This window comes from Lycium ferocissimum, chromosome 1 (assembly GCF_029784015.1).
Source record: "Lycium ferocissimum isolate CSIRO_LF1 chromosome 1, AGI_CSIRO_Lferr_CH_V1, whole genome shotgun sequence".
Lineage (NCBI taxonomy): Eukaryota > Viridiplantae > Streptophyta > Magnoliopsida > Solanales > Solanaceae > Lycium > Lycium ferocissimum.
Window position 1 is genome coordinate 34,979,204 of NC_081342.1, and position 72,089 is coordinate 35,051,292.

The 72,089-nt window shown below is 39.3% G+C and overlaps 1 protein-coding gene across 1 annotated transcript; it reads left to right on the plus strand.

The window, feature by feature from the left end:
* Positions 1-2,531: 2,531 nt before the first annotated feature.
* Positions 2,532-12,499, plus strand: LOC132054200 (3beta,22alpha-dihydroxysteroid 3-dehydrogenase). Its single transcript, XM_059446249.1, has 8 exons — positions 2,532-3,279; positions 4,087-4,236; positions 4,330-4,587; positions 11,139-11,225; positions 11,318-11,396; positions 11,666-11,772; positions 11,868-11,998; positions 12,085-12,499. The coding sequence occupies exons 1-8, from the start codon at positions 2,749-2,751 to the stop codon at positions 12,194-12,196; spliced, it is 1,455 nt and encodes a 484-aa protein (XP_059302232.1). The 5' UTR covers positions 2,532-2,748; the 3' UTR covers positions 12,197-12,499.
* Positions 12,500-72,089: the final 59,590 nt, after the last annotated feature.

Below are 72,089 nucleotides of genomic sequence, written 5' to 3' on the forward strand. Positions count from 1 at the left end.
ATGGACACCGCGACATCCACGCATGTGCCGACCAGCCACACAAAACGCCCGGCCTCATCCAAAATATGATCATACGACGTCCATATAAAAGCCTCGTAAAAGAATTGAACTAGTTAACAATAAAAGACTAAAATAGTAGCTATGTGGTCTAGCATGTGGATCCAAACTATGAACATATCGTCTGCGTCGTCATGCGGTCTAGCTAATCCCTAAACGGGAGAAGGCTGTGGTGCGTCTCCGCACGTCGGCGTACGCCTCGCGACCATCTCTGCGCGTATGGTATCGGCACAGTAAGATAGTCAGCGGGAGGGTGAGCTGGTATGGGCTGAAAAGGTCTCAACCTAGTCCACACCCATATCTGATATAGTCATTTAAAAACTATTTTATCAGTCGTCGTTTTAAAAAAAATATATTTTGTGTTTAATTACACACAATTAAATATATTACCTGAAGGAGCGAGCAAAATCCAGGGACCTCTACCCTCGAGCCCATAGAACATCGGCAGAATCCTCGATACATGTAGCCCAACACAGTAGCGCCCCAACTATAACATCCTATCTCGGCCGAGATTGTCGATATACCGAAGATACCTCGAAGCTCGCACGCGAACCCGAAGTGTTCGGAATAGGATGGCCCCGAATATGATAAGAGAGGTATAGACGCGCGTCGGTCAACATCGGCTCGAGGCATGTCCCTCCCAATCGAATGCCGCATGTCCGCGAGGCGCAAGGAGTAAAGGGTCGACAACAAAAAGCCGACTATGGCGAAAATACGACCATCCGTAGCCGCGAAACCGGCGAGCCTGGTCAACTCATCCCGTGAAGGCGGCGCACGCAGTCTCCTCAATATACAATGGGCGTCCACCAACCCGCGCCGCCCAACGACCCCCTCCACATTCGGGGGTAACGGTAGCCTCACCGGTGCGGAGATGAAATGTGTGCGTCTCCGGGCCGCCACCTCTCAATCAATGTCGTCACTAGTGACCTATCGTGCCGTACCCGATCAACTTCGACGCACCGAGATACCGTCCCGACGTAGTATATCCGAGACACGAGGATGTGGGGGAGGCCTAAGATCTCCTACATCCGAGTCCCCACCGGCACGGACTCGAGCCTTGGTACCGGCGTGTCGGATGTCCATATATGTTGCGACCTATGCTCGAGCTGAAGATACAGTAACTCTCGGTCGAAGGGCTCCGAATCAAGAGGGTGGTGATCCATCTGTTTTATGCATTTTAAATCAATCATTAACAAGTAGTATTAGTTATGTAATCTTTTATCGAAAATTCTATTAAGGATTGTGGTGACCCATCTGTTTTATGTATTTTAAATCAATCATTAACAAGTAATATTAGTTATGTAATCTTTTATCAAAAATTTTATTAAGGATTGTGGTGACCCATCTGTTTTACGTAGTTTAAATCAATCATTAACAAGTAATATTAGTTATGTAATCTTTTATCGAAAATTATATTAAGGGTTTTCAATTCTAAGCTACGGTTTATGAATCCTAAACTAAGGGTTTTCAATTCTAAAATATAAAGATTAAAAATTAATAAGTCAAATAATTAACAATTAGTTAGCAAACAATTAGTATAAATAATTAATAAATAAACAATTAACTAACTAATCAAATAATTAACAAGTTATTATCATATATTTAATAAATAAACAATTAAGTAACTAATCAAAAAATTAATAAATTATTATCGTATATTTAACAAATAAATAATTAATTAACTAATGAAACAATTAAGAAATTATTAACAAATAAACAATTGGCTTAACAAAAACTAAATAAATAATTAGCTAGTCTAACAATTGAAATAGCTAGTCTAACAATTAATAAATACTTAAGTCACTAATCAAACAATTAACAAATACTAAATAAATAATTAATAAATAATTAACTAATTAACAATAGATAAACAAATTTTTAAAAAAAGGGGCAGTCGCAGTGGTTGGTGCGGATTGCCCAAAAATCGCACAAAAAAAAAATGCGCAATCCACCACAGATCACTCCCACCATACCTAAGGTAAAAATATATTTAGCAATGTAAAAAAAAATGTGTAGTAAAATACCTAGAATGAAGGTATTTTTGAGTTTTCAAAAATAATTTCCACAACCAATTCCAAAATCTAATCTTGAAACTCCTTCCTACACTTCAATATATCAAAATATTCACTTTTGTATTAAAAACAACACAAAAAAGACGCGGGGTTGGGACCACCGAAATGGGGCGTTAATGGCGGGGCGTTTGTGGAAGTTGAAAGGTTCGGGTCTCTCCGGGGAAGGAGGGGGCGACTTTTTGTTACCTCCTTCACGCACGAATTTTGTGCGTGAAAGCGCCAAACTCGTATTTATAGCTTTGCCCTTTCACGCACTAAATTCGTACGTAAAACCTATATATATATATATATATATATATATATATATATATATATATTTTTTTTTTTTTTGCGTTAATTTGGGCCAACTTTTTTTTTTTTTTCGCGCTTACAAAACAAGCCTCGCTATAATAAATTTGTTGCCATCCCCAACTTTGCTCCCCCCTGCACCTTCTCTTTCTTCCCCTAGATTTCATGGTAGATTCTCTCTCTCATCTTCCCCATTAATAGATTTACCATTTCTTGTTCTATTTACTAATTTTCCATCTTTTCACCCTTGTCACTAGTACTACATAAGAAGGCACCCACAAACCGTTTTCTATACTACTACACCTCTATGTGAAAGACAATTAACATAAATATGGACACCATCAATAATCTCTTTATCTGTCTTTTCCTCTCTGTTTTCACCTTTCTTCTCCTCCGTGCCGTAGCGGCGGCTCATCTTCGCCGCCGTAAAACCCGACTCCCACCGGGTACCCTTGGCCTTCCCTTTATAGGAGAGACCCTTCAGTTAATCTCTGCGTACAAGACTGAAAACCCTGAACCCTTCATTGATGACCGTGTTTCTAAATATGGAAACATTTTCACAACCCATGTTTTCGGTGAACCGACGGTCTTCTCTGCTGACCCGGAGACGAACCGGTTTATTTTGCAGAATGAAGGCCGGCTTTTTGAATCAAGTTACCCTGGTTCGATACAGAATTTGCTAGGGAGGTATTCTCTGTTGCTCATGAGAGGAACACTTCATAAGAGAATGCATTCTTTAACTATGAGTTTTGCTAATTCTTCCATCCTTAAAGACCATCTGTTGGCCGACATAGATAGGTTGGTTAGGCTTAATTTGGATTCCTGGACCGGTCGTGTCTTCCTCATGGAGGAGGCCAAGAAGGTAATAATCTCTTTCCTCGTCCTATAAAACATTTGTACAATCAAAAAACACATTAATTTTTTTTCAATTCAGAACACATTAATTTTTTTAAATTCTACCTTTAATTACTCAATAAATAAAAAATGCCCAATTCAAGGAAAAAAAAAGGAGTACTTCAGGGAAATACGCTTTTTGATTAAGCTGTTAATTACTCTCGTGTTTTGTGTTACTTTTATTTTAAAAAATAGAATTTTTTTTTCCCTACGAATTCTAGCTTTTTATGTGACATGTTTAAGACAATAAGGTAAAAGGCATTTGAGTACATTCTAAGTATCTTAAATTTAAGATCACAAAATTCAAAAATCTTCTTTTGATTTCTTAATTTATGCCGAGTCAAAATCAAACAAACACATTAAAACGGAGGTAGTAATTTTTAATGAGTTTGCAGCGATCAAGGGAGTAAGCGGCGCATGCTAGCAAAAGGGGCTTTTGAGTTTTGATGGATCAGAGAATAAAAAAGGATAGATGAGTCAGATTTCCAAGGTTGGTGGTGGGGTATCACAGCTTTAGTGTATATCAATGGAGCAAGAGGGGAGTGTGTAGAGACATATAGGAATGTAATAAGTAAAGATGGCCGTATGTGGTTGTAATTATCATGAACCACATGTGCATGTCCATTGAAAGAATGTGATGTTATCATTCTCCTTACTTTATGTGTCTTTGATACCTTTTGTTTTCTTGCAAAGTTAGAAGGTTCCATAAGTCTCTTTTTTGATGATATGTATACAATAGTATTCTCTTTAATTAAATTAATTTTATGATGTGCAGATAACGTTTAATCTAACAGTGAAGCAGCTGATGAGTTTTGATCCATGCGAGTGGACAGAAAAGCTCATGAAAGAGTACATGCTTGTCATTGAAGGATTCTTCAGTATTCCTTTGCCTATTTTTTCTTCCACCTACCGCAAGGCAATTCAAGTATGTAACAATGTATTGGAGAATTAATAAATTAATCACTACCTAGCTCGTTATTAATGGTTTGTTCACGTAAAAACGTATATATTATTTCAGGCTCGAAGGAAGGTGGCTGAGGCGTTGGGATTAGTGGTAAGAGAGAGGAGGAAAGAGAGAGAAGGAGGAGAGAGAAAGAATGATATGTTGGAAGCGTTGTTTGAAGGAGATGGGGTTGAAGGAGGAGGATTTTCAGATGAGGAAATAGTGGATTTTATGCTGGCATTGCTAGTGGCTGGCTATGATACAACCTCTACCATCATGACCCTTGCTGTCAAGTTCCTCACTGAGACACCCCATGCTCTCTCCCACCTCAAGGTTAGTAACTTTTTCTCTTTTTCATTTTATTTTACTAATGTTTCCAATTTATCTAAACACATTTCTCATTTTAGTTTTAGTTCAATCACTTTTTTATACTCTCTCCGTTTCAATTTATGTGAACCCATTGATGAGTCAAGCGAATTTAAAAGAGTGTTGACTTTTGAAAGAGTGTTGAGCTAAAGCTGCGATTCAAAATAAGTCTTCGAATATTTGTGTGACAAAGAATCATCATTCATAAAGTGAATTTGTTTCCAAATTAAGAAAGAGGTCATTCATTTTAGCACGGACTAAAAAGGAAATTGGTTCACATAAATTGAAACAAAGGGAATATTACTTTTTGTGATGCATTTGTTTTGTGTCTTGCAATTTGTTATCCCTTTTATTATCATTCATACTTTTATGTTGAGTCGAGGATCTATTCAAAACAACCTTTCTACCCCCCACAAAGCAGTCACTCTACCCCCACAAATATAGGAATAAGGTTTGTGTACTTCTTACTCTCTCAGGACCTCACTTGTAAGACTATACACTGCTAGAAACAAAGATTTTATCCACCGACATTCAATGGGAAATTGATGCTATAAAATATGATTTTTTCACTCTATTCTCACCGAACCAGCTCACTAGGAAAACGCATGGTGGGAAATATGTTCCATTGAAACCCGGGAAATCTTTCTACTTTTTCCGCTTAAAATTCAGTGGAAAATAGCAACTGAACATTTTTCAGTGGAAAATCCGTGAAAAATCGAGATTTTTTCAGCAGCGACACTTTGTTGTTTTTGTTGAAACAATTAATTTTGAAATTTTATTTTATTTTAATGAGATAATAATTTTTAGGCAGAATGTTGAAGATTTATTTTCGATCATAAGTTTCAAACTTAAAAAAAATTGTGCTTGCCACAGAACTTGAAACCGAGAGTATATTACTCAATTCGTTCTATTTTTATATGATGTATTTAATTGAATATTTAATTAAGAGAATGAAAAGACTATATTGCGACTCATAAGTGGAAAAACAAATAAAATATGTCAAAATTATGTTTATTAGAATTTTATGATTTTAAATATATGATTGTGATTTTTTCAGTATATAAGAGAATGTTATTACGAGCAGAATGTAGAGAGTATTATTAGTTAAATCAATGATAGAATTTTAGTGGACCCTAAAGTTGCTACCCACATGTTTGTCCTGTTTTTCTTCTTCAATAGATGAATTATCTGCTCATCTAAATTCTCATCCAAGCAAATAATGGAGGATCTCCACTCATTTTGCCCCATCCGCCGCCTAAAACTAAAAAATTAGCATCAATTTCCACAGTACAACTACAAATCAAGGAATATTTTGTGCCCGAAATTTTAAGTCCGCATATTCTTTTCGAAAATGGTAACCACCCTTAGAACCAAAACCTTTGATTTACGTACTATAATACTTTATTTTGCCACACTTCAGTACTCGAGAAACAAAAATATGCCACTTTTTGTAACTTTCTGTTACTCCTATGTAAACTACTTTTGAATTCTAAAGCATATCTCCATTCTAAAGTTCTTCCAATTTCCTAGTCGTTTCATTCAATATATTCACTTACTTTCAGTATTGGCTCCAAAAAAAAAAAAAAGGGCTTCTGTCGTACGCGATGTTCCTTGATACACACACATTTAAGATGTTTCAGTTGGAACTATTCCCTATTCGTTTTAGTTAAATTCAAAAAGATATGCACAAATCTTGTATCTTATTTTTATAAGAACAAAAGGCTTAGTATCTAATTTGGAATAACTAAACCTAAAAAATGCATATCATTCATAAAATGGTCTTTGTGGCCGACAAAGTAGAGAAATTGGCAATTGGTACTCGAGAAAACGATTGTTCGGTAGCCCCATGTGTCTCTAGACTCTCTGTGGTATCAACATCACACGTGCATCCAAGTTCGTACCACATACCACATTGAATCCAATACCCATTCTAGGATTATCAAATGGCCATTACTTTATTTAACTTTGTGAGTATATTTTATTTGGTAATTGTTGGTATTATTTGGCACAAAAAAGATAACATGGATATTAAATATGGGCAAAAGGGTGTATCAAACACGGACCCTTGCAAGCTTATAAGTAGCCCTAATCCCTTTCCTCGAAATCTTTATTCATTTAGTTTTCATTTTTATTCATGTTTATTTATGTTTCTATGGACCCATGTTTCTTCTTACCTTTATTCAATTTGACTTGGTCAATGGAGCATAACATTAAAGTCAAGGTTTGTGCCTTTAATTATTGGTGCAGAAGCAAGGCGCTCTTGTAAATTAAGATACTTCTTCTATCCCGGTTAGGTGTACTCACGTCAACATGCTCAACTATTAAAAAGGGCAAAGGGCAAATATACCCCTCAATTTTGCGATTTAGAGCAGATATATCCTTCATTAAAAAAGTGGTGTATATATATCCTTACCGTTACAAAATGGTGCAAATATACACGTGCCCTTAAACAATAGTGCAAATATACTCGTTTCGCTAACTGGAATTGTTTTTAACATCATTTAAGCTTATTTTTTAATTAAAAAAATGTCATGTGGCTTTAAAAAAAAAAGTCTACTCATTTTTTTTAGTAGATATATTTTTCTAACGACACATGGTAATTTTTTTTCTGTTGGGTTTGATTCGTTTTAAAAAAATATCTCTGTGGCTTAAAAAAAAAAAAAAAGTTTACCCATTTTCTATACGAAAAAGACCCGACCCACCAGGAAAAAGTTATCATGTAGCTTAAGAAAAATATGTCTACCAAAAAAAAAAAAAAAGGATAGACATTTTTTTAAAGCCACGTGATATTTTTTTAATTAAAAAATAAATTAAATGATTTAAAAAGAAATCCGTTAGCAAAAAGGGTATATTTGCATCATTTTATAACAGTGGGGGTATATTTACACCACTTTTATAATTGGGATATATCTGCTCTAAATCGCAAAGTTGAGAGGTATATTTGCACCTTTTCCCTATTAAAAATAAATTTTCAGTAGATTATTTAATCAAGCTTGACAAGAAGTGTCTTTGGAATAATAGTCACGAATATAAAAGTAGAACTAATTTGTTAATAAAATATTAAAATTTTGAAGTAATAAAAGCAGTATTCATTTGTATTTGAATTTTTAAATGGGAATGAAGTCAAGTTATTCGGAATGGACTAAACCTGGAAAAATACTCACAGAATGAAAGATTTCATAACATGTGGGTAAAACTTTTTAATTTGTTTAATTCAGACATCGATTCTTTAATCTTCTTAAAATAATACTTGCATGATTAAAACTATATAAAAAGCACTGTACATTAATTACAACTTTTTAAAATTAAAATATTTAATATATATATATATATATATATATAAAGAAGTTATAGTAGAAAAAATGTATGAATGTTGATGTTAATTTTTCTTTGGAGGCTATAGTTAGACATGTGACATATAGTCAAAAGTTAGGCGGTAAAAGTAAAGGGGAGAATACAGTCAAAGAAGAGCAGACTATGGTCTGTCGAATAAAGGGAAAAAACGGATATAACTGGGGGTACAACCGCTGGACAAAATGAGCAAAACTTTCTGCACGCCTATACTTGTCTTTTTATTTTCTGTTTAATATTTGAGCTAATGGAAAAATTGTTGAGAAAAGGTCATAAATAAATGATCTATCTGGGGAGTGAGGTCAAAATGGTCCCTTATCCATACACTTACCGGTTTTAAATCCTTTAACTATCCAAAAACTTATCAAATTTGGTCTCCGTCTATTTTTTTATACAAACAGCATACAAACTCATAAACCTTCGTGAGATTAATCGTTAAACCATTCCTTAGACCTATATTTCTTTCTCCCTGCTTCTTTTTCCTTAAGTTCATTCTTTAACTTCAACTTTTTTCCTCAAGTTCTCTCTTGCTTTTCGTAACCGACGGACTGCGTCGGTTAAAATCGACCCAGTCCGTCGGTTTTGTTAAAAAAAAAAAAAGAATTAAAAAAAACCGACGGTCTCACATCGGTTTTTTTTTTTTGAAAATTAAAGAATGAAATGTAGGAACTTGGAATCGAACCCGGGTATGTTCCTTGGCATTAAAGGGCTTTACCACTAGACCACTGATATTTTTTGGTCATATACTTACATTGATTTAATTTATACTGTTTTTTCGCTCTAAAAATCGATGAAGTCCGTCTCTGTCGGTTTTTTTATAAAAAAAAATAAAAAATAAAAATAAAAAACCGATGGACTCCATCGGTTTATTTTAGAAAATAATATAAAAAATAATTATATTTTTTCGCGCATTTTTGTGCAAAAAATAACCAACGCAGTCCGTCGGTTTTCTTAAAAAAAAAAAAAGATTTGAAAAAATCATTGAAAAAACCGACGGAACCATCGGTTTTTACCAGTTTTTTAGTAGTGTTTGAGAAGAGTGGTTACAGAAATTTTGTGCCTGAGTTTGTCTTTTCGAATTTTAGAGACTCGAGAGCGACACCAATGCCAGAATGCTCTTTTTTTTTTCTTTTTTTTTAACAAGAGGAACTTGAGGAAAAAGAAGCAGGGAGAGAGAAATATAGGTCTGAGGAATGATTTAACGATTAATATCACGAAGATTTATGAGTTTGTACGCTGTTTGTATAAAAAAATAGACGGAGACCAAATTTGATAAGTTTTTGGATAGTTAAAGGACTAAAACTGGTAAGTGTATAGTTAAGGGACCATTTTAGACCTACTCCCATTAATAAGGGACTATTTATGGCCTTTTCTCAAAAATTGTTACCCATGTCTTTTTTAGTTTCAGTAGTATTCTTTTTATAAACTTTTCTTTTCTTAGTTAATTTAGACATAGTTACCAAAAAAAATACTCCGGTTGTTTTAATTTATGTAAATCAATGATTTCTTTCTAAATTTGAAAGTATTAATTTAATCTTCTCATTCTACCTCCACAAAGGTAGGGGTATGGTGTGCATACATCCTATCCTCTCCAATCCCAACTTGTGGGTATGTTGTTGTATTTTACCTCCATTGAGAATTTTTTTTATAGCCACACAAATATTATGACATGTTTAAGATTACAAGCTTACATGACTATACAAATGTTATATGACATGTTCGGGAGTTATCTCTTTTTCTTTTTAAATTTTGTATCTAGTCAAATAGGTACTGAATCTGAACTAGGTAATAGTAATAAATAAATAGTTGAAATAAGGAAAGACTTCACAAAAAGGTGTATGTTGATCTCGAGGGGTTGTAAATTAGAAGTCAGAGAAAAGTAGACAGCATGTTGGTAAATTCTGGGTTGGGATCCCCTCTAGTACTCGTCTGTCCGGTATTGCTCAATGGAATGGTCAGATGTTGCCATGTGTCAAAAATACTTAAAAGGGCTAAGATTTGCTTGACATTTCATCACCCATTTGTGTTAGTATTTTCAAGCAAGCAATCCCTTTCTGAAGCTTACACGGTCTGAAACTTTAGACGCAGGTGACATCAACCCATAAGCCTTTCCCAAAAGAGCAACATTACCTGTTTCCTTCTATTTCTATTTGCTTCTATCCCCTCCACCCACCCCCTTTTTATCTATTTATGGAAATTTTGTCTTCTATCTTGTGCTTGCACTTTTGTTTCCTGCAAACTTCCCAAAATTGTTAAATAAGATTTAAAAAGTAAGATTTGCTGCTATAACATTATTATTTTGCAATGCATATGTGGTATATACTTTCATGCTTAGTGGGTTTCACATGATTAGAATGTAGACCTAATTTCTACAAACACGAAATTAAATATTATTGTAAAGTTTGAGGAAGAAATCCAAATTCAACTCAGATGTTTCAAAATGGAATCTTGAAATAAGTTAGACTAATGGTTTGGAATAAGTTAGATTCATGTTTAGATTAATAGGAATAAGTATTTGTGCTTCCGGCATCGAAGTTCACGGCAATGGAAGTCCAGAAAGGAAAATCCGTTTTGAGTTTAAAGTAACACAAATAGGTGTTGAAATGTCAAGCAAATCTTAGCCCTTAAAAGTATTTTGTACACGTGGCAACATCTGACCATTCCATTGAGCAATACTGGATAGAAGAGTACTGGAGGGGATCCCAACCCGTAATTCTTACGTAGCAGAGTTTTCAATCTGATTCCTAATTTCTTAGGAGGGTTGAGTCTATTGCCTGCTCATGCTCATTGCTACTCTGATTTAATGACAGCCACATATCCAACCTCATCCCAGTAACTCTCATCTTTCTTCGTTGCTTTCTGTAATTCTAATTTGGTTGGATACTTCAGTGTTCATTAATTTACATTTTTGCATTATTTAAGGCACTTACCTATCAACTAAACTTCAATATAATTTATTCAAACATTTTACTCCAAGTGAATTTTATTGAATTAGGTTTACAAGGGAAAAGAAGACAATTATTGATCATGAGGCTAGATCATATTTTGTCTATAGAGAAAAAAATCTTTTTAACACGATCATTAGTCAAGAACTATACTTTTTACAATCATTAGCCAGGAATTAAGCAAAGATGAATTATTGATTATAATTGAACTTGTTTCGGCAGGAAGAGCACGAGGAGATCAGGTTAAGAAAAGGTGAAGTTGAGTCCTTACAGTGGGAAGACTACAAGTCAATGCCCTTCACTCAATGTGTAAGTGCATTGCCTCAATAGACATATTATTAACTCAAGTTTTATAATCTATTATGCTCTCATGACATATGTGTCTATGCTTCCATGTTCAGGTTGTTAATGAAACTCTGCGAATTGCTAACATAATTAGCGGAGTTTTCAGGAGAGCCATGACTGACATAAATATCAAAGGTAAGATGCCCATCACCTTGTTCGTGATTTAAGGGGAGATTTCCCTCTCCATATGTGTGTAACATGTCTGACTGCAACACTTTGTAAGCTTACATGTGAAAAGTAAAACCCCTATCAATCAATAGCATGTTCTCATTTAATGTCATTAATTTGGGGGTCATCCAGGCATATGATTAGTTTGATTACTATGTCTACTTACTTAATGCACGACAAGATATGACCGATATTTGGTGCTAAATGGTTGGAGTTAATTTATGACATTCTTTCAGGTTATACCATTCCAAAAGGTTGGAAGGTTTTTGCTTCTTTCCGAGCTGTTCATCTAGACCATGAACATTTCAAAGATGCGCGTTCTTTTGATCCATGGAGGTGGCAGGTGCTTTACTAAATCCATCTCATTCTATTACAACTCTATCCACCTCACCTCCCCCCTTCCTAATGACTCACGTGAATCAGAATTTGTGTAAACAGAGTAATGCTGGATCAACAAGCTCACCTAACGTATTCACACCGTTTGGCGGAGGACCACGGCGCTGTCCTGGTTATGAGCTTGCTAGAGTGGAGCTATCTGTTTTCCTTCACCACTTAATAACTCGTTTTAGGTACGTTTGACTCACTATGTAGATTTCATTTTCCAAATACGCAAAATTACGATTAGTATTGAAGTGCTAAAATATTTGATTTGCAGTTGGGTTCCCGCTGAACCAGATAAATTAATTTTCTTCCCGACAACAAGGATGCAGAAGCGATATCCAATTATTGTCCAACGTCGGAGCTTGTTTGACCCGTGTAAAGAATGAGGCAGACAGGAGAAGAGAAGAGTAGAATGGTTTCTGAGATTGTAGGAAGCAAAGTGGTAGTGAGTGAAACTGTATGAAAGTTTAATAAGACAATGGTATATAGGTTGAGCAATATACATAGGAAATTAAATTATTTTGTAGTGGAACTGACCAGAGGTCGCATCCTTTTCTATGAATGAAAGGGGAATCAGCAAGATTTTATTTATTGGTTTATTTTTTTTTCTGCGCAAGAACTATAATGTAAAGGGAAGAAAATTCTCAGTAGAGACCAGTATATTGACTCTTTCTCCCTTCCTCATCAAACCTTACTAAGAGAAGTTTATGGCTGCCAAATCTAATGAACAAAGGTCCTTTTTGACGGCATAAGGAAGTTTACATTAAGTAGAGGAGCATCTAGGAAGAGAGCACTGTCCGAAATTAGGAGATTGAGATGTATTGCATGTTTAAAGAGAGCAAAAGAAGCTTGCGTGAAGATGGGAGATTCCGACAAAGTTACCAAGCAAGTCATAACATTCAAGCTTGAATACCGTATGTAGTGTAGTTTGGACTGAAAATCTTGGGAAGGAGTGTGATCATGCTCTTTTTCCTCTATTTAATGTAACGGTAGTTTTTTGGGAGTGAAATAACTTCTCTGGTAATTACCTCCCTCATTTTTATCTTCAATAAAATGGAAGGATTTGTCCACATAGGTGACCCACGACTCAATATTCAACATCTCCCACTCCGTACAAGGTGGAGTAGATTCAAACAAGTATAACACACGTAATTCACACAAACAAGTAGTTTGTGCGACCTACGAGCATCAAGATTTTTACCTATTAAGGTTGTCCATTTGGAGTCGAGAAAAAATCGGCTTGAATGGTACGATTGCTCTGTCACTCTAGAATGAAAGCGGTGAACTCGTAGTTCTTGTTCTATGAAGATGCATTGTTAGGTGGTCCATTTTATTTTCTCATTGAGGCTGAACCTAAGCATGTGCTCGAGAGATAGCTATTCAAGGTTGGCACTGAATCGAAAGTTGGATCTACGTACATGACTTCCACGTAGGAATCGAATCCCATGTGGAAAGAATTCACTAACAAACTTGAGATTTATTGCTCACAATAGCTCATACATCATTCGCTACTGCAGTAGTTTGTTATATGATCCCTCATCCTAGGAAGAGGTCAACTTGAATTCATGTATAACGTTGTACCCACGATTATACTTAACACCCTGGTCGACCCGCGAATACAAGTTAAATTACTAATTTTAGTTTTCCCTCTTTTACTCGAATCTATCCATTCTAAATCAATTGCTTTCCTAAGCATGTACTGCATTGCCGAATCACTCATGGATATTATGACATCCTAAAGTAGCAACACCGTTTAACACCTCAAGAGACAATAAAAGGTCAAAGGTTATTTCAATAAAAACTTAACATAACTTTCTCGGGATCTCATGCAATGAAGAAGTGGGGATTTTAGTCATTATCCCATTGGTTGCTGGCACAAGTATTACGGTGTTCTTACTTTATATTGGTGCATATCTCACTCTTTTACTCATTTAATACCATAAAATGTGTTCAAGACACCTCAAGATGTCTAACACGAGTTTTTCCATTCAAACCATCCTCAAATTCAACCTTTTGAAAAAAATTCACATTTGGCTTATAACCATCTCATTGTTATGACCCAAATCTCATTTGTGCCACGAGAGCAACTAACCCAACCCTTAGGCGAACTCCAAATCAATACAAGTCCAAAAGAAGTAAAGTAAATGCAGAAAGTAAGGAAGTACAACCCAAGGTACTTAATAGTATCAATAACTCAAATATAAATATGCCTAAGTAAAAAACACTCTCCAAAAGTTGGAAGTCATAAGTACAAGAGCTACTAATCTGAATACAAGTTTGAATAACACATAAATAGTGTCTGAAATATTGAAAGACATGAAGTAAGGATAAGAAGTATTCTGGCACCGTGGAACCATCATCAGCTCACCCTAAACTCTAAGAGAACGCTCCAAAGGATCTACCAGCCTCGATCTCTACTCGTGCCCAGATCCGAACCTGCACATAAAAGGTACAACAAGTGTAAAGTGTGTATGAGAAGCACGTGTACCCAACAACATCGTTGAACGATCCTAAACTATAGTGATGACGAGGGTTGGTACTCCCGATACTCCTCTTCTTGCTTAGTTAGTTCAAAGTCCACATTTTATAAGCATTCAATAGTCAAAGAAAGTATTCACTACTCAATCTGTTCATAAGTTCATCCATTTTTAAGTATAATCGTAAAGATTCACCCTTTTCATTTGTTAAGACAAGTATAGTCATAAAGATCCCATCTTTCCATCAATTCAGACACACAGGGTATGAAATCAAGTCATACAAACATAGATGCCATGAATGCAAAGACATGTATGCAATGCAAGTGTGTAATATGCAATGCGCAGTGCCCATATGTACTGGTATACACACGCTCATGTAGTAGGCTTCACGTGATCCATGAGGGACTCATGAGGTCCATATACCCACCCGGAATACCAAATCTCCCAGATCACATCGGGTACCAGCCGATAGGCTATAATATCATCATCACTCCGTCCATGTACCATATCCAATATCCCGGCCTCTAAGGCCCTTGCTCGTATTTCATAAATCACACGTCAATAATATCATGAAAGTATAAAATGGATGTGCGTATACTATGCAAATGCATAACATCAATAGTGTACGTGTCATTTCATAATTTAGACGAGATGTGGAGTGATGAATGCAAATCAAGTCAATATTCACAAGTATTCAATCAACTATGGCCTCATAGCCCAAATAAGAACAACCATACAAAGCTAATGGATTTATCCACTATCTTCATGGCCTGAAGGCTAAACACATAATCTCCGTCACTTCGCATAATTCTTTCATATTTTCGTTACCCATGCAAGTACACTGGTACTTCTACAAGTGCTCGTCACCTCACAAGTACGGGACCCACAATTTCCATTACTCGCCTTAATTACACTAACCAACACATAACACTACATAAAAGGGTCCAATAAGTCTCAACTTACCTGAATCCGAAGTCGAAGAGTCACTCCACGTATTTGTACTTCCTTTAAGCGTCTAAACGAGTCCAATATGTTCAAATACGGTATCTACATAAGAATACAAGTATATCGATACCTATATTTCCATATAAAGGATTCCAGTCCAAAAAATCAACCCAAAATCCCTTCCCAAACCTTGAAGGTCAAAACTGTAATTTCATTGTAAAATCAGGTTCAACATTGTCAAATTAGCACTCTACAGGGTTGAACAAATTCGACGATACTAATATTGCTATACTTGAGTCCGGAGCCCAAAAAATGAACCCAAAAAAGGAACCCCGAGCCCTTAAGAGAAAAATTGGAATTTCGACTAAAATTCATCTTACTTATAGTCTAATTAGTCAATATCCTAAAAATCATGAAGTTCTAACCACAAATGAATCCTCAATTTCAAATGTCTTAATAAAACACATATTCATGGAAACACTTAATTTACTACTTAGCAATCATGGAAAGAATCACAAATTAATGGGAGGAATCGTTAATAATCGCTTAGATTAAGGTTAGTGATGCAGGCTGTGCGCCACCAAATAATGTATGAGGGACCTGGTTGAGTAACAGTTTTCTTATGCAATGCAGTAAGTACAGAGGCACTGTTTTTACTGTAGAAAACTCCTTGCTCAAGGGATTAAAAATCACGACCTACCCTAATAGGATTTCAACTCCACTACACAAGCAACTTTAGATTACAACCTATTGTAAGCTAGGAACTAACTCCCATAATTGTTATATCCCGTATTTTGGACAACGGGACAATCCGAGTTAACTACAATAAGTTAGGGACAAGACTATTCCGGGGTACGAAGTAGAGACTTTTGTTTGTTTTAAAAGTATAAGTGTGTATGACTTTATTGGCATGAAAATATTAAGGAAACATTTGGGGTCAAATTCCATTTTTGGAAAGTAATTAGTGGATGAAAAAAAAATAATAAAAATAAGGGGCCATGTGGCCGGCCACCTTGGTGTGGGCCAAGGGCCACATGGATGGTTATAATATGTGATAAAAGATGACTAATAAGTCATCTTCCTCACTTAAACACTTAGTAGAAAAATCAAGAAACTTGGAGAAGAGAAGAGGGGTATTCGGCCATAGCTTCCAATTTCAAGACCAAGATTTAGCCATCAAAAAAATTGTTTCTTGTAGCAAAACCACTAATTGAAAGGTCCTCGTTAACGTGGAGTTGTTGTTTGAGGCAATAGACTACTCGTTTTCATTATTCACCACCTTAGGCAAGTTGTGAAGTTGTGAAGAAAGCTAGGTTCTAATCTTGTTTTTATGAGTTATGGAAGGTTTATGTGTGTTGTAGTATGTCAAAATGGATGAAATTCATGAAGTAGGCCATGTGGAAGTTGGGCCGTGTATATGGTGTTTGGCCGTGTGTGTGTGTGTTGTGTTAAAAGTAATGAATTAATTCTAGTTAGCATGTTTTGATTGTTGTAGTGTGAAGAGAAGAATGAAAATCATGAAGTTAGTATAGTAGGGGTGTTGGCCGAATAGGTCCCCCTTGTGTGGTTGAGAATGAGCAAATGTTAGTTAGTATTCTAGTTGTCGTCGTTATGGATTCTGTGATGAAAATGCAAGTTTAATGATTCAAATTAATGTTGTAATGGTTACGGGCTGATTTGGAAGTTAATGTGCTTTTGATGTAATTTTTATAATTATGAGAGTGACATTGTTAATGTGTGGATTATTGGTGTAATTTATGAACTTGCGAGAGAGGAATGTATGTTGTGTTATTCTCGGGTTGGGGAGGAATTCGGGTGAGTTGGAGTGTGGTTTGGGTTGTTTGGAAAATTGTGTGAATTGTTTAAAGCGTTCTTGACTATGGTTTGAATGGTTTTGGATTAGTAATCGAATGTATAAACGTTGATATTGGTTTGAATGTAAGTAGTTGAAGTGAGTATAAAGGAATGTTGATGAATTGCGTAGAAAAGAGTTGTTAATGTTAGAATGTATTTCGAATTGATTATTGATGTTGTGGTTTGGTTGTTGGTATTGTTGTTGTTGAATTTGGCCGAGTTGAATTCTCGGGGTGTTGTATTTATAGGGGAAATGTCGCCAAATTTCTGTGGAATTTGGTGTTCGTTTAGAATTGAATGCCTAAATACTTATAGCGAATGTTTGATATATTGACGTTATGTAGATCTTGGGGTGCCCGAAACGTGAGGTTTGGATTAGCTTGAGAGCAGACGAGGTATGTGAAGCCTAACCTTTCGTTCTTTTGGCATGTCCTAGTGTTAAGTAGGCTATGACACGAGCCTCGGGGTAACTCCACTCTTGAGATCCGAGCTTATATACGTATCTTATTTGCTTCTAAAGATTTACTCTCTTAATGTAGCCTAACTAAGTCACTTATGTTTTCATTTGTATGGATTTCAAAAGTTATGTAAAGAATTTTTATTCCTAAAAGACTCCGTAACTACGAACGTCCATAACTTCCGTAGACGAGCTCGGATCGCCCCGAAACGTTCATAGGAGATTCCATAAGGCATAACATCCCCCAACTTTCATAAGCGGGCTCGGATGGGGTTGGTACCCGTCCGTGGGCCCCGCGACTTTTCTATGTTCGTTTCTAGCGACTTTTGGTAAGGACTTAGTATGACTAACACTTAATTCCCGAGTATGGATTACTTATTAACTCATTGAGTTTATGATAATCATTTTTTATGCATATGGTTACTCACGACTCTGCTCGTGCATATGATCGTTACATCCTTCGCCGAGTCCCGGGCCGGTTATGTTCGTGCGCACTATGATATATTTCGGAGTATGATGTGTCCGGTTCGCCGAGCCTCGCTAGAGGGCCGGTTCCGAGTATATTTGGCGTTATGATGTGTTATGGCGTTATGATGTGTTATGTGATATGTCGGGTTCGGAGATATGAAACCTTCTGGAGTATGATGTGTTATGGCGCCAATGTCGGAGGGCGACCATATTCTAAGAGCCTATGCATGATTTGTTTTTTTTAAAAGTAAATATTTGACACTTTGCATATTGTATTTATTTCCCGCGCATCCTTTGTTTCGATTATGATTCTATTATCGTATTCTTTTTGCATACTCGCATATTCCGTGTCACCGACCCCCTTTCTTCGGGCCGCGCATCATGCCCGCAGTATGCGTACGCCTGGTGCCAGGATCCGCCAGCTAGGACACCTACTCTGTATTTGGGAGTGCTCCTTTGTCCGGAGCCTACATTTTGGTATATATTCTTCCGTTGCATATGTATACATTCATTCAGGGGTACGACGGGGCCCTGTCCCGTCATATGATTCCGTTGTTCTGTTTAGAGGTCTGTAGACATGTATGTGGGTTATGGTTATTCCCCGTACGTATATGTTCGTATGCTTTATGTTTGAGCGGTCTATTCGCCGTAGCGTTCCTTCGGGCCGCATATGCGTATATTGACATGTTATGTACATTATGACCCCCCGCGCTTTATGATATATGTTTACTCTTATGCGATAATCTAAGACTATGTGTGACCATTTGTATTTATGCGAGTTTAGTATGCTGATTCTGAGTATCAGGTGCGTATGAGTGTCCAATTCGGACACTAGTCATTGTCACGACCCAACCCCGTAGGCCGTGACTAGTGCCCGAATTGGGCACCCAAACACAATCACAAACCCGAGTCGCAAACATATGACTTATACAGACATAAATATCAAACGCTGTCCCGTATTATATCGATTCAAAAAAAACACATCTCAAACACAACTAGTGTATATATATATATATCAAAGCGGCATAGGCTATCAAATGGCGCAACGGCCCAAAACATATACAAATGCAAGCCGACGAGGCTGCCCACGGCGAATGGGATCGCCCGTAGCATATATCATACAAACACAACCGTACGTGAAATGGGCATAACCCACATACATATCCACGTATATAAACGGACAAACGGAATCATAAGACGGGACAGGGCCCCGCCGTACCCCTGAACAAATATATACAAATGCAACGAACGAATATATATACCAAAATATGGCTCCGGAATAAGGGGAGCACTCCAAACGGCAGAAAGAGGGTGTCCTAAACTGGTGGATCACCAAACTGTGCGTCTGTACCTGCGGGCATGAAACGCAGCCCCCGAAGAAAGGGGGTCAGTACGAAATATGTACTGAGTATGCAAAGCAGAAAATGTAGTATACAAATCTGAGTCGTAATCGAAATAGAGGTACAGAAAGGAAATGCATTTCCAAAATATCAAAATGTTACTTTCAAAATATAAATCATGCATAGGGCACAGAAAATATGGTTGCCCGCCTGTCGATGGCGCCATAACACAGCATAACGCCAGAAAGTTTCAAATCTCCGTATCCCCGTCACATATCATACACGATATCGCCATACACAAGATAACACCAAATATAGCGGAACCCGGCCCTCGAGCGAGGAACTCGGTGAACCATAAACACAAGATAACATCGGAGTATATCATAATGCGCACGACAACGTAACCGGCCCGGACTCGGCGAAAGATATAACAGAATGCATGAGCGGAGTCGTGAGGAATCATATGCATAAAATCATGGTCATAAATCCAAAAGATAAGTAAAATAGTCATAATTGAAATCGGAATAATAATTACAACATTTTCTTTCAAAAGTTGTCGAAATCACATAAAGGAACGTTGCGGGACCCACGGACGAGTGTAGACCCGAGCTGGGCTCGATTATGGAAAACATACTCGTCTAACATCATACAACCTTCTACAAAAATCTCAAGGCAATCCGAGCTTTTCTGTGAAAGTTATGGGCGTTCGTAGTTTTTGAATCGTTAAAGAATAAACTCTTTAAAAACCAAACTTTCATGCAACCTTTACAAATCAATAATTCCAAGGACAAAGGATCAATATTTCATAACATCAACATATGAATATCAAGAAACAAGTGCGTATCATAGACATGCTCGGATTGCGAGAATAGAGTTTCCTCGAAGTTCGTGTCATAGCCTATTTTTAACTAAGGCATGCCTAAGAAAGAAGGTTGCTTTACATACCTCAAACGCTCTCCAATATGATCCAAAATCAAGCTAAATCCAACCTACGTCTCGGGCTGCCCAAGGTCTACAATTAAGCCATAAGATGCCAAACATTAGCTAAAGACATTTTGGGCATTTAATTCCAAATTTGCCCTTAATTCTACAGAAATTTGGGCAAAGATTTCCCCCTCGTAAATAGGCCACCCCGAGAATTTAACTCGGCCAAATCAATCAACAATAACAACAACAACCAACCTAGCAACATCAAAAAGCAATACGAAAGACAATACAACAATAATAACTCTCTTTTCCATCATTCAACAACATTCATAAATTCAATTCAACGGCTTACCTTCAAGCCAACATCGACGCTTATACATTCAAATACCAACCCGAACCCATACCAACAATATTTAAGGACATTCCAATCAATTCATACAACATTTCCAACAATCCAAAAATTGCTCCACTCTACCCGAAACAGCCTCCAAACCCGAGAACACCACTCTAACATATTCCTCATTTCCAAACCATGATTTGCATCAACAATTCACATTCTAGCAATGCTATTCTCATCAATATACAAATTACATTAAATGTACAATATCCTCCAAATCAGTCCGCAACAATCACAACATCAATTTGAGTCATTAAACATTCATTTCCAACATAGAATTCGTTCGTTGTCATATAATATGACCCATTTTCGGTCAACATACCAACATGCACATATGGATAATTCTCATTCATTTCTTCACACTACAACCATCAACATACTATATAGAACTCAATTCATCACTTAAACATAACACAACACACACACACTTCACACGACCAACCTCATACACATGGCCTCAATTCCAACTTACTATATTTCATGAATTTCCTTCATTTTAGCATACTACAACATACATACAACCTTTATAACACATAAAACATAATCAAATCTTACCTTTCTTCTTCAACTCCACAAGAGGCTAGGGTTTCCAAGGATGAAAACTAGCGGGTTGATCGCTCCAACGACACTTCCACGCTACTTAGGGACCTCAAAATAGTGGGTTTACATCAAGGAAATAATTTTGGAAGGGCTAGAAATGGGACTTGATTTTTCTTCACCTTGGCCGAGAGCCTCACTAGGCTTCAACTTCTTGCTCTCTTTTTTTTCTAAGTGTTAAATGAAGGGAATGAACTAGTGGTCATCCTTTTAGCTAGTGCAAGACTTATTCAAGTGTGCCTTGGCCCACACCATGTGTTGGACCAATTAAAATTGTCCACAATTGTGTGGGCCAACTCCTACACTTACACGGCCACACACATGGAAAATGGATGATTTCCAACTTCCAATTATATCACTTTTGGTCCCGAATTTTCCTAATTGTTCCATGCCAACAAATTCATGCACAACTTATGTCTCCAAATAAAATCAAAGGTCAAAAATCCCGACTTTGTATCCCGAAATAGTTTTGTCCTTAACTTATCATAATTAATCCGGATTGTTCCAATGTATAAAATACGAGTTCTAACAGTCATGGCCTACGGGGTTGGGTCGTGACAATAATCCCTTAACCCTTACAATAGTAGCAGCCTAGGAACTAACTCCTATAGTCGCTCAACCTTTGCAATACTCCGATTGCAAATGTCTCCACTTGACTAACTCTAGCCAAGGAAACTAAGGTCGACTACCTCTTAGCCGGACGCAAGTAATACACCTTAGGCTAACATTAGCCAAGGGTACCACTTAATGGATTGAAAGGTAAACTGCCTGACAACTACTAAGAATTTGAAATACCTACAACAACTTCTTATAAGAGAAGAGTAGGTTTACAAGTAAAAGCACATGAAACACAAAGCTTAGAACAAACTAGGAGACTAAGGCATCTTCAGTGCTGGAATCATGTCCTTTAGTTTGAGATTGGCTTTGTTGAACACTTAGAGAGTCTTATGACGGCTGCACCTTTTGGGAGATTTTTAGGTTTTCCAAGTGTTACACAATATGTTGCAACATGTTGTATATATAGTGGGAAGCATGTGGGATGGATAGAGCTACTCACTGTTGTACTTATGTGCAGTGAGTAGCTCGGCTTACAACCTGCCTCGGTTGGTGCATGGTACACGAGAGAAGATCACGCTGCATCGGTCTCTATCTGGTTCTGAATCAGTTTGACAATCATCAAAACAAAAAGCACTTGGATTTATCAATTTCCCCTTTTTGATGATGACAAACTTATAGATGATGTTCCCCTTGAGAACCAGCTTCCCACTTGTCCCCCCTGCGAAGCAGACCATCATTTTCAAGGCACCCCCAACATGTTAGCAACAACAAAAATTTCCAACTGGAATACCAGATCGCCATATTATCAGTACATATCAATCTTCTAGTTTTTTTGTTCAAAGATTTCTCCTATTCATCCATCACCTATCAGGATTTCTCCTATTCATCCATCACCTATTCATCAACTATTCATCTTTCCCCTTTTGGCATTATCAAAAAGCATTGAAAGCTAGTAAGAAGTTCAGCCATATTAACTCAGACCCGGAGGGGCAACGAATACGAGCTGAATTAGTGGGAAATAAGCAAACAATAAAGCACAATACAATGGAATTTGCCCAAATAGAAATTAGAAAACGAGAGAGTAATATGGCCAGTACTCAAAAATATAGATTCATACTACAAATGTACCAACAATCATGTTAGGTAAAAAAAAAAAAAGGCAGAATTTAAGCAGAGGGGGAAATGAGACAGGGGCTAAGAAGGATTCTTGGTACTGTTTAGGGCTTGAATGAGTTTGTCAACTCTTTCATTATGAGTTTGTTGGTCCTTTAGCATTTGGTCTCGAAATTCATTCACTTTGACCTTTAGCTGGTCCCTCTCAGCCTGCAGTTTGTCCATTTTAGTTGCTTCTTCAGTACTAGAACCTGAGGCCTCTGTTCGTTCGGCTAATTTCGCTTTTAAAAGTGCATTTTCTGCTTTGAGCTGCTGAATCTCTGCATTGGCTGCTTCCTGAGCTTCAATCAAGATTGAGATGGTGGAAGGGTTGACACTATCCACTGCTTTGGGTGTGAGTCCACAGGCTTCCATAGTGGCTAGCGAGACCACATGCTCTTTTGTCCCTAGAGAGGTCATGCCAGTTTTCACTTGAGAGTGTATAAGCACCTTTGTGAGAAAGAAGCCCTAGGGGAGACCGGTTTTTCCTTGCACAGTCCTTGCCACTTTTATCATTCGCTCAGTCATGATAGCTGACAGGTTGATTGGTTCAAACGATATTAGAGCGTTCATGAGGACCAGGTCTGCGACAGTAGCGTTAGAGCTTTGCTGACGAATTCAAAAACCAGTTGATGCTCAGGTTTTAGCTCGTGCTTGTAGAGACTCGCCTTTGTAGCAGACCTTGCTATCTTTACGATGACCTTTTTGAAATCAGTAGAGCCCTTTCCCGTTGTTACTTCGAATTTCGCGGGCGGGGTTAGCGCTCGAAAAGTACTTCGAACTTATTGGTGCTCTTTCGGACTTTGCTTTGAAAAAGAGTCGCCACCTAATTTTTAGGAAATTAGGAAAACCAGTGGTGAAGGGTTTATTCAAAACCGTGAAAAAAACCTTCGTAATCCAAAGTTCTAGGTAAGGGTTCTGGTGATCCCCTAGGGAAGGTGTTAGGCACCCTAGTATTAAGGATTCGAACTATATGGTTGACCTTCGAAATCCAGTGTATGATTATTTGCATGAACTGTTTATTTTGTGTTTAACTTCCCGCATTTATAAAAGAATGTCACTATTGCATATCATTTGGTTTTGAAAAAAAAAGAAGAAGAAAATTGAATATATTCCCCTTATATATGGGTAGTTTAGGTTTGGACAATATCCGAGTAAGAGTAGTTTCCTTTTATATATAAGGATAATGTATTTTTTTTTAAAGTATAAGAATCTTTCGGTTTTAGACAAAAAATATATATGTGTTTATATATATAATCATACACTTTGCATTCGGGTCAAACCGCATAATATATTAGAACATCTCGTCCTAAAACTTCATATTTACGAACGTTTTACTTTTTGAACAAAGCTTAACTTATAAAAGATGATTTATTTTTATCATTACCGGTTCGTAGGCATGTGTACACAATACATAAAATTGATTTAGAGTTGGGTTTTTTTTTTTTTTTTTTTTTTTTTTTTTTTTCGAAAGCCTAAAAATATGACTTTTGTTTAAAAGGGGTCCTTAGTTTGGGCTTGGCCCAAATTCTCATCGATATATTTTTGTTTCCTTTATGAAAATCAATTGAGGTCCAGCCCAATTTTTTTTTTTTTGTTTTATGTTGGGCTTGGCCGAAAATCACTTATTTGCTCTAGGCTGACTTCAGCCAAAAAAAAAACCTCTATTTTTATTATTGGGCTCGGCCCAAATTTCTTAACTTAGGTTCGATTTTTGATCCAGAATGCAGCAAAAACATATTTCTTGAGTTAAAACTGATCTGGTCGAAAAGGAAATGTCATAACATTTGTGGTGTTGAAAAATCCCTTTGTTCTTCTATTTTTGACTTGTATTAAAAATCCATGTTTATTACGCTTTAAGTGAAAATCATTGTACTTAGTCCCTTTTTTTTTTTTTGAAAAGTTGTTCGGGGACTTAAAGTCAACTAAACGGCATAAGCACCGTTGTCCTAAGACGACTAGTTCAAACCAAAGATTCCAATAATAATATGAATTTTTTACAAGTATCACAAGTGCAAATACAACAGATTTGAAATGATAAAATAAAGATAATAAAAGAGAAAGGGGAAGGCTAGGGGCGTACCAAGCCCTTAGTTGGCAATATTCACCCTTGGCTGGGCCTTCACGCGTATTTATAATATTTGCTTCCCTTTTCTTCACTGGACGCGATAATAATGCGAAAGAATTGCCTTGGCCCAATAGGTTGGCTTTGACTCGGCCCAAGTGGCCATGCAGTAGAGGAGGAGACACAAAAAAAAAAAGGAATCCGGTTAGAAAATATACCACTGATCTTACCAAATATACACAAGATCAGACGTATATACATACATCTCATTATTTCTACCCAAACTCCTATTGTTTCCTTATTTCTACTAAGCATGGGGCATGGGCTATTCTTTATACTATCTAGAATGGACCAGGCCCATATTCATATTAAGTTAGTTTTGAGTTTTAGCGTTAAAGCCAAATATGGAGCCTATTCCCTTTATACTCACAGATATACATTGTATACCATGGCTAACCAATTTGTGTATACACATGCTATACGCTTGATATTCACATTTTCTGTGTATATCAGATGTATACCATATGTATACCTCTCCTATTTTATCAATTCCAAGTATAGTCCTATATTGTTCAGTAACTATTCAAGTAGATACAGGGGACAAACTAGACCAATACTCAGCTTGCTACGGTCATTGGGAAGGCAAATGCTTTCATTTAGACAAAAAGAAGGCACTGAAGCATTTTTAAGCCATCAAACATGATACAAAAAGCAAGAATCTAACATGTTTAAATAGACAGGACAACACCAAATAATTCATGACCTTAGCAGGTTCCAATGAGACAGAGATAGACATGGATAACCATTTACACTTGGTTTCAATTTAATCAAAGAGGAGAAGGGAAATACACTGGTGAGTACACACCTAAACAGATAAAAGGAAATGTATAATAAGAAAGGAAAAACTCATACAAGCCAACCTGAGATGTAATGAAGGGGAATTGTGACTCGTACGTTTAGCAAAATTTCCACAGGAAAGTGAAGACATAAGAACTCAAATAGTCAAAACGTCAAGGGTGGTCTAATACCTATTTGAGGATAGCAGCTTGATTATCAAAATTTCAGTTTGTCACATCTCGTGTTCCTAGTAAAGTTATTTACTTATCATGGATAATTTTCTTTTAACCTTTTAAACTTTTTAAGACAACTAAAGGGTTCACTTTAGGGCAGTCCCTTGGTGTGATGATGAGGTGTCAAAGACGAGATGTGCATATACAGCAACTATGTCCCCCATGGACTTGTGGAGTATGCCATGACATCCCTTATTTGGAGGAAGGGTACTATGGACCAAGCAAGGCTTGGCTCTCCCCAGTCCCCACTTTAAGATGTCCTTTAAAAGGATCCTCCATGTCAAGTAGTGCACAGACGTACCTATGTACACCTATGATCCCTTGGACATCATCATTAAACCAACCCCCTAACTAAGACCCTTAAGCAACATTTGATATAGACTAGTACTCTCAATTGATTAGCCTAGAATTCTATTCATAGAGATTGCCTCTTCATTCCCTCATATGGCTAGTCATTTATGAAGTAAGACAGAAGCAGAGTCAGTTCAAGCTAAATTTCTCTTTTGCTCTTACATCCTTTTCTATCCCCTTCTTATTTTCAGAACTATCCAAATATTTCTTCAGGAAGCAGGTGAAACTATATGAATGATTCCAACAAAATTATTGAGAATAAAGGTATTAGTTGATCCTTGTTTTATCCTACCATAGCTTAAGTGAAGACATTCAAGACCAAGGTAGGTTTCAGACACATCAACTTCATCTTATATAGAGGAATGCTTAAACGGACTCATGTACACATATATTCAAACAGACAGAATCCCTTTCAATAGGACTAAAGCATTTCCATTCCTAAATCCTAATCAAGTTCACACAAAGTCACTAAAATAGTTAAATTCATCATTGACAGGTCTTCTAAGTCATCTTGTTTCACAGAAGAATTACAAACTGATTTAAACATCAACAGACTATGTCACGATAAAAATACATCTAGACTGGACCACAAGGATACAGATACACCACCATAGCCAAGCAATTGTGTTAAATTAATAGACAAGGCATCAGAATTTAACCCAGGACTTAACCACTTGAAGATAATTGTAGTAAGCTGATTTTCACCTTAAACCGTTTACTAGTTCATTTTAAACTATGAAAGAGTTTTCTGTGACTTAAGGTATATGTTCAGGTTTCAATATTTAAACATTTTTTTTGGCTAACTGAACAATTTTATTCAAATAACCAGATGATCCTTTAATACACCACTGACTCTATTTTGACTATAGAGTCAGATCCTATCAACTTCCTGTACTAGGCATTCATAACATGATTACTAAGATACAAAAAAAGCCTATACAGGATACTGATTAAGCCTATCTAAAAGCCTACTCTATTTACAATTGCTCTGCCCTCTGATATACAGCTTCAAGATGATGTCCCTAATTATTTGCACAGGCTGCTTCTCCTTTTCTTGAAACCTTCTAGTATTTCTTTCTTGCCATATGTGATATATAACTGATGCACTAAGAAATCCTAGTATACTTGCTCTTGGCCTTCCATTATGCACATGTTGAGCCATCCACTTTACTTCCTTTGCCCAGTTTGTAGCCTGCCTTGTAATGCCCATCCATTGCAAAATTGTTGACCAGATGTAATTGGAAAACCTACATTCAAAGAATAACTGTTGCATTGTTTCAGTAGCACTGGTTCTGCATAGGACACACTCCTGATCCACTTGTATGCCCCATTTTGCAAGCCTATCTACAGTTGCTAATCTCCCCTACATAGCCAACCAAAGTGTCACACCCCGACCTCACTAGGGTGTGATGGGCACCCGACTCTCCTCAGAGTCGAGCGAACCCTTAAACATTCGCATAATAAAACCCGCCATTTCGAAAATTTTTAAGAAAACATGAAACTTTTCAAACAACAATCATTATCTGAAATACAAACTCTTTTAACATTTACAATCTACTCGCACTTCCCGACGCACTATCCACAGACACCGTCTCGCAAAGTCTCTAACATATGCTAAAAACCATGACACGAACACTTTGACTCGAACACTCCGAACCGAGGTGGAGCTCGCCAATCTCGCGGGGACAACTTCTAGCAAGTCTTCTTCATCCGGGTGTACCGCGTGGCATGAAACGCAGCCCCGAAGAAGGAGGGTCGCAGACGGAATATGTACCGAGTATGTAAAGCATTACTAAAGCGTAAATCGGAAAAAATACGACAAAAAGCAAGTTTAGGTCACCCGACATGAATTAGATATTTAAATGAAATAGTCCTTCGGACGGCCGCTTCCGCCTAACAATAATAATGGTGGCCCCTTCGGCACCGCCGCTTCCGCATGATGATAATGATGATGATAATAATAATAATAATAATAATAATAATAATAATAATAATAATAATAATAATAATCCCCTTCGGGTGCGCCGGTCCGGCGCATACGTCTATCCCGGCCCCATCGGACATGCCGGTCCCGACGTAAAATGATGGCCCCTTCGGGCATGCCGGTCCGACATACGTCTATCCCGGCCCCATCGGACATGCGCCCCGGCATCCTAGCCCCCCCCCTTCGGGCATGTCACTCGCGGCATACGGCTACCCTGGCCCCATCGGGCATGCCACTCGCGACATAACACTAATCCTAGCCCCTTCGGGCATATTAATAATAGTAATAATAATAATAAAATATCGCACCCCCTTCGGAGTGGTTTTAAAGAGTTTTATAAAATATCACACTCCCTTCGGAGTGGTTTTGTACGCACCCCCTTCGGAGTGGTTTTAGAAAAGCCTTAGAAAATAATATATCACACCCCCTTCGGAGTGGTTTTGAAAAGTTTAAATAGTAAAATATCACACTCCCTTCGGAGTGGTTTTGAAAAGTTTTATAAATTATCACTTAATGGAGTCAGCTATGAAGTTTCAAGGCAGTTCGATCACATTCCTGCAAGTTACGGACGTTTGAACATTTTCCAACAAAATATCAAGATTCTAGTTCAATCGCACTGAATGAATAGTGCTCCATTTCCGAGTTGGATTTCGATGAACAGAATAACCCCCGAGGCTCAAATTCAAGCCTAATCCACCTAAGACATGCCAAGAGAAGGAGAGGGATAGCTTCACATACCTTTCTCGCTTGCCAAGCTCATCAAAACTCCAATCCCGTTTCGCCAAAAATCTGCAAATGGTCACCTTTACCAGTTACTATTCATGAGAGTTAGCATTTCAATAATGAGTTCATACTTGACTACCGAAATTTCGGCAGCATTTCCCCTATAAATATAGCCTCCCCGAGATTCAACTCGGCTCGAATAACAACAACCAACCCAACAACAACATCAACAACATCAATAATCGCTACAAAGCACATATGAACACAAATAGTCTTTCTTTCTATATAATACATCGACTTCCATTCTAACTTCACACCTTTCATCCAATGTCAACGTTTTCATACTCATTCTCTAATTCAAGGCCATTCAAAGATGACTCAAAGACATTTCACCTTATTCTATAAAACATACAAGATTTCCATCAAACCACAAGTTATCCAAAACTTCTAGTTTTCATCATAAATTTCCATAACACTTTTTTTTTGTCTTCCAACTTCATTGACAACAATCATATTTTGCATCTTAATGGCATCATTCCTATACTTACATAAACCACTACCACGTTACACAATTTCCTACAACAACTCAACAATGAATTTCCATGCAAACTTGGACCATTAAACCTTTCTTTTCATCGCAAACATCACAACAACACAACTAACAAGCTAAGTAAAATCAAATTCATCTCTTCCTTACATCCAACATGGCTCACGGCCCCAACACATACACACACCACACGGCCATGCATGCACATACCATAATTTTCATAGTTTCCATTCAATTTCATTCACTTTAACATCCATAAATCTTCTATAACATAAAAGAAACAAGAAATCCTTACCTTTTTCTCCAAATTTCAATCTTCCGCAAACGTAGTTCCTTCGCCAAACCAATTATACTACGTCGTAGAGCACCTCAAGCTTGTTAAGAATTCGCGAAGAAAAGGATTTTTGGATCAAGATTGAAGGCTAGGGAATTTTCTTCTTTTTTTTTTTCTCTTTTCTCTCTTGGCCGAAGGCCTTTTCTCTTGTTCTTCTTGATTTTTCTTTTGCTTTTCTTGAATATTCTTGAAGCCTAATCCCTCTTATACATATTAATCACATGGAGTAATTTCCATAGGCTTGGGCCTTCTGTTGGCCGGTTGGGCTTCTCTTGGGCCTTAATTCTCTTACTTTTTTTTTTGAGCCCAATTGGCTACAAATCTTAATTTGCAAATTCCCGAAACAAATTTCCGAGATTCCAATTTTGCCCTTGGCCCTCTCCAACGATCTCGTGCCCACACTTTCCATAAGTAACAACATACACTTCACATAAAATCAAAGCATGGCCTTATTCTTACAAATCACAATTATGTCCAAATTTTCCGAACGTGCAAAAACACGGGATGTAACACAAAGTATAAACTGATGCTGCACGGGCACTCTACCTGTGGACAGGACTAAGCTCTTCCATGGTGCCTTAGGATGCTGAGGAATGAGAGAAAGGTATGTTGCCTTGATGTTAAACTTTCCTCCACTTGAAAACTGGTTAAGATGGGCAATAGGGTCTACTACATCAAACCAAGCCCTGGCATCCAAGATTTTCCTAACTAGCCAACTAGCTTGTTTCGGAGTGACACAAGTAGCTAAGTTATTGTGTTTAATGTAGAAACTGTGTATCCACTGTACCCATAGAGTGTCCTTTTTGTGCGACAAGGAGGTCGTATGTCTGCCATAGTAGCTTGCATATACGACAAAAAACAAGTTTAGCCGCTTTGTTCCATTTAGCAAAATCAATTATATTCCCCGCCGGGTCTTGTACCCCCTATCCTGCCCTTTGGTAAACACATTGTATCCCATGCCACTAAGGCTTTCTTTGATCTTTCAGCACTGCCTGTCCATAGAAAAATTCTACAGACTGTATTCACCATTTTCATAATCTTCTGTGGCAAGAGAAATACTTGACCACAATATTTTTGCATTTCAAATAGTACACTTTTTATAATTTGCAATCTACCACTGTAAGAAAGAAATTTGGAGGACCAACATCTGATCCTTGCTACTATCTTCTCAACAAGAGGTAAACACTGCTAGATATTCAACTTTCTTGAGCTCAAAGGTACTCCAAGGTGCTTAAATTGTATCTCCCCCATTGTAAAAACGCATCTCCTGAAGAATCTGCCTTTTGAACTCCTCTGGTATCCCAGCCACATAAAAGGAACTTTTCTCAAGGTTGTCTTGCAATCTAGATACTCTTGAGAAATGATTGAAAGCCTCAAGTAATAGCTGGATGGACCGCTTATCAGCCCTACAACACATGATCAAATCATCTGCAAAGCAGATGTGTACCGACTGCAGTCTTTCACAATTAGGGTGGTAATTGAAGTTGGGATTATGTCTCAATAGCTTCAAGGACCTATGTAGATATTTCATTACAAGAACAAATAGGTAAGGGGGCCTAGGATCCCCTTGCCTAAGCCCTCTCTTTGCTTAGAACTGGTCTGTCAATGATCCATTAATCAAAATTGAATAGCTAACAGTAGAAACACAAATCATGATCAATTCAACTAGTTTCCAAGGCAAACCAAATTCTAGCAAGACCATCCTAAAAAATCCCCACTCTACAGAATCATAAGCTTTCCTGATGTCTATCTTCATGAAACATCTAGGTGACATATGCTTTTTACCATACCCCTTTACCGGCTCATGTGCTACAATTACATTATCCAGGATATTCCTACCCTCTATGAATGCTAATTGTGAAGGTCCTACCAGATAATCTACCACAAGTTTGAGCTTAGCAGTCAATAGTTTGCCAATCAACTTGTATAGTGAAGTACAACAAGCAATTGGTATAAACTCCTTCACAAAGTTAGGGATTTTCACCTTTGGAACTAAGGTAACAGTTCTGCAGTTAATGCTTTTTAACAATTTCCCATTTGAGAAGAACTGCATGATTGCCTCAATTACTTCTTCTCCAATTATATGCCAGTATTCTTTAAAAAATTCATCAGGGAGACCATTTATACCTAGAGCTTTATCAGGTGGAATAATCTTCATTGTGTTTACTATTTCCTCTTTGGTAATAGGCAGCAAAAGCTGCCTTTGTTGCTCAGTGTTCAAACATGGTCCATCCTTTGCTATGGCAGGATCTAGACATGGTAGTTCTTCAGCTATAGTGCCAAGTAACCCCTTAAAGAATGAAATAAACTCTTGTTGCACCAGGGTGGGGTCAGTGATCCTGTCTCCATGTTCATTACAAATGGATGCAACCCTATTTCTAGCTTGTCTAGCCTTGAGGTGTGCATGAAATTTTTTTGTGTTGGCATCCCCATAAGCTATCCATGTTGCTCTAGACTTCTGTCTCAACACTTGTTCATGTAGCCTATCCTATTTATGAATATCCCTTAAAGTGTCCCTTTCAAAGATCTATGAGGTTAGCATCAAACATATTCTGACTGAGCTTCTCCTGTATCTCTTGCAGCTTACCCTTAAAACTATGCAGTTTGGTTTCTAAGGAGTTCATAGTTCTGTTGAGTTGCTTACATTGTGCACCTAGTAGTTGCAATTTCCTCCACACCTTGTACATATAGAATCCCTGAACCTGCACTGCCCATATTTGTTAAACCTGAGCCTTGAATTGCTCTTGCTTGAGTAATATATTCAATAGTTTGAATGGTTTGGTACTAGGCTGATGCACTACAGAGGTATTCACTAGTATGGGGGAGTGGTCTGAGCATTCAGGTAGACCAATCAATGCCTCCAAGTTAGCATGCTGCATGAACCATCTTGAATTCCCTAGAATGCAGTCAATTCTACTGTATATTCTGTCTACACTCACACCCTCTTCTAGTCATTTGCCCCAACCCTATGTCTTCAACACAGTCTATAAAGTCTTGTATCTCCTGATGATGTACAGAGGTACCATTAATTCTATCTTCCACTGAAAGGCAAGTATTGAAATCCCCTAGTATAAGCCAGGGTTCAGCCATTGTGTGATTAATCTGCCTCAAAGTGTCCCATATATCCTTCCTTTCAAAGATTTGTATTAAATCCATATAAAAAAAGTCATATAAGTGGCAAAAGAAGACCCCTTATCTTCCACATAGCAGTGTATAAGTTGTGGCCTGGCTAGGACCACAGTAACCTTGACATTACTATGTTTCCAACCAAGCCATATTCTGCCATTTGGCTCTAGGGAATAATCTGCATACCATGTCCAATCTACCCAAAAGAACCTTTAAACCTTTTCTGCCTTCCTTTGCTTTATTTTTGTCTCTAAACAACCCAGTAAATCTATTCTATGCTTTATCAAAAAGGATCTCAACTCCTTTTGCTTGAAGGGCTGATTTAGCCCTCTAATATTCCAAGCACAGAAAATCATGTAACACTTGTTGAGGGCTGCTTAGGACCCTGTATACCAATGCCTTCTACCACAAATCGCAAATTACTGAGTTGTGGTTGCTCATTCAACTCCTGAGTCTCTCCATCATGATCATTTCTGTCAAGTTAGTTTGTCACCTCCCCCTGAGCTTGAGTGACTTAGTTTCCAGGTTTGGCCTGCCAATGCCCCTGTTGTGATTGTGTATATCTACCCTATGGATATGTAGGTGCTGCAGTAGGCTTAGGATCAATTACCTTCTCAGCAGTTACCCCTTTGTTTTTGGCATTTTTCTCAACAGCCAAATTCACAGGGCAAGCCTTCACCACATGCCCTAAGCACATATAGTCCTTACAGTACTCTGGGTACCAATCATAAGACACCACTTGTATCCTTGTCTTCCCCTTTGCTTCTTCTATGGTCAGTTGTTCAGGGAGTGGTTGAGTAACGTCGCCCTCAACTAGGATTATAGCATAAGATAACCTTCCCTCTTCAGCAGTCAATCTATCAGTGCACAAAGGTTTACCCAAATAACTAGCAATCCTACCCAAGTTTTCAGTTGCCCAATATTGGATAGGTAAATTCGGGAAGTTAACCAAAAGAGGCATTTGCCTTAATGATTCCTTGCCTATACTAAAATCAACTTCCCATTCTTTGAGCACCATTGGACGATAATTAAAAGTGTAAGGCCCATGCTCTAGAACATCCATTTTATCTTGTTTATTTCCAAACTAAAAGATGAAATAGCTATCATCATGTAAGAATACTCTAGGTACCTCCACAAAATTCCAAATAGCATATACGAATTTCAAAATTTGCTTAAATGTGGGGTTCTTTCCAACTACATAACCTATTAGGGCACAATCCCACTTCCTCTTTTGCATTTCCACTTCCTCCATATTAAGTTTGACAATTTTTTCCCCTTTACGGAGTACCGAAGGGAAGTAGCACAGTTGTTTACCTCTTTTCGGAGCTCTATTGTTGCGTCGTGGAGCCTCCTCAACTGCAGTGCCACCCCCAGTGAAGGTGAGCTTTCTAGCTGCCTGCACCGCTATCGTTTCATTCTTAGCCCCAATCAGTGGTGTAGTCATTGGTTGTTTGTCCCGTTGTGTAGCATCCTTCATCGGAGCCTGTTGCACCTTCGAGTTTTGTGTAGCACCGGTCAACCACTGTGTGAGCTGAACCGAAGCCAAAAGCTGAGGAACACCAGATTCTGGGGTTAGAACTCGACTTGACATTGCATTAGTGGTCTCCAATGGTACTGTACCAGTCTGCGTATTGTTTTTCTTAGTGGTTTCCTGAACTTTAGCTCGTTTTTTGGCCATAATCTCCGACCGTGCATGTTAGTAATCCTTTGCGTAATGTGCGCCTGTAGAGCACTTTGTCGTAACGTGCGCTTCTCTACCAGCTTAATCGAAGTATCTATATATTTAAACAAAATACTAATTGAAATAGTCATTCAAAGACAACTAGCATAGCATAATCATAATATTTTTTGTACTAAACAAAATATTAAACCAAAGACCCAAACTAACACTCAATCTAAATACTTAAGCTAAGCACAGAACTTGATGAAGATGAAAGGCAATAAATGATAAAAAGTTACCTTTTTGATGTGCAGCCGTGAGCGAATGGATTTGAAAGCCTTTGTGCTTCCTCTCCTCCACTCAGCCACCACACAAGAAAATAAAATCAAAACTTTTAAACTTGAAAACTCAACCTCTAACAGTTAAGTAAAATTTTTTACTAATAGCTTTATAATTCGAGTTAAAGGCTCATCAATCAAGCTTTTTCGTGTATCCAAAACTTGTTCAAACTTTGAGAAATGGGGTTCTATTGATGGAACCCCAAAATTCATCCTAAAACCTACACTACCGATGTGGGACTAGTAATTTTTCAGAAAATTAAGCTTGTGCTTGAAATGAACGATCAAGATCAAAGAAAAATCAACATGGACGACTCGATTTTGACTTGTTTCCCGCGATCCAGTTTATTCTTCGAGGAATCAATGAGAGTCAACGGTTCAACATGGTAAAACAAAAACTAATTAATGCTGATGTACTCGATTCAGACAAAAAAATCAAGAAAAAGGGAGTGTATTTTACCTTTAGGTAGTGCTTGGTGAGAGATGGTGGAGAGAAGACGAGATAGCATTAAATGCTACCTATTTTAGGCATGCAAGGACTAGCTAGTGACTGTGATGCTTGAGATTTTGCCACTTCTGGCAAAGAAGTGGCATAGGAGAGAGAAATGGAGCAAGGCGGCGGCTATTAGGGTTTAGGGTAAGAGAGTAAGAGAGAGGATAGAGGAGTAGGGGTGTGTTTGGTATGAATGAAATGTTTTTAGGGGTATTATCCCCATCTTATCTGATTTTGTTTTGGGTCGGGTCGGTCCATCTCATTGGACTGGGCCTGGTCCGAACTTTTAGAAAGAAATGGGGCCTCTTCCACACGTATACCATGTATACATACATACATACATATATATATATATATATATATATATATATATATATATATATATATATATATATTAGTATATACGTACATGAAGGGAAAGATGGGTAAAGCAAACAATGGGCAAAATTAAAGGCCAAATCCATCGACAGACACTTGTGGTCGTCCACTTCTTTCACTTAAGCACCTAAAGTGACCCTTGTTCCATTTAGATACTTCAGGTGGGTTATTCCTATTCCACTTAGACACTTTTTGCACCGTTATCGGAGCAAAACCAACACCAAAGGGGGCGCCATTTCATTGCACATCCAACCAGCCCAAAAGCCCCAATTTTTAATGGTCAAAACTCCACGAATTTACAAATTAGTAAATTTACAATTAAAATGAGTTGGCACAATTTAATTGAGTTGGCACAATTTAAATGAGCTGGCACAATTTAATTGGCCACTTAATCCACGTAGGAGACTACTGGTGTTGGTTTTGCTCCGATAACGATGTAAAAAGTGTCTAAGTGGAATAGGAATGACCCACCTGAAGTGTCTAAATGGAATAAGGGTCACTTTAGGTGCTCAAGTGAAAGAAGTGGACGACCACAGGTGTTCGTCGATGGGTTTGGCCAAAATTAAAACAACAATTATTGACCATAACACTTTAATTATAGCCCATTTCGGACATAACTATCCTACTAATTAATTTAAAAGTACGGTCAATTATGCAAATGGGCTTAATTTGCAAATACAGCCTTAATTGGTTTAATCCTAATTTTTTATTTCAATTATAGTCATATTTAGCCTAATTAGCCGATTAAAGGTTAAATTACATTAATGGCCTTAATTAATTTGAGCCAATGGATTTGGTCATTTCAATCAAAGCCACTAGGAGGCTAAATTTTGCAAAATGACCCCAATTACTAAACCATAAATTGATTAATTCAATTGTGGTCATAACTAAAACAATTAAATAATTAAAAATCAATTTGCAATAATGTCCCTCTAATTGACTAACTATCCCAATTAAATACTAGAAACAATTATGTCTAATTTTAACAAATTATGCCAATACACAAAATTAAGGATTGAGGGGTAAAATGGTCAATTCTCTTAATTAGTCAAATTCCTTGGATTAAAGAGAATAATATATTTGCTAACTTGGTTTTTGACAATTTAAAACAATTAAATCAATAATTATTTGAAATTGCTTTTCTTTGATTAAATCTAATAAATATCTTATAAATGTCACAACATGTGCCAATTAATTCTTAAATGACTTATGATATTATAGAAATTATTATACCAACTAAAAGGGTAACATATTGACCTAAACAATTTTATGAAAATCATTTTGACCTTAAAAAAATGCACGGTTCATTTTGTTTGCCATCGAAGGACTCTGAGTAATTAAAATAAATTACGGGAGGTCAAAATTAGGTGTTAACAAGTGCCCCTTCGGTGTTCGGGGATGAAAGGACCGTCCTTGAGCAACGAAATTTGACTAACCCTAATTTTGACCGACTCGATGCATTCTACCATTTTTCATGCAGTTTTCATATATGTGGCCGGACCCTGGTTTCTGGGTTTCCTACATATCTCTTGCTGTACGAGAATTTAGGCCACTTATAGTTTGAATCGCTGGGGAAGAGTATATCCCTTATGCGGGAATACCTTCAGATTTCCTAGTGTGTATCTGACCGGTCGCTGTTTTTAGTAAAGAAAGTAAATAACAAACAAAATTGTGGCTGAGTCTGAGGTCGGACTGTTATATCCCGTATTTTGTACGTTGAAATATTTTAAGTTGGATTGCGACAAGTTGTGGATAAGACTTTTAATTTTCGATTTTGTTTTTGTTTTAATGCACAAGTTGCATATTCATCTTTTCATTGGTATGGAGTGTTAAGGGTAAATTTGGAATAAGGAAAAGTTTGGGATGTTGAATAAGTTATACGACCGTATGGAGTTTTGGACATATCCGTATGCAAATAAAGAGATCGGCGTATAAAAGTTTTAGGTCTCGAAATAATTTCCGCGATGAACGGGATCGCTACGCAAGCTCTTACATACAAAGATCAAGCATAAAGGACTTCGGCGCTTTATAAAGGGGCTTAACCCCTCATTTTCAGCCAAAAAATCAGACCAAAAAAACCTTCCAAATATTCTAGAAAATTCCCAACCTTCCACCACCAACTTTTAGCCCGAAACCAGGTATAATTCCCAAATTCCGGTCCGTACGTATAGTTGCGATTTCAAAGTCACGCGTATTGAGGCTTTGTGGCTTAAGTTCAAGGTGGAGGAGTAAATATATAGCATTATTATCGAGGGAAAGGTATGAATTTCTTTCTATTTGTGTTAATATTGGTTTATTTACGGAGAAGCGAGCCGTAAAATCATTATAAAATGGTTCGTGATGGAAATATGGGACAAACACCATATGGAATGTTTATGAAGTATTTTGAAGTTGAAAATATTATGGTTAATGTTGGTATTGTTGGAATTGTTGTTGGTATAGTTTATGAATTTGAAAGAAAGAAATGTATTGTTGTTGTTTCCATTGAAATTTGAAGGATTCGGGTAGTGAATTGACTTTGTTTAATATTTTAGTTGTGGAATTGTGAATTTCATAATGATAAATGAAGGTTTGATGGCTTAAAGTGAAGTTGTAACCATTATCGGAATGTTGAAGAAGTCGATGCGGCATTAGCTTAAATTCTTACATTGCATGAGTAATGTTGTTAATGCATGGTCGTTGATATGGATTGTCGATATAACTCATAAATTTGGAAGGAAGTAATGCGTTGTTGACTTTGGTGGTGTTGTGAGATTTCGGGTGGAAGTATGTATTAATTGAGAATTGAATTGAATCTTGAAGTGTTGCTAGAATAATTGCTAGCATTGTTATTGCTTTGGCCGAGTTCCATTCTCGGGTTTGTTGTTGATGATTTGGGCCGAGTAAGATCTCGGGATGGTGTATTTACAGAGGAGATGTTTCGCCGAATTTCGGTGATATAAATGAATTTGTTTGAAGAATTGAGATAAGTATATGGGGATGAGTCTAATGATTATGTCAACTCTCTTGAATGTAGACTAACAAGTTTGGATGGATAGCGTGGCTAGTAAGGCGCGGCGCAGGTATGTTAAGGCTAATCCCTTTTCTTTCTACGGCATGAATCACATAATGAAATATTATAAATGCTCCCATAACGACCTTATTTTCAAAAGTTAGAATTTATGATTTCAAACATGATTTCTTCTTAAAAGTTATAAATGTTTTCAAAAATATTCATTTTCTCCAAAGTCTAAGTTTTACGTTTTGATAGTTTTCATGATTAAAACGACGACTATGATTTTATGACGACAAGGATGATGCCGTATAAGAAGATGTCTATGATGAATATGTCAAGGATATGTTCTTACCATGGATACGACGATATGAAAATGTTAAGCTATTTTCGAATAATGACTATTTTAAAGGTTCCAAAGTGCATGATCTGACATGACATGTTCTATGTTCTCTTAATGTTGCCCTTCGTTGATAGTCTCACCTTAAATAATCGTTCCTCCAAGGCGAGACATGACGATCCGGGCTATTCCATAGTATAATCGGAGGTTACCGACCTTACGTCACTCCGACGGATACATGACTTTTCTTTGGGCTCTCCCGCATGCTTACATGATATATGCACATGATATATATGTATATGTATATGGGGAAGATGGGGAAAAGGAAGCGTGCGCTATAGGCGCACGCCCACTGACGATTGGAGAACGATATGATATCGTCCCGGACGCGGGATGCCCGACGCGGGATAAGTGGTTAAATGGATCGGAGCGACGCCTCGGCAATATGGTATGTTCTATTTTCTTTATATATGAAAATGAGATGTTTTCAAAGAAAGAATACGTACATGTATGTACAAATGGATCGGCCGCACGTTCCGATAGTACATGGATCGGCCGCACGTTCCGCGCATTAAGCATGCATGATTCCGCCTTAAGAGGCACTCATACTCACAGGTTACAGCTTCATACGATATGTTCCATATGTACAGGTTACAGTTTTACATGATATGATCTATATGTACAGCTTACTCCCTGACACATGATATGTCTCATATGTACAGGATACTCTTTCTTACATGATATGCTCTACATCTCCATACTGTTGTTGCACATGATTACGTTTCTTTCTATGTGACCATCCATGCCTTACATACTCAGTACATTGCTCGTGCGACGCCCTTTTTGTGGGCGCCGCGTTTCATGCCGCGCGGTACACCGGATGAGTGAGAAGCCATTACGGGAGACGTTCCAACGGATTGGCGAGCTCCACTTCATTCCGAGTGTTGCCGAGTCGAGTATCTACGCTACGGCATCCGGAATAAAGTTAGAGACTTTGCGACGTAGTCGTGAGTCTAGAGTGACGATTTTGAAAACGGCCCCACTAGCCGATGTGTTTTATCATACATTATGTTACGGGGTCCTTACGCTGCATCGTGTTTAGTTTGAAAAACGACAAAAAGATTTTGCAAATTTTACTATGTATTTTACTTTCATTTGATTTAAGTATCCAAAGAGAATACGTGAGTAATACGAGACAGCGGGTTCGCTCGGCTCTGAGTAAGGGGTCGGGTGCCCATCACACCCTAGTGAGATCGGGGTGTGACACGGACGGCTTCTAAATCCTGGTCGGAGAGCTTGACTCTCATGGGCACCCTATCTTGATTGGCCGCGTGAGAAAAATTTTCACGTTGGCTCCGCAATTTTTCTGGATCTGGTTCAGTGAGCCGGCTCCTTTCTGGCGGTTGTGTGCTTGTTTCCTGATTTTGACAGCATTTCAGCTATTCTTCGTGGTGTTTGAACGAATGGCCCTTTTGGCTATTTGAATGAATGACCCTTTTGGCAGTTTGAATGAATGGCTCTTTTGGCAGTTTGAATGAATGGCCCTTTTGGCTGTTTATTATGAATGACCCTTTTGGCAGTTTGTATGAATGAATGGCCCTTTTGGCATTTTGTATGAATGAATGGCCCTTTTAGCAGTTTGTATGAATGAATGGCCCTTTTGGCCGTTTGTATGAATGAATGGCCGTTTTGGTAGTTTGTATGAATGAATGGCCCTTTTGGCAGTTTGTATGAATGACCCTTTTGGCACGCAGATGACAGATATGGCCCTTGGGGCTGGATAATCCTTCTTTCATCCATTGTATTGGCTGTGACCCTTGTGGTTGGATATGCCCTTTGCCTTTGTCATGACCCTTTTGGTCGGATACATTCATTAGGACCCTTTTGCCCTGATATGTATTCGTCATTTGCTCCTTATGTAACCCTTGTGGTCGGATACGTCTTTGTTGTTCATTCTTTGTATGATATTTTTGGTCAGATGTATCTTTATGCTCGTTGTCTTTACCCTTTTGGTCAGATGCATTTTCATCGTTCCTTTTTGTATTACCCTTTCGGTCGAATATGCCTTTCTTATTCATTTCATGACCCTCGTGGTTAGAGATGCTATTTTCCTTCCATTCTGTCCTGACCTTTTTTGCCGTTTGACGTCTGGTTGAGTTCGTCTTTGCCTTTGTTGCGGGTAAGCCGGTTGATGGCGTAGCTGTCTTCCTGTTTTAAAAAAAAGAAGCCTGCATCCATAGAAATTTTTTAGTTTCCTAAGAGGCCGACTAACCTCGTTGCCTTCCTGTCTGGTGTCTTCTCTTTCTCCTCTGAATTCTCTTGGACTCGGTATTTCGAGAGATGACTTTAGAGCGAACTTATACTAATTCTGAAAATCTAAAAGCAAAGTTATAAAATGTGTGTTGTTTCCTTTGAAAATCTTTGTTTTCATTTTAGATGTCATGAAATGTATTTTTTTAAACAGGGTCTTCTGATCTTTCAAGGGATTTCGTGGCTGAGTCCCTAAATCGGTGGAATTTTTGAGATCTTTCTCAAAAATTCTGCCCTAGTTTTAGGCTTTGATTTGATTAACTCTTGTGTCATCTCGTTGTGCGGGAATTTTTTAGGTTCCCTCAAAAATTCTGCCCCAGTGTATGGTCTGGGCTTGTCATCTTCTTTGCTGATTGCTCTTGATAGGAATTTTTTAAGGTCTCCTTAAATATTCTGCCTTAGTCTAGGGTTGATGTTGGCTGACTCTTACGTCAACCCTTATATTCTGATCTTGTTGATTCCTCCTGACTTTTTGTCTCTGAGGCTTCCTAAGGGTTTCTTGGGTTTTTCTTTTATGACGATCGAGCTCAAAAGCACCTATGTATCCTGTCGCAACAGGAAATCAGGTCGAATGTACTTCAAAATAAAGTGTTTGAGTTTTTTTTGTTTTTTTACTAATAATGCGACCGGGTCCGATAGGGACTGCCTACGTATCCCACTGTGGGGAAGTCAGGTCATTGCCTAGTTCATTACATAGATGACTATTTTTCACTATTCTATTACAAAAGTACGATTACAAGCAAAAAATACGATTACAGGGAAATGATAATGTGATTACAAGCAAATAGAGTCCTATATGTAGTATCTCTTGAGTGCGCCTGCATCGATAGCTTTGGACCATTCTTGTCCATCCATCTCGGCTAGGACCATGGCTCTTCCCGAGAGTACTTTTCTTACCATGTATGGTCCTTGACAGTTCGGCACAAATTTCCCTTTGTATTCTTCTTGGTAAGGGAAGACTCGCTTGAGTATGAGTTGCTTAATTTGGAAGAGTCAGGCTCTGACCCGTTTGTTGAAAGCTCAGGACATTCTCTGTCTGTATAGCTATCCATGGCATACTGCCACCATTCTTTTTTGGTCGGCCATGGCCAGCTACTCTTAGCGATATCTGACCCATTCGGCATCATTCAATTCTGCTTCTTGGATGATCTTGAGTGAAGGAATTTCTACTTCTGCGGCTATGACCGCTTCTGTGCCATAAACAAGAAGATGTGGGGTCATTTTGTACACCAATAAAGCATAAGGCAGCTGCTCGTGCCAATGCTTGTAGTTATTGATCATCTTTCTCAAGATTCTTTTGATGTTCTTGTTGGCCGCCTCTACGGCTTCATTCATCTGTGGTCGATAGGCGGTAGAGTTTCAGTGAGTTATCTTGAATTGTTCACAGATGTCTTTCATCATATGGCTGTTCAGATTTGCTCTATTGTCTGTTATGATGGACTCAGTTACACTGAAGCGGCATATGAGATCGTTTTTGATGAAGTCAGCCACAACTTTCTTGGTCACTAATTTGTGCGAAGTTGCTTCCACCCACTTAGTGAAGTAGTCGATGGCGACTAAGCTGAAACAATGTCCATTGGATGCCTGTGGCTCGATGGATCTGATGATCTCCATCCCACATGCCACAAATGGCCAAGGGGAGCTCATTGCATGTAGTTCTGTCGGAGGAACCTTGATTAAGTCTCCGTGTATCTGACATTGATGGCATTTTTGCACAAATTTACAGGAGTCATGCTCCATGGTCATCTAGTAGTATCCCGTCCTCAAGATCTTCTTGGCCAGGATAAATGTCACGACCCAACTAGGAGTCATAAGGGGTACCCGGAGCTAAATACCGAGCACCACTTATCCTGCTGACTATCATACTCAACCTGGGCATATAACCTTCTCAACACAGCTTATCATGAAAAAATCTCCAAACATCTTCCAAGACATATATAAGCATAGGCCCATGAGGCTACAAAAATGATATGCAAAATCTACAATGAAGGGACCACATAGCATCTACAACCCACATGTATGCATCTACGAGCCTCTAACTGGAGTACTGAAATCATAGTGACGGGACAGGACCCCGCCATGCCCCATATCTGTGCACAAAAGAATATACCAATAGACTGCACCTCCGGAGTAGTGGGATGCTCCTATGATCTGCTGAGTAAGCTCCTAAGCGTCTGCGCCGTCTCCCTGTCTACCTGTGGGCATGAACACAAAGATCCATAAAAGAAAGGACGCAGTACGAACAATGTACTGAGTATGTAAGGCATATATGATAACATAATGAGGAAATATAGAAGGCATAGGAAGAAAAGATAATTGTAACTGCTTGCCCCATGAGGCAGAATCATGCATGCTCACTTTTACCTTTAAACATATCACACATACATACATAAACTGTCTGAATCAATAACATCATTAGCCCGCGTCTAGGCCTCCCGCATCCGGGGTGATCATCACACGCCGCCCACTAGTGGTGCTGTCATCATCATCCATTAGCCACCCGCCTTAGCGGTGCTGCTCGTGCCATATAGACACGATGTAATTATCATCCATAAGCTGCCCGCCTTAGCGGTGCTGCCCGTGCCATATAGACACGGTGTAATAATCATCAATGAGCCGCCCGCCTTAGCGGTGCTGCCCGTGCCATATAGACACAGTGTAATCATCATTATATACTTAATATGAAGCATGCATAAGAGCTCAAGTAAAAATTGTAATTCTCTCGGAGTGACGTAAGGTCGAGAACCTCCGATTATTTTATGGAATAATCATGATCGTCATGTCTCACCTGGAAGGAACTAGAATTATAAGATGAGACTATCAATAATGAATAACAATCAAGGACATCACACATCAAGATCATTAATCTCATACTAGCATCCTTTCATAAGCTTTAGAATCTCTATACATAGAATCATCATTATCGTTGCCACGTTCATAACACATCTCTTATCTTCGTCTCATGAGAAGCTCTTAGTAATCATAGACTTATAATTCTCTTTGGAATGTAAGAAAGTCATGGAAAGATAAAGGAAATCATGTTATAGGAATCATGCTTTGGAAAAGAAGGGGCTAGCCTTACATACCTTTACGTCTCTCTAACTTTTCTGACTAAACGCTTCCCTCCAAGTTCACGATTCTACATTCAAGAGAATTCGTACTAAGATGAGATAACAGAAACATATTTGAAGCTAAGCTAGGGCGACTAAGGGCTAACGAAAGTCGGGTAGCACTTCCTTTGTTTCTACGATTTTCTCCATATAATATAACAACTCCCAAACATCAATAACAACATCCACAATATGATAATCAATAAACTTGTTAAGCTAGACATCATTCAATTCTCAAAATTCCCTCTCAAAGTCATCCATAACCATAGTTACCACCCAACTTCGTATTCATTCAGATATATTGCTTATTTAACGTCCTTAATATCATTCATAACAAGATTATACCCATGACATGTCAAGAACTATCATTCAAGTCAAGTCACTACTCAAAAATGCCATTATTTTCACATTTAGGCTCCATATTCTACTTTCCTCCTCAATCCAAGTCTTTCGACCACTCAATATTCTTAATAACATGAAATGAGCATAAAACTCACCTTTGATTGTGTAGGAAAGATCTTTGAATGAAGATACTTCACTTGGAGAAAAATCCTAACTTTAATTTCAGTGGAATTCTTGATCTCCACAAGCCCTAGAGAACATCCTTGCACTTGATTATACGAATTTTTGGTGTTTAATCTTTGATTTCTCATGGGTTTATGTTGATATAGTGTGGGGAACGTTCTAGAGGTGTGGAGAAGATGATAAATGAAAAAAAATGAGCTTAGGTCGTCCCTATATAAAAAAAAATCTGATCCGTCGGGCAATTATACGGTACGAACGACGAAGCGTCAATCAAATCGACGGGGCGTCGATCTGACCGTCAAAGTCATGAAATTTCCAGTGAGCAGCTTTTGTTTCCTTTCATTCTACGGTGAGAAGGACGGTCTGTCAAACTGATCGATGGAGTGTCGATCGGCTCCGTCGAATGGCCTTTGCGCTAAATCAATTCTACGACATAATTGACGAAGCGTCGACCCGACCAACGGTCCAAAAAAAAAAAATGACTGTCGAACCCCCCTTTCGCAGAATTGCAGTGAAGTTTCATTTTGATGAACTTTCCTCCCTTGCCTCAAATGTCTTTGGAATCTTAATTAGAACCATTAAGTATCCCTTCTTACTTGTAGGACATCGTCTACACCTTAACTTGCGTTAGTCTATTCACCGCACAACAACCCGAAATTTCGAGATGTAACATTCTCCCCCCCTTAGGAACATTCGTCCTCGAATGTTAAGTTCTCTGGGATTCTACAGAAATTTTGCCAGATTTTCTCCTATAATATGGCCCTACCATCATGTCACAACAACCCATAATAACATCGCCTCACAAGGCTGCAACAACAACAGGAAGAAAGAATGGCCACACATGACCAAAAGCATTAAGAAAAGCATTACATACCTGGGAACCGTGGCGTTTCATCTTGTGCCTCTTCTAGGGGTGGAAATAAGTGCGGATACCTGGACTTCATATCTTCTTACGCTTCCCCATGCACCTCTTTTACTTCCGCGCCCCCTCATAATAACTTCGTCAAGCTTATATTTTTAGTTCTTCTTTCACTACCCCAGAACCACTTGGGAGGGCGGTAAGAAATCCTCTCAGAGTCTTTTAGTCATATTTCTAAATCTAGCCTCAGGATGAAATTTCCACATTCCACTAATTCGATACTCTCCCATTCTTGCAAGCTTCATACGGCCATCTGGATATATCATTTCCAGATCATCTTGACAGGTCTTTAAAGATCTAACGTAGGTGCTCCTAGCATGCCTTGAAAAGTTAGAAAACGAGCTCTATCCGCTTATCCATCTCAGAATTGGGGGGGGGGGGGAGGGGGGTTTACTAGAATGACCTATCTTTCCCAGATATCTCGGAATGCATCGACTTTCAGGTACCGGTAGAGAACCAAGCATTTTAGCCTGAAAATTTCCCAAAGATAGTTTATATGATTCTTTACAATTACAACACCCATCTCAGCTTTAGGTCCATCCTTATTCTTGACTAGTGCCACAAAATTGTCTTACACAAGCTTACTCCCCATTATTTTCTTCACCACCACCTCTCGCTTTCAGTTTCTCATTTAAATCCATCTTACTGTATTTACTTCGTGATGCGGCCTTAATTCCTTCGTGTTTGAGTATTCCAAGCTTGGAATTCTCGTATCACCCATACACTTTCTCGTCTAACAATCATACATATTTGTTCCTCTTCATTGTAGGTTGCTACCGTCAAGTATTCACATGCTTCCAAATAGTTCATCTCCATTTCAATCCTCTTCTATTGCTAACTCCGCATCCATGTGTCTTGCTTGCGGTGGCTATTCCACTTGACTTCCCGTCTTAGTCCATTATTCACTCCTCTGTCTAATCCCAATTTTACTCTCATCTTTTGTATCTCCTCACTATGAAATCATTCGCATGAGCTCTTATTGTATGGAAATAGCGTTTTATCCTTGTCTATCTTATGCTTGGACTGAAGCCGCAATGCTCACATGATGTATCTTCTTGAGGCCAATACCGCTCTTCTGTCATATGCCTATCCTTTAACACTACCTCATAACGCACCTTATTGTTGTACAACTGCCATGTTGAATTCTCCGCCCGTCTTCCATTCTACGGCCCATATCTTGCATTATCTCATCCTTACACTTTTGGTGGCCATGTTGCCTCGGAAAATCGAAGACTACTTCTTTGATGGTCTCTTTTTTGGTTACCGTTTTGTCGCCATGGCTATTAATGTCACGACCCGACTAGGGGCCATGACCATGCCGGGGCTAACCATCGAGCACCACTCATACTACTATTCTTCATACTCATCTGGTGCTCTTTCATTATTCTCATACTCAAAATCATAGGAAAACCATTTCCATTTTGAAACACATTTACCTTTATATACATAAGCCCTTCAGCTATCAAAATAATATATACATACAATGAGGAAATTGTGAGACCATACTACCCACACATATGTATCTACGAGCCTCTACTAGAGTGCTAGACATATGGACAAGACAGGACCCCGTCGTGCCCAAAATATATATACGCAAAATCATAAGCAATGGCACCTCTGGAACAATGGAGTGCTCTCAAGTCTGCTGATCGCTCCTATGAATCTGGATCGCTTCCCTGTCCACCTGTGGGCATGAACACAACGTCCAAAGAAAGAGGATGTCAGTACGAGCATTGTACTGAGTATGTAAGGCATAAACAATAACAATACATCAATGAAATAGGGAGATATCAAATGAAGAAAAACATGTAACTGACTGTCAATTTTGATAGAAATAAAACATGCTAACTCACTTCATAAACATCATCATATCATGTATGCACATCTATATGAGCTGCCCGACTATATAGGTACGGTGTGATCATCATTAGCCCGCGTCTAGGCCTTCCGCGTTCGGGGTAACCATCTAATGCCGCCCACTAGTGGTGTCTGCCCATGCCATCTAGACATGGTGTATACACTGCCCGCCTTAGCGGTGTCTGCCCGGCCATATAGGCGCGGTGTAACATCATCATTAGGTACTCATCATAATGCATGCATAGAAACTCAAAGACAACTATACTTTATCAGGGTGACATAAGGTCCTGAACCCCCGATTCCATTAAGGAGCTTTCATAAGCATTCTGCCTCACCTTGAAGGAATTAGCATAAAAGGTGAGTGTGGCACAAAGAACAACATCAATAAATCATAATTAGAATAATTAACTTTAGGATCTTTAGACTCGACTGATCATCATCACTATCATACGCATGACATATCTCATTTCTGTGTTTCATGTTAAGCTCTTATAATCATAGGCTCATAATTACCGGAATGTAAGAAAGTCATGGGAAAATAGGAGAATTCATGCCATGGGAGTCATGACTTAGAAAGAAGGGACTAGCCTTACATACCTTTTCGTTTGGCTACTCTATCACTTGAACGTTCTCTTCCAATGCTCACGTCTCTACCTTGAGAGTCCATATTAACATTAGCTAATCGATCACATGAACATGCTTAACTAAGGCTAGAGAAAATTAGGCAGCATTTCCTTTGTTTATATAGTTTCCTCCATATCATATATCAACTCCCAAACGTCTATAATAACGTTCACAATATCCTAAGCAATAATCTCCATTCACTTACATTATCCATATTTCCCAACTTTATTTCAAGTCATCCATAATCATGGTCATAGTGCACTACTACATTTACTCACATATAATGTTTATCCCATGTTCTCAATGTCATTTGTAACACGATTCTATTCATAATACATCAAGGGTCATGATTCATGTCAACTATTATTCAAGAAAACCATTGATTCTACATTTAAGTTCCATATTCTATGTTCGTCCATAATCCAAGTCTTTCAACCCCTCAATACCGTCAATGATAAGAAATAAACATAAAACTCACCTTAAACACTTGGGAACAAGCCTTGAGTCCCTCTACTCCATTAGAATGGAATCCTTCACTTGCATGCCAAAGAAATTCTTACTTTCCACAAACCCTAATAGGCTTCATAGTCTATGAATCTCTTAAATCTTGGCTTTTGCTTTTGATTTGTTGGTATAGGTTGTTGTAGAAATAGAGAGAGAGTTTTAGAGGGTTCTAGAGAGATATAGGGTCTGTTCTTGGGAGAAATAATGAAATAAAACATGGGAGCTTATATTTAGAATCGTAATGGAAGCTTCCAGATCCGCGGGTCGACGAGCAGGGTCGACAGCTCGTCAACATGTCGACGGCTCGTCGACGTGCGCCGTCGATTCTCCGCCTGAGAGGTATGATCGTAGAACCTCATTGACGGTGCCAGGCAACGGCTCGTCGGCGTGTTGACGGTCCGTCCCTTGGGCCGTCGACGCTGACTGGTGTCAGTAGTTTCCTGAACTGCTTCGGTTTGTTCCGATTCGATTCGTTTCATTTCCAATTTCCTCGAAATGTCAAGAATACATACTTGTACACCTGTACACATACGAAGCAGAATATCTCATGACCAAAAATTTGGTGCGAACTACCGTACCGAAGGTATACACCAATAAGCCAAAATCTCCTTGAAATAAAATGGGAGGTGTAACATTCTTCCCCCCTTTAGAAACATTCGTCTTCGAATGTTAAGTTTTTGGGAATTTTACAAAAACTTCGCCAGAGTTTTCCCTGTAATATGGCACTACCAACCTATCAGAACAGCCCATAATAACAATACCTCATAGGGCCACAACATCATAGTAATAAAGTTTGGCCACATACGACCTGAAAGCATAAAAAGAAAACATGCATACCTCATAATCTTGACGTTTCATCTTGGATTTCTTCCGAGGGCTGAAATAAATGTGGGTGCTTGGCCTTTATATTTTCTTCTGCCTCCCAAGTCATCTCTTCCCGGTTGTTATTTCTCCATAAAACTTTAACTGAAGCTACCTCTTTATTTCTAAGTCTCCGTACTTGCCTATCTAGTATGGCAACGGGTACTTCTTCATAAGCCAACTTATCTGTCACTTGAATATCATCTACTGGGATGATCCTAGTAGGATCTCCAACACACTTACGGAGCATTGAGACATGGAAAATCGGATGGACTGATTCCAGTTCCGAGGGTAAGTCCAATTCATAAGCTACTTGACCCACCTTGCGGGCAACCCTATAAGGTCCAATGTATCGAGGACTCAGCTTTCCTTTCTTACCAAATCTCATCACTCCTTTCATTAGCGACACTTTTAAGAATACCCAATCATCAACTTGAAATTCTAAGTCTCGTCGGCGGTTGTCCGCGTAAGATTTCTGATGACTTTGGGCTGTCAACATCGATCTCGGATGATCTTGACCTTTTCCACTGCCTGTTGAATCAACTCAGGGCCTATTAGCTGTACTTTTCCTACTTCAAACCACCCAATTGGGGATCTACACTTCCTTCCATATAGGGCTTCATACGGAGCCATTTGAATACTGGAATGATAGCTATTGTTGTATGCAAACTCAATTAGGGGTAAGTGGTTATCCCAACTACCACCGAAATCTAGTACACATGCCCGTAGCATATCTTCCAAGGTCTGAATAGTACGTTCGGCTTGCCCATCATTTTGTGGGTGAAATGCTGTGCTAAGCTTCATCTGAGTACCCAATCCTTCTTGGAAAAAATTCCAAAATTTAGCTGTAAATTGCGCTCCTCTATCAGTAATAATGGACATCGGAATACCATGGAGTCGCACTATTTCTTTAAGATACAGCCTTGCATAATCTTCTGCTGAGTAAGTAGTTCGATCGGAAGGAAATGGGCTGATTTCGTGAGTATGTCCACGATCACCCATATGGAGTCATACTTGCTTCGGGAGCGAGGTAACACTACAATAAAGTCCATATTGATCATTTCCCATTTCCAGGTTGGAATCTCCATTGCTTGCAATAATCCTCCTGGCTTTTGATATTCGATTTTCACTTGTTGACAATTTGGACATTGTGCTACAAATTCTGCTATGTCCTTTTTCATTCCATCCCACCAATACATCAATTTGAGATCATGATACATATTTGTTGCACCTCGATGGATAGCATACCGAGAATAATGAGATTCTTCTAGAATTTGGCGACGTAATTCTGCAATATTTGGAACACATAGCCTGCCTCGGTATCTAAGAACTCCATCTATAGAAGTTTCAAAAAGAGACTTCTCTTTCTCATGAAGTGTATTTCTATAATAGCTCAACTGAGGATCTTCGTATTGACGTCCTCTCACCTCCATGTCTAAGGATGAAACAGTTGGGTTGTGAACACCAATCCCCGCATTGCCTGAATCAATTAGGCAAACTCCAAGGCTAGCTAGTTGTTGAAGCTCACGAGTTAATTTTTTCTTCTCCTGAGGAATCTCACATAGACTTCCCATTGATTTTCGGCTAAGTGCATCGGCCACTACATTCGCCTTTCCGGGGTGATATAAAATACTTACATCATAATCTTTTAGAAGTTCTAACCATCGTCTCTGTCGTAGATTTAACTCCTTCTGCTTGAAAATATATTGGAGACTCTTGTGATCTGTATAGATATCGACATGTACACCATACAAGTAATGCCTCCACATTTTTAATGCATGAATAACTGCGGCCAATTCGAGATCATGAGTTGGGTAGTTCTTTTCATGTTTCCGCAACTGTCTTGAAGCATAAGCAATGACTTTACCGTTCTACATTAATACACATCCTATCCTAACCCCAGAGGCATCACAATATACAACATAACCATCCGGCCCTTCTGGAAGCATCAAGACTGGAGCTGAAGTTAGCCTATTTTTCAATTCTTGAAAACTGCGTTCACAAGCATCATTCCATTGAAATTTTGCTGATTTCTGAGTTAGCTTTTTCAATGGTGCTGAAATGGAGGAAAACCCTTCCACAAATCTTCTATAATAGCCTGCCAGTCCCAGAAAACTACGGACTTCTATAGGTGTTGTGGGCCTTGGACAAGTCTTCACAGCCTCAATTTTCTGAGTGTCCACTCGGATGCCATCATCTGAAATAACATGACCCAAAAATGTCACATAATTCAGCCAAAACTCGCACTTTAAAAATTTGGCATACAGTTCTCGAGTTCGAAGAATTTCAAGATTAATACGCAAATGGTCAGCATGCTCGGATTCTGTTTGAGAATATACAAGAATATTGTCAATGAACATGATCACGAACAGATCTAAGAGTGGCTTGAATACATTATTCATTAAATTTATAAACACTGCTGGAGCATTTGTCAACCCAAATGACATTACCCGAAATTCATAATGGCCATATCTCGTTCTGAAAGCTATTTTGGGAATATCTTCTTCCCTAACTCTCACTTGATGATGACCTGGCCTTAGATCTATCTTGGAAAATCACTTGGCACCCTGTAATTGATCGAACAAATCATCAATTCTTGGAAGAGGATACATATTCTTTATCGTCACCCTATTTAACTGCCTGTAATCGATGCACATCCGTAGGGAACCATCTTTCTTTCGCACAAATAGGACTGGCGCTTCCCACGGTGATGAACTAGGCCTAATGAATCCTTTTTCAAGTAAATCCTTCAATTGTGCCTTTAGCTCTTTCAACTCTGCAGGAGCCATTCGGTAAGGAGGAATATAAATAGGCTTAGTGTCCGGAAACACGTCAATAGCGAAGTCAACCTCTCTTTCCAGAGAAAGGCCTGGAAGTTCATCTGGAAATACATTAGGAAATTCATTCACTACCGGAACGGATTGGAAAGTTGGTGGCTTTGCTTCGGTGTCATGAACTTGAACTAAGTGATAAATATAGCCTTTTGCTATCATCTTTCTTGCCTTAAGGTAGGAAATAAACCTACCTCTTGGAGACGCTGTATTACCCTTCCATTCAAGCATGGGCTCTCCCGAAAATTGAAACTGAATTACTTTCATACGACAATCAACATTAGCATAACATGAGGCCAACCAATCCATGCCTATAATTACATTGAAATCTAGCATTTCCAGCTCAACTAAATCAACTTTAGTCTGGCGGTCACATATCACAATCACACAATTTTTGTACACTTGTCTAGCTATCATGGGATCACCAACTGGAGTAGATACCTCAAAAGGTTTAATTGGCTCGGGTTTCATCCCAATACGAGCAGCAATATACAAAGTAATATAAGATAGTGTAGTACCCAGATCTATCAATGCATATACGTCATGGGAAAATACGGATAATATACCTGTAACCACATCCGGGGAGGACTCAAGATCCTGTCATCCGGCTAAAGCATAGATACGGGGCTGAGTAGCACCTGAAGTAGATGCTCCCCCTCGACCTGCTAGAATTTGGAGAGTCTGCCCTGTCGGGCGCACAGTAGAAGAACCTGCCGCTAATCCCGTGGGCTGAACCCTAACTCTACCACTCATTGACGGGCAATCTCGTATCATGTGCCCAACCTGGCCACAGGCATAGCAAGCATCTGAACCTCGGCAACACTGTCCAGAATGTAATCTACCATACTGGCTACATCGCGATACTGGTGGTCTCCTCTGGCTATAATCACCCCCAAACTGGGAACCTGAAGCTCTTGAGTTCTGACCCTGCCCTGAAGGAATGGAGCGGTCAAATATCCTACCTGTAAATCGTGGAGGTGCACTAGTCGCCGACTGGCCTGAGTGTCTAGGATATGTTATATCCTGTATTTTGTACATTCGGATATTTTAAGCTAATCGCGATAAGTTAAGGATAAGACTATTTTGGGATACGAGGTAGAGACTTTTAACCTCCGATTTCGTTTCAATGCACAAGTTGCTTATAAATTTTATTGGTATGGAATATTAAGGAAAATTAGGGGTTAGAAGTTAAGTATTTCATGAAAAAAAGCCACAAGTGGCCGTGTGGGCTCCCACCCATGGCTTGGCCAAATTTGATTGATCCAAGCCATGAGTGGGGCATGGTCCACTTGGATGAATTATATATGTGGATAGTTGATGACTAGCAAGACTCATATTCATCATCTTTCACACTTAGAAACTTGGAGAAACTTGGAGAAAAAGAGAGACCATATTCGGCCATGGCTAGCCGAACATGAAGCCATAAATATTGATCAAAAAAATAATTTTCTTCTAGCATCTCAACCAATTGGAAGGTCCTTATTAACGTGGAATAGTTGTTGGAGCAATCAAACCATTCGTTTTTGCCATTTACAACCCTAGCCAAGTTGAGAAGTTAAGTGGGAAAGGTAAGGATTAATCTTCTTTTACATGTGTTATGGATTGTTTGTACATGTTGTAGTGTGTAGAAATAGATGAAATTCATGAAATCATGCATGGTGATGTTGAGCCGTGTGTGGACGGGTTTTGTAGAATATGGTGAACTAAATTTACTTAGTGTTTTGGTTGTTGTTGTTGTGGATTCTATGATGTAAAATGAAGATTTAATTACTCAAGTTGAGGTTGTAATCGTTTGTGGGTTGTTGTAGAAGCTAATGTGATTTTAATATAGTTTCTTGTATTTATGGGAATGATGTTGTTAACGTGTGGATTGTTGGTGGAGTTTATGAATTTGGAAGAAAGAAATGTGTTGTTGTTGTCCCTATTGAAATTGGAAGGTTTCGGGTGGAGTGGTATGTTGGTTGGGTTGTTTTGAATATTGTGCGGATTGTTTGAAGTGTTCTTGAGTCTTGTTTGAATGGTTTCGGATTAGTACTTGAATGTGTGAGCATTGGTGTTGGCTTGATTGTATGTGGTTGAATTGAATGTAAATGAAACGCTGTCGAATTATGTAGAAAGGAGTTACTAATGTTAGAATGCATTTTGAATTAATTGTTGATGTTGTTAATATGGTTGTTGGTATTGTTGTTGATAATTTGGCCTAGTTGAATTCTCGGGGTTGTTGAATTTATAGGGGAAATGCTGCCCGAATTTCTGTAAATAAAGTGCTAGCTTGGGATTGAATTCCTAAGTACCTATAGCTAATGTTTGGTATCTAATGACGTTATTGTAGATCTTGGGAAGCCCGAGACTTAAGTTCGGATTAGCTTAGGAGGCGGACGAGGTATGTAAAGCTTACCCTTTCTTTCTTTTGGCATGTCTTAGATGTAAGTAAGATATGATACGAGCCTTGGGGTAACTCTATTCATAAGATCCGAGCATGTCTATGATTCTTATTCACTCCTGATGTTAGCATTCCTAATATAGTCGAGCTATGGTCCTTGTGTCTTTTGTATGTTTGGATAGTAAATGTTGCATAAGAGTTCTTATTCCTAAAGGATTTTATGTCGAATAAGGTCCCTAACTTTCATAGACGGGCTCGGATCGCGTCGATACGTTCGTAGAGGGTCCTAAAGCGAATAAAGTCCGTAACTTTCATAGGCGGGCTCGGATTGGTTTGATACTTGTCCGTGGTCCCCGAGACTTTCCTTTGTATAGTTCTTACAACTTTTGTTTAAAGAACTTAATATGACTATCGTTTTAACCCTCGAGCGTTGATTAGTTTACTTATCTATTGAGTCTGGAATGATGACTTATACGCATATGGTTACTCACTACTCTGCTCGTCCATACTGTTGTTACATCTTTCGCCGAGTCCCAGGCCGGTTATGTCATCGTGCACACTTTCACTGCATGGTTCACCGAGTCCCTCGCTAGAGGGCCGGGTGCCGTGTATATATATTCTGAAGTTATGATGTGTTATGGTTTTATGATGTGTTATGGTGTTATGATGTGTTATGGAGATATGCTATATCACGGAGTTATGCAATATTCTGGAGTATGATGTGTTATGGCGCCAACGACGGGGTGGCGACCATGTTCCGTCCACCGAGTCCCATAGTGGGCCGGATATGATACATGATATTGACATGCATGATTTGTGTTTCAATAGTAAGCATTTTGGTATTCTGGAAACTATACTTATTTTTTGTACTTCTTGTTCCGGTTATGATCCTGTTTTCTGTACTTCATGCTTTATATACTCAGTACATATTTTGTACTGACCCCCTTTTCTTCGGGGGCTGCGTTTCATGCCTGCAGGTGCAGACGCTCGCTTCGGTGATCCGCCAGCCTAGGATATCTACTCTGCTACTTTGGAGCGCTCCCTTGTTCCGGAGTCTACATTTTGGTACAGACCCTTTCGTTGTATATGTATACGTCTATTCAGGGGTACGGCGGGGCCCTGTCCCGTCATATGATACTGTCGTTACTCTTAGAGGTCTGTAGACATATGTGTGGGTTGTGAATAGTTACTGTTCAGTTATGTCTGCGTGATTTATGTTTTGGGCGGTCCCATTCGCCATGGCAGCCTTGCCGGCTTTTGTGCCGTATATATGTTTATATGTGACAGTTTGAGATGACGTCTGACCTTTGTATTCGTATAAGTTATTTGTATGCTAATTCTGGTTAATGGGTGTGTACGAGTGTACAGCTCGGGCACTAGTCACGGCCTACGGGGTTGGGTCGTGACAGGATATATCTGCCTCGATCCCCCTCTAAAATTTCTACATGCACCTATAGATCTGGCCCTCTTGCTTTGCCCTCTATCAATATCACGCGCACCCCTTTGTGGATGTTGTTGCCCTTCTAAGTTCTGGGCATGGGCTCGAATGAGGGAAATATCCATTCCATCTTGCAATGAAGCCGTCAAACAATCTTTAAATAGATGTGGCCCTAGGCCACTCACAAATCGGTGCACTCTATCTCCTATGTCGGCCACCATAGTCGGAGCATATCTAGCCAGTGAATTAAACTGAAGGCTATACTCTCGGGCACTCATATTTCCTTGCTTCAAATTTAAGAATCTATCCGCTCTAGCTCAACGGACTTAGGGTGGCAAATAGTGACGAATGAAGGCATCTACAAATTCTTGCCAAACCGAAGGTGGTGCATTCTCTTTCCTTAAAGATATTCAATTATTATACCACCTGGTCGCCACATCCCGGAGTCTATAAGATGCTAACTCCACAGATTCAGTTTCGGAGGTGTGAATAATCTTCAATGTTCTTAACATTTCATCAATAAAACCTTGCGGGTCTTCATCCGGCTTTGACCCGAAAAATTCCGGAGGATTCAAACTCATGAAATCACGGGATCTAGTACTAACTGCCCTGTCACTTGAACCTGTAACCTACCGCTGTGCCTAGGCGGCGACTAACTGCGTCAATAGATAAATAACCTCGGTTATTTGTTGACCCAAAGTAGCCGGGGGAGGAACTAGAGGCATAGGAGCTGGAACTGAAGCCCCCTCTTGTTCTTCTATAATAGGCGGAGTAGAAGAGGCATTAGATGGAGCCTCATTATGTGATTCACCCTTTTCTACATTCATTAGCGGCTCCCTTTCTACCCGCCTTTTTACCGTAGTCTTGCCCTTCTGGGCGGCTATAGCTTTTTTCTTTGGCGGCATCTCTGAAACCATAACATACTATTAGGGAGGAGAAAATCTAATAACACGGCTCTATCGTACGATCTCATAAGAAGAAGAATGGTCATTTTTTCTAAATGCCCTGTAGCCTCCTGTTTATTAGTGTTGCGCGCAACACACCATAAACAAGACTCTACTAGACACGGCTCGTAGACACTTCCTAGGACTGAATTGCTCTGATACCACTTTTGTCACAACCCGACTAGGGGCCATGACGGATACCCGAGGCTAACCACCGAGAACCACTCATACTACTATTCATCATACTTATCCTGCGCTCTTTCATTATTCTCATACTCAAAATCATAGGAAACCATTTCCATTTTGAAACATATTTACCTTTCTATACATAAGCCCATCGGCTATCAAAATAATATATATACAATGAGGAAATTGTGAGACCATACTACTCACACATACGTATCTACGAGCCTCTACTAGAGTACTAGACATATGGACGGGACAAGACCCTGTCGTGCCCAAAATATATATACACAAAATCATAAGCAATGGCACCTCCGGAACAATGAAGTGCTCTCCAGTCTGCTGATCGCTCCTATGAATCTGGAGCGCCTCCCTGTCTACCTGTGGGCATGAACACAAAGATCCAAAGAAAGAGGACGTCAGTACAAGCATTGTACTGAGTATGTAAGGCATAAACAATAATATCACATCAATGAAATAGGGAGATATCAAATGAAGAACAACCTTTAACTGACTGTCAATTTTGATAGAAATAAAATGTGCTAACTCACTTTATAAACATCATCAGATCATGTATGCATATATATATAAGCTGCCCAACCATATAGGTACGGTGTGATCAACATTAGCCCGCGTCCAGGCCTTCCGCGTCCAGGGTAACCATCTAATGCCGCCTACTAGTGGTGTCTGTCCATGCCATCTAGACATGGTGTATGCGCTGCCCGCCTTAGCGGTGTCTGCCGGGCCATATAGGGGCGGTGTAACATCATCATCAGGTACTCATCATAATGCATGCATAGAAACTCAAAGACAACTATACTTTATCGGGGTGACATAAGGTCGTGAACCCCCGATTCCATTATGGAGCATTCATAAGCATTCTGCCTCACCTTGAAGGAATTAGCATATAAGGTGAGTGTGGCACAAAGAACAACATCAATAAATCATAATTAGAATCATTAACTTTAGGATCTTTAGACTTGACTCATCATCATCACTATCATACGCATGACATATCTCGTTTCTGTGTTTCATGTTAAGCTCTTATAATCATACGCTCATAATTACCGGATTGTAAGAAAGTCATGGGAAAATAGGAGAATTCATGCCATGGGAGTCATGCCTTAGAAAGAAGGGACTAGCCTTACATACCTTTTCGTTTGGCTACTCTATCACTTGAACGTTCTCTTCCAATGCTCACGTCTCTACCTTCAAGAGAGTCCATATTAACATTAGCTAATCGATCACATGAACATGCTTAACTAAGGCTAGAGAAAATTAGGCAGCATTTCCTTTGTTTATATAGTTTCCTCCATATCATATATCAACTCCCAAACGTCTATAATAACGTTCACAATATCCTAAGCAATAATCTCCATTCACTTACATTATCCATATTTCCCAACTTTATTTCAAGTCATCCATAATCATGGTCATAGTGCACTACTACATTTACTCACATATAATGTTTATCCCATGTTCTCAATGTCATTTGTAACACGATTCTATTCATAATACATCAAGGGTCATGATTCATGTCAACTATTATTCAAGAATACCATTGATTCTACATTTAAGCTCCATATTCTATGTTCTTCCATAATCCAAGTCTTTCAACCCCTCAATACCCTCAATGATAAGAAATAAACATAAAACTCACCTTAAACACTTGGGAACAAGCCTTGAGTCACTCTACTCCATTAGAATGGAATCCTTCACTTGCATGCCAAAGAAATTCTTACTTTTCACAAACCCTAATAGGCTTCATAGTATATGAATCTCTTAAATCTTGGCTTTTGCTCTTGATTTCTTGGTATAGGTTGTTGTAGAAATAGAGAGAGAGTTTTAGAGGGTTCTAGAGAGATATAGGGTCTGTTCTTGGGAGAAATAATGAAATAAAATGTGGGAGCTTATATTTATAATCAGGGCTGGAAGCTTCCAGATCCGCGGGTCGACGAGCAGGGTCGACGGCTCGTCGACGTGCACCGTCGATTCTCCGCCTGAGAGGTCTGATCGCAGAACCTCATCGACGGTGCCAGGTGACGGCTCGTCGACGTGTCGACGGTCCGTCCCTTGGGCCGTCGACGCTGACTGGTGTCAGCAGTTTCCTGAACTGCTTCGCTTTGTTCCGATTCGATTAGTTTCATTTCCAATTTCCTCGAACTGTCAAGAATAAATACTTGTACACCTGTACACATACCAAGCAGAATATCTCATGACCAAAACTCTGGTGTGGACTACCGTACCGAAGTTATACACCACCAATAAGCCGAAATCTCCTTGAAATAAAATGGGATGTGTAACAATTAAGCCATGAGGGAATTGTCTTTACCTCAATGTTTCTTTCGTTACTTCTATCAATACCCATATACCGTCCTATATGTTCACCATTTCCATCGATGTAGCTCATAACCACTCTATACTCCCTATGCCAAATCATCCCCGAGCTCGCTCTCTCTTGGCTCAACTTTCCTCAGTAACCTCTCCCAGGGACCTTTACCGTATAACCCATCGGAGATGGAATTCCATCTTATGCTGTCTTGACCCACATATAAAGTCAGTCCATTGATCATTCCCAACCACACCTTGTTTCTCTTTTCGTCTTAACCCTGATCCTTTCTTCAAATGATTTCGTTCATTAGACAATAACCCTAAACCTATTTCAGAGTACCATTGGCTTCTCTTTCGTTTCTTCTCTTTTCTCTCAGAACCCCATCTTTGATAAAACTCTAACTTAAGGTTCAACGCCAATCCCTCTACACTCTTCTCCGATCAGTTCACACTACTATATGAGTATTGTACTATGTTATCCTAACATATTAATAACGGGGTAACACATGGTCCTTTTAGAATTCTTTGTATGGATGTTGTGTAAACTCGCTCTTCACGCATAGGATATCTTACTCGACACTTGGTTCCATAATTCTCATCATGACTTAATTAGCCACACTGTCCGTGTAACATGATTCAAAATTTCTATCACTTCACGACTCTTGAGTACATTCCCACTTAATGTTAGAATATCCACAGGGTTTAATTCTCTTCCACCCTCTGTTTATCGAGTTACTGCTCTAGTGGACTTCTCTCCTATTTGCCTTGCTCCTATCCTTCCTTCTTTGTTTCCAACACTTCTACTACACACATCGTAAATACCGAGCATTCATCACTTTTCATCCTTTTGTTTCGCCGATCAATCTTATCTTATTTTCGCTTTCCCTCATATCTGTAATAGCAATCCCTGTCGTATAATCGTTCGAGTAAATTTCTAGATATATAACCTGAACTATAACATAGAACACAACTACGGTCATATGGTTACCCAATTGCCAGGTAAGGAGCTTTTGTGAACACATCTTTTTTACTCTCTTTCCTCGAGGTCTCACCAGGGTCAATAAGGCTGGCTAATAGTAACATGAAATTTTTTCTCCCGCCATAATCATCAGGCGAAGTCTAGCTTAATAATCTGATTCGGCGTATCATGCATCGGCTTATACGTATACATCAAGTTCATTTCATAACTCAACCTTCCAAACCATAAAAAGGACTAGCCGGATTCTTCTAACTCGCAACTCCTTCTAGAATGCTTATCTCTTTAATTCTCCTTAGTATAAAACTTCTTTCTATTCCAAGCACATCACTTTCCCTTCTCATGTTCCTTATTCCATCCTAACCTATTCATCGTTCCCTCAGCTTAATACGTACTTACTATGTTTATCCCGCATTTAACTACTACTCCGTCCTTGATCACTCATTGCTAGGCCCTTTTTTCTTGCTTCTCTCAACAATCCTGCCTACAGCTCCCACAACTTCCTTTAGATTCCTGGAATAATTTTGACAGAGTTTCCTTTATAAACATAACAATCCAGAACCTGTACACAACCCAGAAAACACATCCCATGCCCTAAAGGCCACATATAGAAACATATATAATATGCAGCTCAGCAACACAAGGCTAACTATTATAAAAATGTATAAGTAATAAGGCTTGTCTCATGAGTTGTACCTGCACACTCTCTCTAAAATTCCATTATTTTACACATTATGTCAATCTTTCCTCTTCGTGGAGGTTTGCTTACTCACAAATCATAATTCTGGCTACCACTGGGTCACTAACAGGTATGGATATCTCAAATCATTGATTTGGTTAGGCTTTCAACCCAATACACTCTGCAACACAAGGAGTGATATATGACAGCGTAGAACCCGAATCAATCGATACATATACACCATAAGAGAGTACTGACAATATACCTGGAACAATATCAGGGGAAGACTCAAGATCCTGTCGCCCAGCTAATGCATAGGTATGATGCTGGGATCCACTCGGACTGGGCGTTCCTCCTCGGTCTCTATCACAGCCTGCTAATACCTGCGGTCTTTGCCTCGGAGGGCGTACCGATGATGAAGACCCAGCTGCCAATTTTGTAGGCTGAACCTTATCTTTACCCCGTACCATAGACAATCGCGCCTGAAATGGCCTGGCCGAGCGCAAGCATAACAAACATTCAAACTCAAGCGGCACGGTCAAGAATGTAACTTGCCACACTGAGTACACCAAGGTACATGTAATCTCATCTGGCTTGAATCACCCCTGTTCTGGGAATCAGGAACCCTAAAACTCTGAACTAGCCCCAAGCAAACAGATCTATCAATCCTGGGTCCAAAAAACTGTGGTGGCGCACTAGCTGTTGAACGAGCTGAGTGCCTAGAGAATAGATGCCTCAGAGCGCCCCTAAACTCATGATCAAACCCTAAAGACCTGACTCTTGTCACGACCCAGCCCCGTGGGTCGTGACTCGTGCCCGAGCTGGGCACTCGTACCCTTTACAAATCATACCCCGTTCATAGTAACTTATTAGGAACTTATGTTTATATAAAACAACCACGGTGATACATACACATAACTATATATATATATATATATATATATATATATACAGACCATACATACAATATGGAAATGTACAGAACACAAACATAACCGAACAGTGCTACCCACAACCCACGTACATGTCTACAGGCCTCTAAGAGTCATAGCAGAATCATATGACGGGACAGGGCCCCGCCGTACCCGGAATAAATATGCGCAAACATATATATATAACAGAAGGGTCTATACCAAATGTGGGCTCCGGACAAAGGAGCACTCCAAAGTAGCTGAACGGAGTCCTAAGCTGACGGCTCACCCAATCGAGTACCTGTACCTGCGCGGCATGAAACGCAGCCCCCGAAGAAAGGGGGTCAGTACGGAATGTGTACTGAGTATGTAAAGCAGGAAATACATTAAACAGAATCAAAACCGGAATGAGGGTTATAGAAATAAGTATAGAAACCGGAAAAACATAATTCGTTTCTTGAACTGCTTGTCATGCATATGCATGTATCAATAGGCCAAATCGTATCATAATCAGAGTATTGTATCATATACATCATACACATGTCACTTACCGGAAATCATGTACGAAGCACAGAAAACAAGTATAATAATCAGAACAACAGAATGCTTAATTTCTGAACATAAATCATATGGGTCAAAAACATATATCATGTGTGGTCCCCGAGGGGACCCGGCGGACGGAACGTGGTCGCCCCTCCTGCCTTGGGCGCCACAACTCATCATACTTCGGAAGTTTTGTATATCTCGAACATCTCCTCCAAACCACATCACAATTCAGAATCATATCATATTTCAGAATCAGGCTTCATATCGCATCATATATCAGAATCATGTCATACATCAGAAACTCATCATACTTCGGAATCTCATCATACTTCGAATTGTGCGCACGAACATAACCGGCCCGGGACTCGGCGAAGGAAGTAACAATATTATGCACGAGCAGAATCGTAGGAATCATATATAATGTACCAAATTCATAAATCATATGCAGCATAAACATTCACCAAAGTTTAGTAAATTAATCAGAACGAACCATTACTTACAGATTAGGGTCATAGTCCAATCGAATTTCCCTTTGAATGTCGTTCGGGAACATATCAAACAAACTTTGGAAATCATAATTACATATCGAAGTCATATGCGTAACAATCCTTATTTAAAATGCGTACAAATCATAATTCTAACTTACTAAATAAGTAGGGAATCCATGCTCGGAGATCAAGGTGAAAATAATACTAAATCTTTCTTAGAGGTCATTAGGGAGGATCATAAAAAAGCTGCGGGCCCCACGGACGGGTGCCAACCCCATCCGAGCCCGGCCACGAGAGTTAGGGAGATGTTATTTCTTATGAAGTTACCTATTATATTTCGGGGCGATCCGAGCTCATATGCAAAAGTTACGGGCGTTTGAAGTTCGGAACCTTTTAGTAACAAAATTCCTTATAAGACTTTTGAAATTCCATCTTTTGGAAACATAAGAACCTTAGTTTGGTTACATCAAAGAATAAGTCTTTAGGCACGAATAAAATACGCATCTAGGCTCGGATTCTAAGAGTGGAATTACCCCGAGGTTCAGGTCATAGCCTAGTAGTACTACGACATGCCAAAGAAGAGAAAGTAACGCCTTACATACCTTGTCCGCTCGCAAGCTAAGTCAAGCCTCAACTCTCGGATGCGCCAAGATCTACATAACGCCAAATATATTAACATTAGCCATAAGCCTTTAGGAATTCAACTCCAAACGAACATTAAATTCTACCGAAATTTCGGCAGCATTTCCCCTGTAAATACACCAACCCCGAGAATTCAACTCGGCCAAAATACAACAACAAATCCGAGAATTTAACTCGGCCACAATATCGACAACAATTCCAGCAATTATTCTAACAGTATTCATAACTGATTCAAAACGCATACTAGCATGAACAACCTTTTTTTTTCTACAAGCTTTGACTACTTTCCATTTACGACCAATTCATAATTGCTTACATGTTCAAGTTCAAATCCGCAACTACTCAAACCATATTCAAGAATTCTTCAACAATCCACACAATATTCACATAATCCAATTCATATGCTATGCCACCCGAATCTTCCAAATGGTATAACAACAACAATAACCTATTTTCTCCTTCCAAATTCATGAATTATGCTAACAATTCATACATTAGCGACTTCATTTTCCGCATATACAAGAAATAATATTATGGTCCCATTGGCTCCCATAACTACTCTCCAACACTTACTACTCCAACTAGAATCATCACACTTTCATAGTCAACATATAATTCACCACGACAACAACTAATACACTAAATAAAATCATTGAATCATTGTTCTTACAATCACACACACATACGGCCATACACTACCACACGGCCACACCTATCACACACATTATTTTTATAATTTTCATTCATTTCTACACCTTATGCCATTCACAAGCATCCATAACATATAAAAGGAAGGTTGATTCTTACCTTTTTCCTTCAACTTCCTTCTTGGCTAGAATTATGATTTTGCAACAAAGAGTGATTCTTTTGCTTCAACAATTATACCAAGTTGAAGAGGGTCTTCAATTTAGTAGAAATACATGAAGAAACAAATTTTTGGATCAAGGTTGGAGAATCTCCATTTCCATGAGCATGGCCGAATTTTGCTCCTTCTTTTGCTCTCAACTCTTTTTTTTTTTTTTTTCTTGAAAGTTCTAGGAATAAAATGAATAAGTGGTGGCCTCTTTGTCTATTTATCATATGACTTAATTTTTTTCATGGGCTTGGGTCTTTTTTTTCCCTCTATGGCCGGCCACTTATGGGCCAATTTTCCTTTTTTTTATTTTTTTTTATTTTTCCAAGCCCAATTAATTACGAAGCTTGTTTTGTAATTCCCGAAACAAATTTTCAAAATTCCAATTTTTCCCTTAGCCTTCATTCGTATTTCCGCATCAATAATTTTCATGAATAACAACATACATCAAATAAAATGAAACATAGCCTTATTTCCCACAAGTCAAGATTATTCCCAATTTTCCAAATGCGCAAAAATGCGGGATATAACATCCTTCCCCCCTTTAGAACATTCGTCCTCGAATGTTCAACTAGTCTTATAAAGTCGGATAAGTATCTCGGGGGCTTCCTTTATTGCCGTAGTATACAATCTCATTTACCGATGGTATTTCTCTTTCATTTCCTCTTTAGCTTCTCAAGTCATCTTCTTTCCGTTATTACTTCGTCACAATACTTTAAAAGGACCACGTCTTTAGTGCACAACATCTTTACCTTATAACAATGTAACCAGGTCCATGACATATCTCGAGTTAGACTCCTCCCCCTTGTGGAATCTTGCTACACCTTTTGTGGGGCACGTAAGTTCGCCCTCTTTTGGTAGCCACTACTCTGATCATCTTGCTTAACCATCTTATACCCAACTCGTAGCACTTCAAACGCATTTTCTCTGGTCACTTCTTTATCTTTAATTCCAACGCTCCTATTATCCCTTCCTTTACCGACTTTGTATCTTATGAACTCGTCTCGGCAAGGAACTTTACCAGTGGCCCGAGTATCCGTACCCAATATTTTGTAGTGTCGATTGTCTCTATTCCACACTTGTATTTTTCACACCCACTTCCCCCCTTTTGGGGTGTACTTATCATTACTTGATTATACTTCGCCCTGTATCCGCATTTTCTAATCTCAGTCGGGCAACACTTTTGCTCCGACATTTTGGATTTCCGTGCCGTTGCCCTTTTCATTTTCTTTCTTTTTCCAGGTATTATTGTATTAACACTTCCCAAGCTTAACTTGTCATGAAAACAACATCAGCTTACTCGAAACATTTGTGCCAGTTATTTTTCCTTTCAATCGAACTTCGTTATCCTGTCCGATTAACATCTTCCGTATGCCGTCGCGTTGATTTCCGGAACACGTTCACCCTCTAACACGGTCGTGCACGGAGTATCACACGCTTGCCGGTACACATATATACTTGCTAATATCTCACTCACAAAAGATCCCTCAAACACCACTTCAATCCGCCCCCAATTCTAGAACTGTGACGCCTCTTCTTTCTTTCCTCGGTCTAGTCCGCTCCGGCCTACGCGACCTCTTAAAATTTTCGTCTACTCAGTATATTCTAAGTCCCTTTAGACTACTCTAGCTTCCCATTTGCTTCTTCGGCTGAAATTGTAAGGCTTTCAGAAACTTCCCAGGGGTCACCCATCCTGGAATTTCCCTCACTCAAGCACGCTTAACTTCGGAACATCGATGAAATACGGTGCCCTACGCTAGTATAATCACATCCACCTCACCACACGACCCTCGTTACATAATTTTGGAGTAAGGTAAAGTCTGACAGATCCCCAGACGCTCTTATAACACAATTACCATTTTGCCCCTCTCTCGATCCTACCTATTCACTGTCACCTATGGGTACAACCATTCTTCGTCTTAGCCTCCCGGGTTCCCAATAGCGACGGACACCCCTTGACCGCCGTTATTTATACATACTTAGTTATCGGCTTTTGAATTTCTACCTATCACTGTTTAATAACATTCACACAGTAATTGCACATACACGAAAATATCATAATAAAAGCTCATATACCTGTATCCACATCCGGTGTCGTCTCCTGGTCCTGTCGGCTAGTCAGAGCATATATGCGGTTCGAAGGACCGCTAGAACTGGAGGCTCTGCCACGACCTCTGCCGCGGCCCGCTGGCGCCGGTATACCCTGCCCGGTGGGGCGCATCGCTACAGAAGGAAGAGATGGACCGACAACTAACTCCGTAAGCTGAGCTGCACCTCCCGGACCACCTCTGTATGGACAATCCCTTATAACATGGCCCTGACGGCCACAAGCAAAACAAGCACCGGTAACACGGTAGCACTCTCCCGGATGATATCCCCCGCAGTGAGAACACCGAGGTATAGGTGGCCTCAACTGGCCGGAACCTCTGTCCCTCTGCGACCCTGAAGCTCTGGAGCTCTGACCAGCTCCCGAATACCCTGTACTAGCCGGCCTCCTATCCGCGAACCGTGGGGGCGTACTCCGGGCTGGCTGGGAAGAATATCTGCTGCGCTGCTGCTGAGGCTGCCTGCCTCGAAACTCTCCAGAATACCCGGCTGACCTAGCCCTCTTGGGCTGGCCCCTGTCATAACTCCGGTCGGGCTGGCGCCCTCGGTGTCGGTCCTCCACGCCCTGGGCATATGCCTGTACCCGTGCAATATCCATGCCGGGCTGGGAGGCCATCGCCATACAGCTGTCTATCAGATAATCATCTAGCCCCATCACAAACTGGTGCACTCGGTCAGTCATGTCAGCCACAATATGAGGCGCGTATCTAGCCAGAGAATCAAACTCAAGGCTATACTCCCGAACACTTCTACCGTCCTGCCTCAAATGTATGAATCTGTGAACCCTGGCTCGTCTAGTCTCTGGGGTAGAAAATGGGCAAGGAAAGCCCCCACAAACTCATCCCAAATAGCTGGGGGAGCACCCTCACCCCCGGACAGCCCTCCCATGACTCATACCGCTTGAGTCGCTATGTCGTGCGGCCGATACGACGCCAACTCTACCGACTCGGTCTCGCAGGCCCCCCCCCCCCCCCCCCCCCCCCCCCCCGCGCGTACGCCGCATCTCTCTCCTCGATGAACTCCCGAGGGTCCTCTCGGGCTTTGGACCCGAAGAACTTCGGCGGATTACAGGTCAAGAAATAACGGGCCCTCTCACCGTCACGTCTATCCGCACGGTCATCCCCTACTTCCGTGCCTCGGACCCTTCCCCCGCGCCCCGGCTCCGGTCAATAACGACGGCGTCCCTCATAGCCCCGTCCTCCACCCCTGGCCGAGGAGCCGGAGGCTCGGCACTCGAACCTCGGGGGGGCGGTGGAGCCGCCTCCGTCCCGGCACCGGTGCCGCCTCATGCCCCTCTAATGGTGATGGGGTGGCGGAACTGGCCGACGGGGGCGCAATCTCCGGCTCGAACTGAGCACGGGCCCTAGTAACTCTCTGGGCCCGACTGGTCTCCCCTGCTGCTAGAAGCTTGCCCTTCTGGGCAGCTGTCGCCTTCTTCGGAGGCATCGCTGAAAACATAGCAATTCGTTAGGGAGGAGTCATCCTAATAACACAGCTCTATCGCACGATCTAAGATCAGAAGGAAAGGTAACATCCTAAATGTCCTGTAGCCTCCTGTTTATAGATGTGGTGCACAACACACCGATAAACAGGACTCTACTAGACACGGCCTGTAGACATTCCGAGGACTAACCGCTCTGATACCACTTCTGTCACGACCCAGCCCCGTGGGTCGTGACTCGTGCCCGAGCTGGGCACTCGTACCCTTTACAAATCATACCCCGTTCATAGTAACTTATTAGGAACTTATGTTTATATAAAACAACCACGGTGATACATACACATAACTATATATATATATATATATACATATATATATATACAATATGGAAATGTACGAACACAAACATAACCGAACAAAGCTACCCACAACCCACGTACATGTCTACAGGCCTCTAAGAGTCATAGCAGAATCATATGACGGGACAGGGCCCCGCCGTACCCAGAATAAATATGCGCAAATATATATATAACAGAAGGGTCTATACCAAATGTGGGCTCCGGACAAAGGAGCACTCCAAAGTAGCTGAACGGAGTCCTAAGCTGACGGCTCACCCAATCGAGTACCTGTACCTGCGCGGCATGAAACGCAGCCCCCGAAGAAAGGGGGTCGACGGAATGTGTACCGAGTATGTAAAGCAAGAAATACATTAAACGAATCAAAACCGAATGAGGGTTATAGAAATAAGTATAGAAACCGGAAAAACATAATTCGTTTCTTGAATCGCTTGTCATGCATATATGTATCAATAAGCCAAATCGTATCATAATCGAGTATTGTATCATATACATCATACACATGTCACTTACCGGAAATCATGTACGAAGCACGTAAAACAATTATAATAATCGTAACAACATGCTTACTTTCATGAACATAAATCATATATATCAAAAACATATATCATGTGTGGTCCCGAGGGGACCCGACGGACGGAACGTGGTCGCCCTCCCCGCCTTGGGCGCCACAACTCATCATACTTCGGAAGTTTTGTATATCTCCGAACATCTCCTCCAAACCACATCACAATTCAGAATCATATCATATTTCAGAATCATGCTTCATATCGCATCATATATCAGAATCATGTCATATATCAGAAACTCATCATACTTCGGAATCTCATCATACTTTGAATTGTGCGCACGAACATAACCGGCCCGGGACTCGGCGAAGGAAGTAACAATATTATGCACGAGCAGAATCGTAGGAATCATATATAATGTACCAAATTCATAAATCATATGCAAGATAAACATTCACCAAAGTTTAGTAAATTAATCGTAACGAACCATTACTTACAGCGATTAGGGTCATAGTCCAATCGAATTTCCCTTTGAATGTCGTTCGGGAACATATCAAACAAACTTTGGAAATCATAATTACATATCGAAGTCATATGCGTAACAATCCTTATTTAAAATGCGTACAAATCATAATTCTAACTTACTAAATAAGTAGGGAATCCATGCTCGGAGATCAAGGTGAAAATAATACTAAATCTTTCTTAAAGGTCATTAGGGAGGATCATAAAAAAGCTGCGGGCCCCACGGACGGGTGCCGACCCCATCCGAGCCCGGCCACGAGAGTTAGGGGGATGTTATGTCTTATGAAGTTACCTATTATATTTCGGGGCGATCCGAGCTCATATGCAAAAGTTACGGGCGTTTGAAGTTCGGAACCTTTTAGTAACAAAATTCCTTATAAGACTTTTGAAATTCCATCTTTTGAAACATAAGAACCTTAGTTTGGTTACATCAAAGAATAAGTCTTTAGGCACGAATAAAATACGCATCTAGGCTCGGATTCTAAGAGTGGAATTACCCCGAGGTTCAGGTCATAGCCTAGTAGTACTACGACATGCCAAAGAAGAGAAAGTAACGCCTTACATACCTTGTCCGCTCGCAAGCTAAGTCAAGCCTCAACTCTCGGATACGCCAAGATCTACATAACGCCAAATATATTAACATTAGCCATAAGCCTTTAGGAATTCAATTCCAAACGAACATTAAATTCTACCGAAATTTCGGCAGCATTTCCCCTGTAAATACACCAACCCCGAGAATTCAACTCGGCCAAAATACAACAACAAATCCGAGAATTTAACTCGGCCACAATATCGACAACAATTCCAGCAATTATTCTAACAATATTCATAACTGATTCAAAACGCATACTAGCATGAACAACCCCTTTTTTCTACAAGCTTTGACTACTTTCCATTTACGACCAATTCATAATTGCTTACATGTTCAAGTTCAAATCCGCAACTACTCAAACCATATTCAAGAATTCTTCAACAATCCACACAATATTCACATAATCCAATTCATATGCTATGCCACCCGAATCTTCCAAATGGTATAACAACAACAATAACCTATTTTCTCCTTCCAAATTCATGAATTATGCTAACAATTCATACATTAGCGACTTCATTTTCCGCATATACAAGAAATAATATTATGGTCCCATTGGCTCCCATAACTACTCTCCAACACTTACTACTCCAACTAGAATCATCACACTTTCATAGTCAACATATAATTCACCACGACAACAACTAATACACTAAATAAAATCATTGAATCATTGTTCTTACAATCACACACACATACGGCCATACACTACCACACGGCCACACCTATCACACACATTATTTTTATAATTTTCATTCATTTCTACACCTTATGCCATTCACAAGCATCCATAACATATAAAAGGAAGGTTGATTCTTACCTTTTTCCTTCAACTTCCTTCTTGGCTAGAATTATGATTTTGCAACAAAGAGTGATTCTTTTGCTTCAACAATTATACCAAGTTGAAGAGGGTCTTCAATTTAGTAGAAATACATGAAGAAATAAATTTTTGGATCAAGGTTGGAGAATCTCCATTTCCATGAGCATGGCTGAATTTTGCTCCTTCTTTTGCTCTCAACTCCTTTTTTTCTTGAAAGTTCTAGGAATAAAATGAATAAGTGGTGGCCTCTTTGTCTATTTATCATATGACTTAATTTTTTTCATGGGCTTGGGTCTTTTTTTTCCCTCTATGGCCGGCCACTTATGGGCCAATTTTCCTTTTTGTTTTTTTTTTCCAAGCCCAATTAATTACGAAGCTTGTTTTGTAATTCCCGAAACAATTTTTCAAAATTCCAATTTTGCCCTTAGCCTTCATTCGTATTTCC

Coding starts and splice junctions, on each gene's coding strand:
- LOC132054200 (XM_059446249.1), top strand. CDS start 2,749: ATGGACACCATCAATAATCTCTTTATCTGTCTTTTCCTCTCTGTTTTC. Junction 4,588..11,138: donor ATGCTCTCTCCCACCTCAAG/GTTAGTAACTTT, acceptor TTGTTTCGGCAG/GAAGAGCACGAGGAGATCAG. Junction 11,226..11,317: donor CAATGCCCTTCACTCAATGT/GTAAGTGCATTG, acceptor TTCCATGTTCAG/GTTGTTAATGAAACTCTGCG.